General features: G+C 42.3%; 1 protein-coding gene across 1 annotated transcript; it reads right to left on the bottom strand.

Annotated features, from left to right (window-relative positions):
* Window positions 1-11,437: 11,437 nt before the first annotated feature.
* On the bottom strand, window positions 11,438-45,863 carry CYP19A1 (cytochrome P450 family 19 subfamily A member 1). The gene is made up of 9 exons (XM_060293566.1): window positions 45,719-45,863; window positions 39,899-40,049; window positions 26,510-26,664; window positions 23,811-23,987; window positions 21,271-21,385; window positions 19,007-19,121; window positions 18,105-18,267; window positions 14,728-14,969; window positions 11,438-13,508 (listed from the first exon to the last, which is right to left on the bottom strand). The coding sequence occupies exons 1-9, from the start codon at window positions 45,861-45,863 to the stop codon at window positions 13,260-13,262; spliced, it is 1,512 nt and encodes a 503-aa protein (XP_060149549.1). The 3' UTR covers window positions 11,438-13,259.
* Window positions 45,864-72,089: the final 26,226 nt, after the last annotated feature.

Below are 72,089 nucleotides of genomic sequence, written 5' to 3'. Positions count from 1 at the left end.
TTTTGTAGTTCTTCCTTGTTCATTTCTTTTTGTTTTTCCTTTTGTGGTTTGATGATTTTCTTTTGTAGTATGCTTGAGTTCCCTTCTTTTTTATTTTTGTGAGTCTTTTATATGTTTTTGATTTGTGGTTACCATGGAGTTCAAGTATGTTGACCCATAACTGTATCTATTTGCTTTAAGCTGGTAGTCACTCAAGTTCAAACCCATTCTAAAAGAGGTACATTTTTATACTTCCCCTCCCGTATTTTGTGATATTATGTCCTATTTTACACCTTTATGCTTATCCTTTTACTATTAATTGTAGTTATCATCGCTTTTACAATTTTTGTATTGTTCTTTAGTCTATGTATTGGCTTACTTAAGTGATCTTCAATCTTTTTATATATTTACCTTTCCTATTGTGATTTTCCCTTTTCCATAGTTACTTGCTTCTTTTCTATTTAGAGAAGACCTTTAAATATTTCTTTTAGCATAGGTTTAATATTGCTGAATTCTTTCAGTGTTTACTTGTCTGAGAAATTCTTTATCTCTTTTTCTATTCTAGATGTTAATCTTACTGGGTAGTGTATTCTAGGTTCAGGTATTTCCCTTTCAGGAGTTTTGAATATATCATGCCACTCCCTTCTGGCCTGCAAAGTTTCTGGAAAGAAATCAGCTGATAGCCTTATGGAGGTTCCCTTGTACCTGACTTTGCTTTTCTCTTGCTGCCTTTAGAATCCTCTCTTTAACTTTTGCCATTTTAATTATGATATGTCTTGGTGTGGATCTGTTTGAGTCCATCTTGTTTGGGACCCTCTGTTTTTCCTGTACCTAGATATGTTTCCTCCTTTAGGTTTGTGAAGTTTTCACCTATAATTTCTTCAAATACATTTTTGATCCCCTTTTCTCTGTCTTCTCCTTCTGGAACCCCTATTATGTGTAGGTCAGCATGCTTTGTATTATCTCTTACATCTCTTTTTTTTTTTTCATGAATGCGTTTTTTTTTTTTTAACATCTTTATTGGAGTATAATTGCTTTACAATGGTATGTTAGTTTCAGCTTCACAACAAAATGAATCAGTTATATATATACATATATTCCCATATCTCTTCCCGCTTGCGTCTCCCTCCCTCCCACCCTCCCTATCCCACCCCTCCAGGCGGTCACAAAGCACCGAGCTGATCTCCCTGTGCTATGCGGCTGCTTCCCACTAGCCTTACGTTTGGTAGTGTATATATGTCCATGCCTCTTTATCGCTTTGTCACCATTTACCCTTCCCCCTCCGCATAGTCTCAAGTCCATTCTCTAGTAAGTCTGTGTCTTTATTCCTGTTTCACCCCTAGGTTTTTCATGACATTTTTTTTTTAATTCCATATATATGTGTTAGCATACGGTATTTGTCTCTCTCTTTCTGACTTACTTCACTCTGTATGACAGACTCTAGGTCTATCCACCTCATTACAAATAGCTCAATTTCGTCTCTTTTTATGGCTGAGTAATATTCCATTGTATATATGTGCCACATCTTCTTTATCCATTCATCCGATGATGGACACTTAGGTTGTTACATCTCTTATGTTGCTTCTGTGAATGAAAAAATGTCTTCTGCCGTATCAGTAAACAAAGGGTGTTGCAGCTGTCAAGCCCCCCCCCCCCCCCACCGCCCTGACGGTGAGCCCTGAGGGAACTCAGGATGGAGACAAAAGGGATGCCTGCTGACAAGCCCTCAGCCACTGCAGCGACCCTCATCAGTGCACCCTGAGGAGACTCAGGATTGGAAAGAACAGGATACTGGTCCTAGATAGCTAAGGAGCGTATCAAAGAAATAGTTTCAATGAACCCAGACTCTTGCATCTTCCCATACATAGAAAAGTCCTGAGTTTATTAACTTAAGGTATCTATTTTTTTTAAATTAATACCAATCTTTTGAAGTTCCAACTACCTGGTCTTTATTTCAAGAACTCCTATATATCCTGGCTCATCCCTTACTTCTTTGGAGCAGTCCCTTAGAGCTATCTGAGAGGCTGCGTCCTGGTCCTAAGTCCTCAGTTTTGTCTGCCAAATAAAACACAAGTCTCAACTTTTAGGTTGCGCATTTTTTTTTCAGTTGACACTCATTTTCTTTCATCTGTCTTCCTGTCTGATGTTACATTTGTGTGATTTTCATTATCCTGTCTTTCAGATCACTTGTTCATTCTTCTGTGTCATTTAGTCTGCTATTCATTGCTCCTAGATTGATTTTTAATCTCGGCAATTGAATTGCCTAATTTTGATTGGTCCATCTTTATAGTTTTTAGTTCCTTGTTACAGTGATCTGCTTTTCTATTGATAATCTTTCTTAATTACTTTAGCAATTTAATTACCTCTTTTTTGAACTCAGGGTTTAATAGAATGGTGAGATCTGATTATTTGTTCTTCCAGGTGATTTTTCTTTTTCTTTTAATTGGGAGTAGTTCCTCTGTCTTTTCATTTTACTTAACTTTCTCTGTCTCTGTGAATTTAGGAGAAACAGTTATTATCGTGGTCTTGAAGTGGTGTTTTTTTGTGGGAGGATACCTGTGTAGACTGCGTGTATCTGATATTTTTGGTGTGAGGGCTGTTTTTGGTGCAGATGTCAGCCATGTCTTTCCTCAGAGTGTGCTGGCTGTTAGCCCCTTGATAGGGTATGTGGTTGATATTGTAGTATTGAGAGGCTATACGGGATGTGAGGTGGGTATTCCTCTTTGCTCCATGGTTGTCACCACCATGTCAGGGGCAGGGTCTGCTCAATAGTTGTTGGAGTAGAAGCCCTGAGGGTTGGGTTTGATCAGGTTCCATTGCCCTTGAGTGCTCCATTTGCCCTGCCCCAAAGGAGATGATTGCTGAAGTAAGTGAGGCAATCCAGATTTTCTGATCCCAATGGTCACAGAGGACTTATGTGCCACCTGTGTAGGCTTCTGTGGTTCCACTCAGAAGCTGCCCAAAGTCACGCCCCTTTCTGTTATGTTCATCCCAGATCTAGTACAAGGCTGTGGTGTGGAGTAAGCTGGGGCGGGGGGGTCAGGGCATTGTGGCTGCAGGAATTTAGATGGCTGCACTGCCACTTGAGATCTGGGTTGCCTCTGTGGAAGACTTCTCCCATGACCTGTCTGCTCCAGATCTAACACTAAGCCATGTTGTGGAGTGCACAGGCACTCTGCCTGGAAAATAACCACTGCAGACTCCTTCCCAGTGCCTGTCTGCTGGAGATTTAGCACTTAGCTGATGCACATTATTGTAGTGCCACTCCGTGTGCACTGATGCTGTCCACTGCATACCCACCCACTGCCCCATACATGTGCTGACAGTGGGCTTTGCAGCTCCACCCGGATCACACCCCAGGCCCTCCAGGCTGTCTCTGCATAGCTGAACCTAATCTTTGCTCAAATCTCACATCAGGTTGTGGTGTGGAGTGAGTAGGGGCCAGGGTTTTTGCCTCTTCAGATTGGGAAGTACAGTGAGGCTGCAGCCGCCAGTGCAAGGCTCTCTCTACCCTGATTGTTAGCAAGCCAGCATGTGCACGCTCCTCATGAGTAGTGTCTAGGCTTCTCCAGCCTTTCTGTCTGTCTCAGTGGATTTCCCAGCAGGCAAGGGGGCTTGTCTCCTCTGTGCGGGATCCCAGAACTCAGATGCCCAGATTGTGGCTCAACCTGCTCACTCCCCTGGGTGCCAGTCCACCTGTGTGTACCTTCTGTTCCTTACAGATCCCTCCCAAGAGCACAAGGCACAATCCAAAGCCTTTTTATTCCATCCTACTCGGTCACATGGAGATCTTTCTTACAGCTTTGGTTGATAGGAGTGCTTCTGCCAGGTTCCAGTTAGTCTTCCATGAGAATTGTTCTACATGTAGATGTGTTTTTGATATGTTTGTGGGGGGAGGTGAGCTCTCCATCCTCCTACTCTGCCATCTTGATAATGCCCAATGGTAATTTTTTGGTGAAGAGGAGAGCTTTTTGCTGATTGACGGTTTAGGGAATTGGACACTATAACAAAAGGCAAAAGGAGCAGAGTTTCTATAGGCTCTGGAAGAGAATACTAAGTACAGACCTCATTTGTGACAATAAAATGAGCACTGGACTTGGGATCAGAAAATCTGGATTTGAGTCCTTCTCATTGGGTCCCCTGAGTGGGTTTCCACTCTTTTTCTTCATTCTTTTTAAAATGTTTTAAACTTTTTGTATAATTTTTAGAGGTTAATTTCTCTTTGCAGTTATTACAAAATATTGGCTATATTCTCCGTGTTGTACAGTATATCCTTGAGCCTATCTTATACCCAATAGTTTGCACCTCCCACTGCCCCCACCCCTCCCCAACTGGTAACCACTAGTTTGTTCTCTATTTCTTTATGTTTCTTTTTGTTGTATTTACTAGTTTGTTATATTTTTTAGATCTCACATATAAGTGATATACAGTATTTGTCTTTCTCTGTCTGACTTATTTCACTTAGCATAATGCCCTCCAAGTCCATCCATGTTGCTGCAAGTGGCAAAATTTCATCCTTTATTTATGGCTGAGTAGCATTCTGTTGTATATACACGTACCACATCTTCTTTATCCATTCATCTGTTGATGGACACTTAGGTTGCTTCCGTGTCTTGGCAATTGTAAATAATGCTTCTATGAACATTGGAGGGGGGGCGGTGCATGTATCTGTTTGACTTAGTGTTTTGGGGGATTTTTGGATATATACCCAGGAGTGAAATTGCTGGGTCCCTGGCTTCCACTCTCATCCCCCCAGAAACCATTCTCCACACAGCAGCCAGAGTGATTATTTCAAAAAGTAAATTAGATCAACTTATCTTCCTGCCTAAACCCTCTATTGACTTCCTATTGTACCTAAATTGCACAAACTTCATTAGTATTTGATAACTTGTTTTCTTGGAAGGGGGTTTTGGGAGGAAAGATAAGAGCCTTGATTTGTAGCATTTGCCAGTTTCCATGTTGTAAATACTCCCATTATGGCCAATATAAACATACCAACTTGATGGTTAATAGCTCACAAAATTCCTGAAACCAGAACAATTCACTTTTATGAGCTGAAATGAGCTGGACTCAACATACCCCCTGCTTAAAACCCAGCTTCTTACTGTGGCCCTTGTGGCCCAGCATGGTCTGCTGTCTTAGCTCAATGTGCCACAGCCAAATACTACAGCCTGGGTAGCTTAAAAATCAGAAATTAATTTTCTTATGGTTATGGAGGCTCAAATTCCCAGATCAGTGTCTGGTCAATTCAGTTCTTGGTGAGGAGCCCCTTCGTGGCTTGCAGACGGCTGCCTTCTCACTGTGTCCTCACGTGGTGGAATGAGCTCTCTGGTATCTCTTCTTATAATGACAGTTATAACCTCACTTAACCTTAATTACTTTGGTAAACATCCTGTTGTCACATATAGTCACATTGGTGTTTAGGGCTTCAACACATGAGTTTTGGAGGGACACAATCCCGTCCATAACATCTTCATTCCTCATCATTTTCACCTGTTTCATGCTCCTCTCTGATCATGAGAATGCAGTCATACCACCTGTGAGCCCTCAACTACTCCAAGCTTGATCCCACCCAAGGCCTTCTTACTTGCTGTTCCCTCTATCTAGAACTTTCTTCTCCTGATCTTGACTGGTTACTCTGTCAATCTGATCTTAACTTAAATATCTCAGGTGATTTACCCGACCATCTAACACTAAAATAGAGCCCCCAAACCCATTATATCTCATCACCTGGTTTATTTCCTTCTCAGCTCTTACCACTATCTGAAATGGTATTACTCATTATCTCTTAACTTATTTTCTGTTCAACATATAGGTAAAAGGAAATAGGCACTTAGAACAGGAACTGGCTACCTAGCGTGTGCTCAATATAAGTTTATCAAAGAAAGAAATGAGTAATAGGGCAAGAATAAATTATTTTTGTTGCAAGACAGTAGTTACTTAAGCATTAGGAAAAACTTAATTCAGTTCTGGACATCTACAAAATTGGTTTCAGCGGTTTTGTTTTTAGTTGACATAGTTTAATTTTGATGTGGAAATGAGTGTAGATAGACCTCTTAGGACAAGATTAGGACCGTCTTTTCTTCAAAATGAACTATCTGAAAGACCACTGAGCCAGGAAGAGAGAAGTGGAGGAAGAAGAAGGAAAGATGCACTGGGCCATCCATTTTCCTAAGGGCCGTGGGAAGAGAGGACCAAAGGAAGAGTAAAGAAAGATCATGGACACTCTCTGAGCCCCTTCGCTGCCCCTTCCATGTGTGGTTCTATCCAGTACTCCAGTCTCTGTCTAATCAAAGGATCCTGGGAGGCATATGTTATACTCACTTTTACAAATGGGTCAAACTAGGCTCTGGGAAGTTAAGCCGCTTGCCCCACAACACACAGCTGATAAATAGCAGAGCTAGGATTTTAGTCTAGGTTCAACTAAGTTCAGCCTTTGCCTGACTGTGCACGTCCAGTGGAGGGAGCAGGCTCTTTTTCAGGGAAAACTCCCTGAGCGAAGAAACCACAGAAGTGATGATGGAAGATGCCTGAGAGATTTTTGTTGTGGGATCCTTTTTCTTAATATATTGGGAGGCATGAAGGGACATATCTGCATTGTCTGACTCCTTGTAAGAGTTTGCTGTGAGCATCAGAAGGGTGGAGAAAGCACGTGGAATTGATCCCTATATCAGGAAGAAATTCCAGGATTCCCAGGAGAGTTTTGTAGCACTTTCTCTGAGAAGGACAAGATGCCCTCTGGTAGCTTCTGTGAGTGTCACAAGTGCTGTGGCTCTTTGGAATCATACAGTGTGGTATTCACAGTCTTGGGGCAAGTGGCTGCTTGGCTTGGGGCTTCAGTGGACTGTTCGTGCAACAGAACGAGTACAGGGGAGGACGGGGTGCATTTCCTTCCAAGGCCTTCCCCTCAGGGTCCGAGGGGAGTTACAGCCATGCAGGGAACGGAAGACCTGACCAAACAGGAATGAAGACTCTATAAGCACAGGTGCAGAGTATGGTGGGTGAGGTCTTGGGTGTGAAGTAGGAATATAAAAACCTTACCTGATCAGTGCTTCTGGAATTTTAACTTGCAACCAAAGTGCTTGGGGATCATGTTGCAATGCAGATTCAGGCTCGGCAGGTCTGGGATGGGCCTGAGAGTCTTCATCCTAACAGGCTCCCAGGTGCTGCTACTGCTTCTCTATGAACCTCACTACTATACTCTTTGCTCACCTTGGACCACCTAGGTCTGCATCAGCATGACCCGGGAGCCTGTTAGAGATGCAGAAGCTCAGGCTCCATCCACATCTACTGAGTCAGGATCCCACATGTACTTAGTAACAAAATCCCCAGGTGACTGGTGACTCAGATGTTCAAGCTTAGGAAACATTTCTCTAGAAACTGAGAAGTGCCAGTCATGTGCTGGGGAGTGGGGCGTAATAGGTTGAAAAATGGCACCCCAAATACGTTCACATCCAAATCTCTGGAACCTGTGAATCTGATCTTATTTGGAAAAAGAGTTTTTTCATATGTAATTAAGGATCTTGAGATGAGATCATCTTCGATTACCTTGGTTAACCCATATTTACAGATAGATCTGCTGAGGTTCATATTGCTGAGAAGACACCCAAATAATCTTCAGAATATGCACAGCTATGAAGGGAAGTTTGGCCAGGTGATATCAAACAGCTGCTGGATTTGGAGCTGGAATCCTTGGGGGGCAATCCTAGATGTGGCACTTATGGTGCGACATTGGACAAACCATACAACCTCCATGTGGTTCAGTTTCCTCATCAGAAAAATGGCGACTTCTCTGCCTTCCTTACTTAGTGTTCGGGTGAATGGGTGCATAGGGGTACAAATGAAATGATGGATGTGAAAGGGTTTAATGTTAGAGACCGTAAATGTCATGGCCCATGGTAAGCCCTTGGAGATGGAAAGCTATTAGTTGTGGCACATTAACCATTTATAACAATTCTTTCCCCTTCACACTTGCCTCAAAAACAACACACAAAGAAATATCACCCACACCTGCATCATCACGGGCAGGGATTTCTCCAAAGTGACAGTTGATTTCTATTTGCCTGTTTTTGGTTGTTTCTAGAGCACTATGAGTAGTAAAAGCAGCAAGCTGTGTTTGGGGAAGGTGGTAAGCTTACCTGAACGAAAGTGTTGGTGTCTAGGGAAAGTGTTAATTTCCACTGGGAAAGGAGGTACTAGTGAGCCTGATCCAGCTCATGGATGACTTTGGTTTGGGTGGCACTGTATTTTAGAACATTGAACTTCAAGACCTTTGGGTGAGGCGTGCTCCTTTTCTCCCACAGGCTCTGTTTACAGTTGGCCTGATCATAGGTGCCTCACTCTTCTAGACACCGCTGTATAGGTAGCACCAGCTTCATGTGTGGGTGAAGTAGGTGCTATTATTTTAGGGGTATCTGGAAGGCAACACCTCCGCTCCTCCCTCCTCTCCTTCCACACGCCCTGCTTCTGGTGCTTGTAATTCTTTCAGGCAATGCCTTGGAAAAACAAAAACCTATGTTGGAAGGGAGGAAAACATTTTGAATATTAGCTATGCTTTATAACATGGGTAGATAAGTTTAGCAGATCAAGAAAAAAATCGGGGGGGGCAGGTTTTGATAAGAGAACTTGAGACACCAAGCCTGTGTGTTGGGGTTTGTGTGGGTAGGTTTGATAAACTCTATGAAGCAGGTAGCAAAGGAATATAAATGGATGGAAGGGCAGAATTTATCTGTAAAATGGGGGTGTACCTGCCTCACAGTATTATTGAGAGAATTAAATGAAATGATTATGTAAAGGACTTAATATAATAAGAAAGTAAGTACAGTTACTATTGTTTTTCTTGGTCTGAAAGAATGAACACATGTCACAATAAACTGGAATGGGAAAGAGGCAGAAAAGTGAAGTGTTCTCACCTCCTCATCCATCCAAGCTGCACTAGGCTAGAAGAGGAAGCCTCCGTGCCTGTGTCTGGCTGGGTCTCCTCCATGCCAAACACCTGGCCATTTGGAAATAACCAGATGAGTGACTGTTTCATTCATAGCTAACATCCTTGCCAAAGGAAGAGACTGCCTAACAGCTGTCTCCATCACAATGGGCTTCTTAGCACTTGTCAGTTTGGCCTAAATGGAGAGAATTTTATGGCCATCATGAGGTCTAGTTTGCCCCTGTGTGTTTACAGTAAATTACTACTCTTTTCTCCACTGTCTAATTTTTTCTTGCAGTACCACATCTGACATGAATTGAAATTGTGCAAAACTAGAAGCGTTCCTAGTGGTTAGGTAATAGCTTAATGGAATCTGATAATTTCCAGTTGAGGCAGCTGATGGAATCCACACGTTAATACTACCACCTCACACTAAGTGAAGTTTTACAGCACTTTCCCATGCACTACCTCTCTTGAGAAGGAGCCTCCAAACATGCATGGAAGTGAGTAAGGCAGGTAGAATCATCCAGATTTTCTGGACGAAGTAACTAAAGTACTTCCTGACTTAGATTCCTTGGGTAATGAGGCAGGGAATGAGCAAGGCTTGAAAGGGGTTTACCCAACACCACCTGGGGGAGAGCCAGGAACCTGGGACTACACTCCTCAGCCTTCCAGCAGTGAGTCCTGCTGCAAAGAGGTGGCATGATGGAGGGGCCAAGACTTTGGGATGAGAAATGGACTAGAATCCAGCTCCTTTACTGGCTGGGCCCTTGAGGGCAAGTCTCACCAAATCCCTGGGCCTCTGTCTTGTCATGAACAATGTGGGGCTTCCTGGGGCAATCATACTAATGTGAGAGTTGTCATGAAGCTTAAAATGGAATCGTAATGTTGAAGCATCTGGCACATCTTCTGCCCCCTCCACTGCATGAAAAGAGGTTTCAGGGTGTCATGATCAGCCTAATTACTGAGCATCATCATTTTCAGGCCCAAGGCTTACTGAGAGGTTGCCCTATACCAGACACTGTGCTGAGAGCTCACATAAATTTATCCCTTGTAATCGCCACATCAACCTTATGAGGAATTTATTATCCCCATTGGATTGATGAGAAAAGTGAGGTATGAAAGACTAAACAGTTTGACCAAAGCATACATTTAAGAAATGGCTGAGCCCAGATTCAAGTCTTCACCACCTCCTTATTTACAGAGTCGTTGAGCTGAAAGGAACTTTAAAAATCACCTGGGCCACAGGCTGAACTTCCATGTCTCATAACTTAAGAACTTTGTTACAAGAAATGTTTTATTAATAAATTAAAATACTAAGGTTGTGAAACATTTGCTTTGGCTTATAATTAGAGTAGATTTAAGGTTATTTTTGCAGTAATTCTTATACTTATATTCTTATAATAATTTTGACTTGTACTTTGAAATGCTTTCTTGGTGGAAGAGAAAGAGGCAGGTATACCTAATGGGCAGGGCTTGATGACCAGGTTGCCTTATCTAAATGTACTCCTTTTGTCTGTTGACCTGGTGGAAACAGGGTATGGCAGTGACTCCCTAAATGTAAGCCAAAACCTGCTAAAAGCTGCAGTAAGGGAATGAGTGATATCTTGTTTGCCTTGAGCCATGGAGGGTTCAGCTCTTGACTTTGCTTTTTGAGCTAAGTCCAACTGAAAGTACTGCAAATTACATTCAACTCCTTACTTTGACAAAGTTTAATTTAGCAAGTCTTTTTGCAAATACAGGTGAGAGATTCAGTCCCAGAGACCAACTAATACAGGAGATTGAGGAGGGCCCAGCTAACATTCTTTCCAGTGGGTCAATGCCACACACTTCTGTGGAATATTAGCACCATGAATGGTGAGGGGTGCTGCTTAGAAATAAAAAGTGACAACTTCCAACTGGCATTTCCCATTATGTGGGATCTTTCTGAATGAGATGATTTTCCACTTGTGGGAGGGAGGAGTAAGATGTCAATGAAGGCAGAAGGGGGTTTCTAGAACATCCAAAGGCAGGAGACTACAGTTGTTCTCACAATTTGAAAATGATAGAGCCCTCATATGCATTCATTTCACTAATAATTTATACATCCTAGTTCTTTGAGAGCTGGTAAAAACAGAATACACAGCACATTCAGAGTGACAATTAAATATTTAACAATGAGGCAAAATTTTGAAGAGAAAACAGAATTTTCAAATATATGTTCATCAGCCCACTGAAAAGTCAATGATATTCCAAATTCCTTAAGCCTGTACAAACATATGAGGTTTGTCAATACAGGACAGAGTGACAAGTTGAACAATTGCCCAGATAATTTGTTTCTGGGAGAGTTTGCTTAGATCATGCAAACTAGTACTTTCCCTCTCCCCTTCCCCCCCACCCCTGTTTTCCCCTAGCATATTTTTGTATCTGCATTTATCTATATACAACCATATCCACCTTCCAATTCACTTTGACTGTATAGACAGACTGTGGCCTTGGCTACATATATGCACATTAAATACAGTAGATGTTCAAGGGAATTAGATGGATGGAGTACACTGGTCCAAAGTCTGTTTTTCTCTACTGTGCAGCTCCAGCCAAGGACAAAGTAAACTGTTTGTTAATAATCACCAGGTGAATTAACGAAGACACACTAAGTCTAAAATCCTTGCTTTTCTTTCAGGGATCTGAATTGATTGGATACTCATCTAGACCTGACTACAGACATATCCAGATACACAGATGTATTTTCACATATGTTTACATCATATAGATGATCCAGATAATTCCAATTTCAAATATTGGCTTCTTTACTAATGCCCATCCTTGAATTCTTAGGACACCTGCCTCCCCTTTACTTAGTTTCTGGGTCAGTTAGAGTATCTCTGAGCCAGAGTGTCAATTCAGTGTTGATCTTGAAAGTAAATATGGGGAGAAAGAATGGGGGACGGGCGTGGATTCCAAAAGAAAGAAAAGACCTCCCACTCTCAGGAGTTTGCACTCTCATTTTATACTCAGCTGTTGCCCTATTGCAAAGCAGCAGGATAAGAAGAATATTCAGGTTGACTCAATGAAAAACATTTACATGTTTGTAAATGAGTTTAGTTTTTTTCGTTTTTAAGTGGCATTCAGCAGATACACTCTTATAGTGATGTCAGTATAACACAAGGAAAGTAGTATTTGGAAATTTCACTCATCTACTTGATTCGCCCTGGACAGAAAATTCCAAGGTGTGCATTTTTCCAAGGCTATATAGTGATCCAATAAACTAGATAAATGTTAGATCTCTAAGGTAACTGTTAAATCTGAGGTAGGATAAAATGTGATTGCAGGGGTTCTACCCTAGCCATGTTCTCTACTGATCTGTTGCTTTTGGCTTTTGGGGTTATGAAAAGAAAGAGAGGGGGAGAAATGTTGAGGGAGAAGGATTATGGTATATGAGGAGCACTCCTTAGAAGTTTGAACTCACTGGGTTGTAGAATTAGATATAGATTCAGAGACTTCCCTCCGCCAAATCACTGAAGCTGTGGTAAGAATTAATAGATGCCGTTACCTGAAGTTATTTCTTAGTTACTGTACTCCTGGAGCTAAGCAACAATGCAAACATGAAAAAAGGAATTTTATTTTAATTTGAAATGCACTGTGTGAATTTTTTTTCCTACAGCAGATAAATGGTACTAATTATATATTTTACTCAGGCTATTAATAAGTTACTTGTATTACCTGAATCTACACCTATTGTATCAGAGGTAAATGGCTGAGGAATAAATTGAGAGATTGGGAAAGGGTAGTCTTCAATTTAACTTTTGCCACAGACAAATCACATGTGGATAAACAAGAGTTAATTGAATATAATTCATAGGAAAAGTCACATGCTGAATTTGTAAGCATTTCTCCAAAGGTGTGAATATTGCGGTCCCCAACCCACCGAAAACAAAATCAAAAGCCCTTTATTCACACTAGTGGGTGTGTTTAGCCCTAGGTACCCAGTGTTGGCCTGGCCTTTGTAATTGACTTGAGTGCTTCTGCCCCAGTCATTACAAAGCTCCCATCTCAGTGCAGGACAGTGAGGAGTCGGGCGTGAGTCTTGCTGATGGCTTGTCTTTCCCAAAGCATGTTTTGTGGAATGGGCTTTTAGGGCTGCAGTTTCCTGCACAAATCTTGGCCTCCGTATTTTCTCCTGCAGTCTGGTTTCTGGTTTGGATGCGCTCAGATGACCGGCATCTCCCGGCTCCCTCTGACACCCCACAGGAGGTAAGTGTATAAAAGGCCAGAGGCCACAGTTGTTCATGGGAGGAGGACTACCTGGCAAAGGTGGGTGGTTTCCATGTGGAATACTGTTGAGAAGTGCTCCAGGGCAGGGACTGACCAAACTTTTTTAGTGGTCGAGGCACTTGTCTGAATTTCTTGGGATGAAAATCATTCCTAGCAGGTTGCTGGTCTCATCTGGGTGCAAGGATAAGTCATTTTTCTTCTGCATCTTTTCAATACATCGACCTTGCAATGTCTGCACATGGAAGCTTCTCAGAAGTGTGACCAGGGTGACCTTCATCATCACCATGGCAATGTATTTTCCCGCACAGGCCCGGGGCCCAAAGCCAAATGGCTGAAAGTACCTGTAAGGAACCTAGGAAAATGATCAGACAATTAGCCCGAGAAGTAAAGGCTAGAGTCATGCATATCTGTTTGATTCACCCTGAAAACACTGTGAGTCAGAATGCTCGGTTTCGGCGACTTGGCCATACTGCTCCTTCACGGAGAGGAATGACTGTAACTCAGATAAGCCTCTTTCTCCCTCCAGTTTGATTCACCCTTTGTGATACGGACACAACTTCAAACAATTCCCTGTTTTGCTTTTCATGTAAATACTCAGCTAGCTCTGTGGGAAGACCATGGCTTTACTGCTGTTCTGCCAGTCATTGAGGCAAAGATTGTTTTTGTGCCAGGGCATATAACATGATGACAAGGACAAATTTAGGCAAAGGTGTGGATTCCTTGTCTATTAGTGCCAAGGATCTAAATATATTTAGTTATACAAATATTTAATGGGACACCTCTGCCTGTCTTGTCCCCATTTGGACTCACATAGTGCCTGACACTTAATACGCTCAGTAAGTTATTTTTGACCAATTGCCAACATGGCGTGGGTTGCTTATCTAGAAATGGAATGAATTAGACAGCTGGTTTAACTAAGATCATATTTCCATATGCAAATGGAAAAAGGGGACACAGAGGGAACTATCAGGATAATTCAGGTTAAAAAAGTCATTGCCTAGAATTGACATAATGGAGGCAGAATCTCCAGTACACCTCAGTTACAGAAAAAGAAGAAGCTGAGGCTCTTGTAATTACAAAGTCTTATATAGAATGAGGCCTAGTGCTTGTGGGGCCATTTGAGAAACCAAAGGCCCACTGCCAAAACCAAATCTTTTCTTCTCACTTGATTTCCATCTGAAGCAGAAGTGGATTTCCTTGACTTAGATGATGCTACGGCTGAATCTACATGGTGACAAGGTGATAAGTTTAAATGGAAAAGTTAAGTTTAAATGGGTTGGTTAAAGAAAATTTGCCTCATTTTAAGCAAATTAAGGGCCTGAATTATTCATCTTTTGACCTATTGTGTACCTCCATGAAGACATTTCTGAGAGCTGGAGAGCCAGCCTCCTTGCCTTGAGCACAGACATGGTGGTCGTGTTCCAAGCTAGGGGAAATGTGTTTTCCTGGTGAGGTGTGAAGAGAATGAGTAAATAGAATGAAATATATGCAGTGAAAACACAGAAACAGAGAGCACTTAAGAGGTGACATTTTCAAGAGTGGCACACTCAATTTTAAGGAAGGGCTCTTACATTCCTGGCAAAGTTTTCAAGAGTAAATTCATTGGGCTTGGGGAAAAACTCAAGTCTATGCATTCTTCCAATATTCAGGATAATGTTAGTCCCCTTTTTCACTGGGTAGCCATCGATGACATCATCCTCTAAGGCTTTGCGCATGACCAGGTCCACGACAGGCTGGTACCGCATGCTCTCATAAATAAAGTTTTCTACCACTTTTAGTTTTTGCATATCGTCAATCCTTATGTCTCTTTCACCTGTAGAAGAAGATAAAAAAAAACAAAGCTCATGTTAGTTTTAATATACGATTGGTATTAAAAATACTGTGCTTTCCATAGAACAGTTTGCTCTTGGTTGAAGAAAAATTATATCTACAATTCTAATATAAACCAGCAACCTGCATTAAATATGTTATGTTTGGTCCACAGAGTGTCTTATGAAAATTCAGATTTGAAGTCAATTATCTTAACACCTGGGCTTTTCATATTAAAGTCTAAATTTCTAGAAAAATAAAAAAGGTAAAATGGGACCCACATTCCCACATGGCTCTGCAGTATCATGTAGACCTACCCAAACTGCTTCAAACATTTATTTATCTGCCGCCTCTGTGGTTCTTGAGTTTTGTCCCCTACTCTAAATTCTAGAAGACGTTCATTCCTTCTCTAGTCAAAGTGAGATGGTGAGTTTAATCAGGTTCAAAGAAATTTTCTCTTCTGGTATCCTGTGCAGTCATTTGTCGGAAAATATCACTGATAGTCTCTCCTCCTCACCTCATCAAGAACAACCTGGTGTGGTAGTGTGGCAAGAACCCCCTCTCCCCACCACGACAAAAGGGGTGCCTCAGATCAGCCCTGGGTGAACTGGGGATTGACGGATCTCTCGTCTCAGCTTGGCCTCACACTCGTCAGAGAGGTTCAGATCACTCTCAGAATTGGCAAAACTTCAAAGCACCCTCAAATGGGGTATCACTTCTGCAGAATCAGAATCAACCCAGGGTCCTGAGGCAGCTCTGTCTCCTGTGCAACTATGTTATTCAGGAGTGGTCTCACTTAGAGAACTCTAACCACCCAGCCCCTCACATACTGCTCTCTGTACACTTAAGAGTTTAATGGGCTGTGTTTATCTGGGGTGGGGAGGTAGAGGGTAGATGATGGAGCAGGTAACCAAAGGTGTACCCTTGGAAGTAATTACCAGGCATGCAGGTCTAGAGGGAACACGTACACATGTGCTAGTGGTTGTTTGGACTTTCCATCCGTGCAGAGGTCTGTTGAAGCATCAAGGGAACATCATGGGGCACAAGCACTTTTCACCTCTCAAGGAAATTGTATTAAAGGTTTATGATCTCAAGAGCAATTTCCCCTGTGTTGCCTGTACCTCCATCATTCTGTGACTCTCACTCCACTGAGCTTGTTTCTTGAATTCTCTTTTTCTCACGAGACTGAGAGCCCCAGGACTGCAGGGGTGGCACTGGCTTGTTCACCACGGTGCCCCTGCACCTGGCACAGGACCCATAACCTGAAAAGGGTGCTTGAGAAAACATTCCAGAATTTGAAACCCAGATGTCATTCTGACTCCTTGCTATCTACCTTCCCAGGCAGTGGCCCTCCTATGGCAACGCGTCTGCAGAACCCTTTCACATATTTAATCCGTGTATGAAATTTCCCCTTGTCATCTGTTTCAAGCAGCACTCAAATGGTTTTAAAGATAAATAAGATAAAAATTTTTTAATAATATGATGCCTTTATACAGCAAAATAGGTTGTTTCCCAGGGATTCTGTAAAGTCAAGAAAGAAAAATCTATATCATTACTGATACCTCTTCACATATGTCTGAAATGTGTTCCTAAAGAGATTACTTATGTGAAGCACACTCCAAATAAGGCATTCTGTTTTCTCCAGAAAGCAATTCTGACTTCTTCTGAACGTGGCAGTGTCTCCAGGGAAGGGTGGGGATATCCAAAGCAGTGGCAGAGTGATGCTGAAGCAATGGCAGAGCAGGGAGGGGACAGAGTGGGGAAGAGCTGAGCAGGGACCTGGAGGCTCTCCTGTAGAGGAGGAGGAGAGGGTGGGGGAGGGAAACTGATCGCTCCCCTGCCTCTGCTATCATCACCCTTACCTCCTCCCTCTGCCACCACCTGGAAGAACGGGCTGCTTGAAACCCAGAAACACTGCAAAAAATGATAGCCATTTCTCTGGGTGAAAAAAGCCTTTTGTCACTGATAAGGTAGCAAATCCTTGTGGATGATCCCGTGTTTTTTAAAACACAAATAAAACCGCATATAACTCTTTTTGAATTATGGTTTTCTCAGGGTATATGCCCAGTAGTGGGATTGCTGGGTCGTATGGTAATTCTATTTTTAGTTTTTTAAGGGACCTCCATACTGTTCTCCATAGTGGCTGTATCAATTTACATTCCCACCAAAGAGTCATGTACCGAAATGTTCATTGCAACTCTATTTACAGTAGCCAGGACATGGAAGCAACCTAAGTGTCCATCAACAGATGAATGGATAAAGAAGATGTGGCACATATATACAATGGAATATTACTCAGCCATAAAAAGAAACAAAATTGAGTTATTTGTAGTGAGGTGGATGGACCTAGAGTCTGTCATACAGAGTGAAAAGTCAGAAAGAGAAAAACAAATACCGTATGCTAACACATATATATGGAATCTAAGGAAAGAAAAAAAAAGGTCATGAAGAACCTAGGGGTAAGATGGGAATAAAGACACAGACCTACTAGAGAATGGACTTGAGGATATGGGGAGGGGGAAGGGTAAGCTGTGACAGAGTGGCATGGACATATATACACTACCAAACGTAAAATAGATAGCTAGTGGGAAGCAGCTGCATAGCACAGGAAGATCAGCTCAGTGGTCTGTGACCACCTAGAGGGGTGGGATCGGGAGGGTGGGAGGGAGACGCAAGAGGGAAGAGATGGGAACATATGTATATGTATAACTGATTCACTTTGTTATAAAGCAGAAACTAACACACCATTGTAAAGCAATTATACTCCAATAAAGATGTTAAAAAAATCCCTGCATATATGTGTTTATGTGCCCATCAAAAAAGACCTTGAAGAATACACATCAAAATATTAACAGTGATTCCCCCTGGGGAATGGGAAGGAGAGTGGAAGGGATCAGGAGATACTACTTTCTGCCTTATACATCTATTATTTGAATTTTTTCCAATGAGCGTGTGTTTTTTTATATCAGAAAAACACAGAAACCTGTCTGGCATAATGAAAATATGACACAGTGAACTGCTCTATTGTTCTCTGGGTGGATTCTAATAAAGATTTTGACATAAGATTTTTAGGACCTAGAAGCTGATATTCAGAAGGAATTGTTTTCTAATCTCTATTGTTTGCTTGATAAATTCTTACCAACAACAGTCTGGATTTCCTTCATTATTGCCTCTTCAACCTGGGGGTGCTTTGCAATGAGAAACAGCATGAAGAACACAGAGACGGACATGGTGTCTGGCGCTGCGATCAGCATTTCCAATATGCACTGGTCCACATTCTCTTTTGTCAGGTCACCACGTTTCTGAACAATTGAAATGAGGAGAAACATTGGAAAAGTGAAAGGTTCAAAACAGGAGGGAGGGTGGCACTCAAGGATCAACAGACCTCAACAAAATGAAATTACAGAAATAACAAGTCTCTGGAATTGACAATGGACATTTTCATTAATAATCTTCAGCTCAAAGCTGAACAATTTAGACATTTATCTATGTATTTAGCGTCTTTGCACTCCCCTGTTTTCATATTTTATATTGTGCAGACACGGAGAAATTTAAATCTTAAAGTTCAGTCTAATCTGATTGTCTAATAGTGGGCAGTTTGGGTTGGGCATTATAGAAATACTAAACCAAGGGCTTCCCTGGTGGCGCAGTGATTGAGAATCTGCCTGCCAATGCAGGGGCCACGGGTTTGAGCCCTGGTCTGGGAAGATCCCACATGCCATGGAGCAGCTGGGCCCGTGAGGCACAATTACTGAGCCTGTGTGTTTGGAGCCTGTGCTCCGCAACAAGAGGCCGCGATAGTGAGAGGCCCGCGCACCGTGATGAAGAGTGGCCCCAGCTTGCCACAGCTAGAGAAAGCCCTCGCCCAGAAACGAAGACCCAACATAGCCATAAATAAATAAATTAAAAAAAAAAAAGAAATACTAAACCAAATATTTAAAAACAGAAACATGCAACAATTAACAAGAGGAAATTTTAAGACACCTATACACAGTCATACATGCATGTTGTGTGGGAATTATGATTAGTGCAGGTCTGTACCTCGGCAAAAATCAACTCAGTAGCAAAATCCATACAGTCTTCCAGTTTCTCTGCTGTTGAAATCCTCTGTCTTTTTTCTTCTATCAGAATTTCCATGGCATCTTTCAAATCCTTGCTGGAAGTAAAAGTAAAAATACAATCTACTTGTACTCAGTTAAGACACCTAAAAAAATGGATTCATTTGCCATTTGTTTAAATAAAACAATCTATTTAAATTGAAGCCATTAGTTCTCATGAATAACTGAATTTATACTTAATTCTTTGCAAATATCCATAAATTACGTATACATTACACTTCATATTAAGGAACCAGAGTTAGCCAACATGTCTAGGTACTGGTAGCAAAATCAAGGCTGTAACCTATAGTTAAAGGTTAAAAACTGTTACCGAAAGGCTAAATCCAATATATTTTTTAAAGTATTGGCATGATAGAGAAAGATGCATACTGTCTTTCTCACTTGTATGTGGAATCTTTCTCACTTACATGTGGAATCTTTAAAAAAGTGCAAGATCATAGATACATGGAACAGATTGTTGTTTACCAAGGCAAGAAGTTGGGGGTGGGAGCGAAATTGGTGATGGGGATTATCAAAAGGTACAAACTTCTGGCTTTAATAATAAGTCATGGGGATGTAATGTACAGTATGGTGACTATAGTTCATAATATTGTGTTGCATATTTGAAAGTTGCTAAGATAGATCTTAAAAGTTCTCATCACAAGGAAAAAGTTTTGTAACTATGTATGGTGACAGATGTTAACTAGACTTTTGTGATGATCATTTTTCAGAATATATTGATACAAATATTGAATCATTATGTTGTACAACCGAAACTAGTATAATTTTAAATGTCATTCATACCTTAACAAAAAAGTATTGGCACATTGCAAGGGTATTGCAAAAGAATTTCTCTAGGTCTTTACTGCTTTAGGTCATAGGAGATATTACCTAGTTCACTAACCATTGGCAAATGTTACAGAGAGAGGAAAGTTGCTAAGATAATTTTAAAGAAACCAAAGAGAAACTGTTATACAGTCTCATGCAGCAAGTTTCTATGGGCCTGCTGACCATACTGAAGCTAAACTAATGACCAAGTTTAACTGTGGACCAATAAGACTCTTTAGACGACCACAAATTCTGACAGCAGTGAAGAGATGAACCATTTATCTTATCAATTCAAATCACAATAAGCTCCGGTAGAAACAAAGAGAAATGTTTAAAGGACCAGGTGTCCAAATCATCCACCTAATACTCATCATCCGCTTGAAATACATAAAGCAACATCAAGCTGACTACCTGGAGACTAATACTACTGAATTTCAAAACACGCAAACAGGATGAAGTTAGCTCTTCAAACAACTTTGGGAAATTGTAGAGATGGAGAATTTAAGATAGTCAGGGACATCTGGGAAAGATACGAACAGAGGGATGGGGAAAACTAACATGTTTACTGCCTACTATGTGTCATGCTTTGTGCTGATTGCCCTACATAGAGGATCTCATTAACCTGTATTGCCACCATGGAGGGTATGTTATATTTTATTTCAGAGAACTTCCCAAGGACATTTGGTTACTAAGTGGTAGAGATAGGATACAAACCAGGTCTGTCTACCTCTAGATCCCCTGTGCTTTCCACTGGCGGTTAGAGGTGGCAAGTACAGTGGCTGGAAACTTACACTCTAAAAACCCACTGATTATCCAATAGGCTATTGGGCATTTGTCTAGTCTTCTGCTAGACTAGTCTGACACCAAAGCAAAGCCATTTAATGACAGTTTTAGGATCCCCCAAGATATAAGATGCATAACTAAACAAACAACACGTCTTAAAAAAGTTCATCATGAAAAAATTCTCTTGCAACTACTGTCAATTCTGACAAATTGAATTAAGTTAAATTCATTCAGAAGCAACACAACAATAAAATGATTTATGTTTCCATTTTTCCAGACATGCAAAGAGAATTTTGACTAATGATAAGGATAGGTTCAGCCAACCCTTCTCTTCAACTCAAAATACACAGCAGTGTCCTAGTTCCAGAGATGGAGCTCTCAGCCTCCTAGGGGAAAACTGCCCTGGGCCAAAGTCTTCCTTTCCTCTGTGGTCTGGCCACATGCTGCCAAATTGCTGTAAGAAGTGTTTCACCGGCAACTTAACAGCTCCCTTGCGGTCTGGAGAGGAGAAAGCTTGCCGAAGAGGCCAGCAATAACTAAGACACAACACAGATCAATCCAATCTCAGCAATAAATATTCCAAAATATGTTACTTACACAGACTTTTCATACTTTCTGCGTAGCCAAGAAATCTTAAAGAAGATGTCTGGTTTGAGAAGGAGAGCTTGCCATGCATCAAAATAACCCTGGATTTTAACCACGATGGCCCTTTCTGGAAAAACAGAAAAAGATCAGAACAGATGAGCAAAAATGTGAGCCCAAGAATGGTATACTGCTCAGAGAAGATCCCCTGTAGACTCTCCTACCATCTGGGACTCTAAGCAGGTCAAGGTTCCACCTTCACTGGGTGTTTCAGCCAGGGGAATGCCACTAAACAAATCAACACTAATTTATTCTGCTTGGCATCTAAATTGGCCACGTTAACCAGAGATTTGCCAGTTTTCATGTTTGCGTTAGAGACACAGCCTAGAATCTCACATCCTTCTCCTTGGCTGAGCTGCCAACACCTTCTGTTTACCCGACCGTTTGAAATAAGTAATTAATGCTGTTATGGCCTCAATTCTGGTGCCTGGAAAGGCAAAAAGCCTCCCCACTCTGTTGTTTATATTTCGGTTCAGAGGGTGGAATTCATTTTGGAATCTTCAGTGCCTTGTCCTGAGTCTTGTGCACAGTCAGATCTTAATGGATGTTCTTGAATTAAGTTGAATACTAGAGAAAAGAAAACCCCTCCTTTTTTTTCAAATTATACACAAGAGAAGGGAAGAGACATTTGCAGATGCAGAAACTGCAGTTCATAGAAATGAAGAAGCTTGCCCAACAAAGTAGAACCACTGTGGCAAGAAGTCCCTAGGCTGGAGCCTGGTTCTATCTAACCTCAGGGCCATGTCCTTTCCTCTTCGGTGCACTGGGTCCCTCAGGCCAAATGAGAGTTTAATAAGGATCCGGTGAGCAGAGGGAAATATGCATAAGTCTGTATGGGTTATGAAGGTTCTTAGACCGCAGTCTGCATCCATAAGTTAACAGAGAGCTGTACAATTCCCTTTACTTGATCCCTCCTAAGAGTCAAGGCTAGTGGGGAACCAAAGAGCAGGGACTTCTAAAATAGGTACCTGTCATATCTTAGGAGAGATGTACATGGAACAGGCAAACAGGACTTTCAGAGTCCCTGTGTGAAAGGGGATGAGGCAAGAGGCTGTGACTAATGTCCTCAGAGTGAATGGGGCTCCCATCCTAATGTCAATCAGATGGGGTTCCTATGACTCTGGTAAGGAATCATTAAAGAGGCAGGGAGATGATTCGAGGAGAGTGGAGCGGAGAAAGGGAGGGCTTATCGCTTGTCTGCTTGTCCAAATGTGGTCAATCAGGGAGCAGGTGTGATAGCTCAGCCGGTTTGGACAAGTGTGAAACTCGTGCCTTGTTCTTATGCCTGTGATGTTCTTCCTTCAGATCTGCACATGGCTCATCATCACACTTCATCTGGGCTATTTTCAGACATCCTCTCCACAGAGGCCTTCCTGACCACCCTTTGTCTCCACAAGAGCTTCAGCCTCCCACTGACCTCCCCCTTCACTTTCTAGCCCTTTGCCCTGCTTTGTTTTTTTTTAAGGCACTTATTATAGCCTAATATATTATTAGATAGATAGTTTTTTACTGTCCATATACCCACTAGGATGTAACCTCTTTGAAGGCAAGGACTTCGTCTTGTCCAACTGGTCTATCTCCAGAACCTAAGCCTGGCATGAAATAGGCAGTCAATAAGTATTAGTTGAATGAATGTATGAATCAATGAACACAGCTAGAAATCAAGTTAGGAGAAATTACATTAAGCTGACAGCAGCAGAATTTAGTGGATCCACGTGATTAATGTTTGTTCTTTTGTTGGCCGTTGAGTTGTATGTGTTTAATATTTGTTTCTGTAATATAGTGAGGAAAGCAGTTTCTTGAGTGAGACATCTTGCCAGGATTGTTATAAATGCTAAGTGACAAAGTTTATGTGAAGCAACTTTTTATACTGCTTGGCACATAGTAGACACTAAATTAATGTTAGTTATCATCATCATTTCCAGCAGCCTCTGTACCCTTATCACTGTATAGCTAGAGTCAAAGTTTTCATACCTAGTAGCTTTGAGGGAGGGGTATGAATGTGCACTTATATGTATGTGTAGATAGATAGATAGAATGTGTATATGTGTGTGTGTGTGTGTGTGTGTGTATATATATATATATATATACACACACACACATACATACATACATATATACATGTATATATGTATATATCATGCCCAAAAGAATGGTTGGTAATGGTTAAATACATAGGTTTGGTGGTAGGATATATTTATGACCAAATCAAATGATCACATCTGTTAAGTTTCAGCTGTGGGTAGAATCCTATTTCCTAGAGCAATGAGGCGAGATAGATACAAATGAAATAGAAGATGGCCCCTGCTATAGATATTTATGATCATATAAGTGAACAAGGCAGACATACCAGGAACAATTTTTAGGAATACTTAGAAAGGTTTAAAGAAGAGCAGTGTACAAAAGAGCATATCTTTACTTGAGTCTGTTATCCTTCTCATGCCCTGTTTAATAAAGGGCCCAATGTCAAGTCACAAGAATGAAAATTTCAGTACCGTCCAAGGGGATCCCCAGGAAGAGCTTGTTAGAGGTGTCCAGCATGATGCGCCGCATGAGGGTCAACACATCCACATAGCCCAACTCGTTGCGGACCTCCTCCAGCCTGTCCAGATGCTTGGTGATGGAATCAGCACAGACGGTCACCATGCGCACCAGGCCGGGGCCAGACAAAGCTGAAGGGTACACGTCAGAGTGAACTGCCTCCAACTCCAGGGCACACAAACTATCAGGCAATTTTGGCATTTTGTGTTTGAAGCTTAATTGTCCACATTTTTATTATGGGTGGAGATTTTCATATTATTCTTTATACTTTTTCTGTATTCTCTTATTTTTCTCTATAGCAGGTTATCACATTTATGGTTAAAAATGAATGAATGAATAAATATTTTTAAAACAAACTATTCAAAACTGAACTTTTCTTCATATGATGACATGTCATTTGTGAGATTACAAATGAAATATTTAGTACTTATGATCATAAATCACCAATCAGCGATTTTCCATATTTATTATATACCTTTCCCTCTAAAGACAGTTTGGATTTGGTCAGGGTAATATTTTATGTTTCAGTGGGTGGTAGAATATTGCTATAGAACTATTCAAATTGGATCTTACCTTTTTGATCTAAGGTGCTTCCTGTTTAATTATAGGTCATATGTGTAAAATGCTAGTCTTCTAAATTACCAAACATACCCTTCTTTTAATATCAGTTTCTCTTCAATCTACATCCAGATTTATTGTACTCAGTCAGTGTCCTAAGAGCAAAACAAATCTTTGTTGTTTGAGCAGTCTTCCTCACAGGACTGGGAACTCTTTTAGGGCAGTGACAACCTGTTAGCGTTGTACTTTGAATCTGTAGTACGTGGTAGCTCTCGATATATTATGTATTTGTCAAATAGAGGAATGAATGAATGAAACCCGGTAGAGTGAACTGGCTCTGATCTCTTACTTTGCTCTGCTCCCTGACCGTCTTTGCACTAGTGAGTCATGATGGTAGGTGGTCTAACATGAGTGTTAACTCTTAAAATCCTTTTTCTCCTTGTTCTAAGTTTAAGTTTTCTTTAAGAGTAATTAGTTTTTTAATGTCTTTTATTATTCAGACTTGCTGTTAGGGTCCTCCAACAAAACAAATCAACTGTGCTGCAGAAGCCCCTGATGTCACACTTTGCAAATAAGATAGGAGACCTGGTGAGTGGTCCTAGAGTCTAAGCATTTCCACACGTATAAAAAAGAAGTTTGGGTTGGCAGCATACTTTCTGACTTTAGGAAGGACTTGGAGATATGAAAGGTAGGGATGCTGTTTCCTGGGTGACTGTTACATCCAGAAGTGGGACAGATGATTCCTTCATGAATCAATCCTTTGCATGGAAGGGATGGCTTTGATTATCACTCCCAGGCTGATGTATGATTTGCCTCTATGTTCAAGAGCTTGAAGCCACATTTCAAACATATGAACAGAATGTAATATCCCTGAAAGGGTCACAGGCCAAGGAATGTGGGCAGCCTCTAGAAGCTGGAAAAGCCAAGGAAGCACTTTCTCCCTAGAGCCTCCAGAAAGGAACACAGCCGTATCAGTGCCTTGATTTTCGCCCCATGAGACCCATGTCAGACTTTTGACCCATCAAACTGTAAGGTAATGAATGTGTGGTTTGAAGCCACTAAGTCTGTGTCAATTTGTTAAGCAGCAATAGGAAACTAAGGTAGTGGAATCTGTGCTAGAGTTGTGCTGAGTCTTGGTGATGGGCAGCTCTGTGGAGAGGGATCACCACTAGACTGGGACAGGTGTAGATTTTCCCCGTCTCGGCAGCCACACAGGTGGCATCTAGGTTCACTACAGAGGCTGGCTGGAGGGAAGAATATCCATGGTCCCTGGTCAGACCTACAACCCATCTAGTGCCAGATTCCATCAATGATAAGGTTTCTAGTATATGACCATCTTCTCTGATGTTAATGTCAAAGGTTGGTCATGATTATTTCCCAAAGGCTTCCATTCCAGCAGCATATAGTAAAGGGGGAAATCACTAGATAAGGAGGTTTGGGGCCCAGTTTCTGTTCATCTATATCTGGCTATGTTGCCTGGGGGAAAAATCACATTCTCTTTAGAAATGTACTTCCTTGAGTATAAAACTCAGAGGCTGAAAGAGATGACATATACAGCCCTTCTAGTTCTAAAATTCTCTAATTTATTTGCAAATTGCTTTCTGTTAAAACATCTGGGAAGTCAGCCAATGATTCAGCAAACATGTTGGCTATGTTAAATCAAGGATATGGCTGACACACTAATTGACATACACGCTAATTGAAGTGACCTTAAGTATATAGAGTGCTAATTCTTTTTTACATCCATGAAATGGATGTAAAAACAGAAAGAACAAAATTGAAGTGGTTAAATATGTGGGTTCTGGGGTTGTCTTCTTTGCTACCATTTACTAATGGTAGAAATTGGGTAAGGTACTTAACCTCTTTATCCTTCAGTTTTCTCATTTGTAAAATGTAAGTGATAAGAGTATTCACCACACGGGGTTGCTGTGGGATTAAAGTATCAAGTGTTTAAAACAGTGCCTACTATGTAGTACATGTATAATGAATGTTAGCTCTTATTATTTCAAAACTGTGAAGAAGCAGAAGTTAAAAATTATTTTAAGACAGGCATATTCATAGACAGAAGAGCAGACTATACCCAGCACCTGAATACCTTTTGTAAAGAAAGGTCGAACGGCTTTCCAGAGTGCTGGATTATTGTTAAATATGATGCCTTTCTCATGCATGCCGATGCACTGCAACCCAAGTTTGCTGCCGAATCGGGATGTGTAGTGACTGTGCTTCATTATGTGGAACATACTCGAAGACCTGCAGAGAAAGCAAACCTTGGTGTTGATTTTTAAGGGTCCAGAGAACTCACGGTAATGAGTTTGACTACCAGTTGGCTCTCATACCAAATGCATGTTGATCTTGACAAAATGCATAAATTCTAGTGTTCAGATTAAATAAGCACCTGTGTTAGCACAAGAACCTCCTTCGGCAGTTGAAACATTTCTACCTACTAGCTCCCTGTTTGAGCATCACTAAAGATCAATACACACACACGCGCGCGCGCACGCACACACACACACACACACACACACGCACAGTTATTCGTTATTTCCCCTTCTTTTTAACTCCTAGTCTCTAAAATATTACCCACTACTGTGGTCAGAGCTGCAAGCCTGTAAGAAACTGAACCCTCCACACCACCATATTCCTGAGAGCCTCCAGCCTCCAAGCAGTCCCTCTCCAGACAGTGCTCCCCATGCAGAAGTGAGCCTCATAATCGGAAGTTGCTGGAATACCTGAAGTCTTATCTCTTTAGTTTGGAAGCAGCAGTTCTGCCTTGTACCACCCGTCCCCCAGAGGCCCTAATCAGGCCTGGCCCCTCCAGGGCAGTATCATTATAGGACTGAAGGACATCTCCTGGGCACCTCTGGCCCTGGGCTTGGCTGGCTGGGCTGGCCTGGAAGGCTCTCTGTGGTGGTGACAGCAGCTGCCTTGGGGCTCTGCGTCCGTCATGATTCATCAAGGTCTCCAGGGTCACAGAGTTCTCCCAGGACATAGGACACGCTGAGCCATTAGATAGCCCTTGCTGTGGCAACCCTGGGACCTTGCGAGGAACCCAGGCTTCCTTGAACTTCCTGGTTCCTCTTCCACTGCTCTGCCCTCTATTCCCACCCCCAGGCCTGGCTCTTAAGGCCTGAGCTGGGTCTTCAGAGCAACTAGGAAGGAGCAGGCAGCCCCTCCCCACCCATGTCCTCCTTCAGGTCTTGCTTCCTGCCCCAAATCCTACTCTAATTGGGGCACGATAAGGCAATGAGCATTATAACATGTTGTAAAATCCTAGCTGAAGACGTCATGGGGCCTCTATGTTTGAAGAGAATATTGTCTTCTTAGGACAGTGGTACAGAATTCTTCTGCAGAGGAGCTCACTTTGGTGCGAAGATGTTTTATTAAGACTGCTTATAAGTAAGGCTACAGCATTTGAAGGAAGAGTGGATAATTTGGATAATTGAAAGGATAGGGTTTTCTATGTATAGTATCATGTCATCTGCAAACAGTAACGGTTTTACTTCTTTCCAGTTTGTATTCCTTTTATTTCTTTTCCTTCTTCGATTGCTGTGGCTAGGATTTCCACAACTTTGTGGAATAAAAGTGGTGAGTGGGCATCCTTGTCTTGTTCCTGATCTTAGAGGAAATGCTTTCAGCTTTTCACCATTGAGTATGATGTTAGCTTTGTGTTTATCATATATGGCCTTTATTATGTTGAGGTAGATTCCCTCTATGCCCACTTTCTGATGAGTTTTTTTCATAAATGGATGTTAATTTTTATCAAAAACTTTTTCTGCATCTATTGAGATGATCATATGATTTTTTAATACTTTTTTAAATGTTTTATTTATTTTATTTTATTTTTATTTATTTTTGGCTGCGTTGGGTCTTCATTGCTCTGCGCGGGCTTTCTCTAGTTGCGGTGTGAGCGGGGGCTACTCTTTGTTGTGGTGCGCAGGCTTCTCATTGCGGTGGCTTCCTTGTCGTGGAGCACAGGGTCTAGTTGTGCAGGCTTCAGGAGTTGTGGCTCTCGGGCTATAGAGCACAGGCTCAGTAGTTGTGGCATATGGGCTTAGTTGCTCCGCGGCATGTGAGATCTTCCAAGACCAGGGCTCGAACCCATGTCCCCTGCATTGGCAGGTGGATTCTTAACCACTGCACCACCAGGGAAGCCCATCATATGATTTTTATTCTTCAGTTTGTTAGTGTGGTATGTCACACTGATTGATTTGTAGATATTGCAAAAATACACAAACAACGAAAGATCAGAAAAAGAAATTAAGGAAAAAAGTCATTTACCATCACATCAATAAGAATAAAATACCTGGAATAAACCTACCTAAGGAGGCAGAAGATCTGTACTCTGAAAACTATTAAGACACTGACACTGATGAAAGAAATTGAAGACGACACAAATGGATGGAAAGTTATACTGTGTTCTTGGACTGGAAGAATCAATATTGTTAAAATGACTATACTACCCAAGGCAATCTACAGATTCATTGCAATGGCAAATTATCAATGGCATTTTTCACAGAACTAGAATGAAAACAATTTAAATTTGTGTGGAAACACAAAAGACCCTGAATAGCCAAAGCAATCTTAAGAAAGGAAAACGGAGCTGGAGGAATCAGGCTCCCTGACTTCAGTTTATACTACAGAGTTAACAGTAATCAAAATAGTATGGTACTGGTACAAAAACAATAATATAGATCAATGGAACAGGATAGAATGCCCAGAAATAAACCCACGCACCTATGGTCAATTAATCTATGAGAAAGGAGGCAAGAGTATACAATGGAGAAAAGACAGTCTCTTCAATAAGTGGTGCTGGGAAAACTGGACAGCTATATGTAGAAGAATGAAATTAAAACATTCTCTAACACCATATACAAAAATAAACTCAAAATGGATTAAATACCTAAATGTATGACCGGATACTATAAAACTCCTAGAGGGAAACACAGGGAGGTCACTCTTTGACATAAATTGCAGCAATATCTTTTTAGATATGTCTCCTAGATTAATGGAAATAAAAACAAAAATAAATGGGACCGGACTTCCCTGGTGGCACAGTGGTTAAGAATCCACCTGCCAATGCAAGGGACATGGGTTCGAGCCTTGGTCCAGGAAGATACCACATGCCACGGAGCAACTAAGCCTGTGCGCCACAACTACTGAGCTTGCGCGCCTATAGCCTGCAAGTGACAACTACTGAGCTCGCGTGCTGCAAATACAGAAGCCCACGCGCTTAGAGCCCATGCTCTGCAACAAGAGAAACCACCGCAATGAGAAGCCTGCACACAGCAATGAAGAGTAGCCCCTGCTCGCCCCAACTAGAGAAAGCCCACGCGCAGCAACAAAGACCCAAAGCAGCCAAAAATTTTAAAAAGTAAATAAATTTAAAAAGATAAACGGGACCTAATTGAACTTAAAAGCTTTTGCACAGGAAAGGAAACCATAAACAAAACAAAAAGACAACCTACAGAATGGGAGATAATATTTGCAAATGATGCGACTGACAAGGGATTAATTTACAAAATATACAAACAGCTCATACAATTCAATTTAAAAAACCCAATCAAAAAATGGGCAGATGAGCTAAATAGACATTTCTCCAGAGAAGACATACAGATGGCCAACAGGCACATGAAAAAATGCTCAACATTGCTAATTATTAGAGAACTGCAAATCAAAACTTCAATGAGGTATCACCTCACACCAGTCAGAATGGCCATCATTAAAAAGTCTGCAAATAACAAATGCTGGAGAAGGTGTGAAGGAAAAGGAACCCTCCTACACTGTTGGTGGGAATGTAAATTGGTGCAGCCACTATGGAAAACAGTATGGAGTTTCCTTTAAAACCTAAAAATCGAGTTACCATATGATCCAGCAATCCCACTCCTGGACATATGTCCAGAGAAAACTATAATTGGAAAAGATACATGCACCCCAGTTTTCACAGCAGCACTATTTACAATAGCCAAGACATGGAAGCAACCTAAATGTCCATCGTCAGATGAATGGTTAAAGAAGATGTGGTACATATATGCAATGGAATATTACTCAGCCATTAAAAAGAATGAAATAATGCCATTTGCAGCAACATGGATGGAGCTAGAGATTATCATAGTAAGTGAAGTAAGTCAGACAAAAATATATGATATCGCTTATATGTGGAATCTAAAAAAAAAAAGATACAAATGAACTTATTTACAAAACAGAAAGATACTCGCAGACATAGAAAACAAACATACAGTTACCAAAGGCGAAAGAGGGTTGAGATTAATATATACACACTACTGTATATGAGATAGATAGCCATCAAGGACTTACCGTATAGCATGGGGAACTATACTCAGTATTTTGTAATAACCTATAAGGAAAAAGAATCTGAAAACGTATATATATATATATATAACTGAATATATATAAGTGAATATATATAACTGAATCACTGGGCTGTACACCTGAAGCTAACAAAACATTGTAAGTCAACTCTACTTCAATAAAAAATTTTAAAAAGACTAAAGTCAAAAAAAACCAAAACAAAACATATGGGTCTGCCTCTATATATATATTTATGTATATAACTGTATCACTGTGCTGTACACCTGAAACTAACAAAACATTGTAAATCAACTCTACTTCAATAAAAAATTTTAAAAAGACTAAACTCAAAAACACCCCCAAAAGGTATGGGTCTGCATCCTGACCTCAATAGTTACCATATATATGACATTGGGGAAAACATTTATTCCCTTTATTTTCAATACTGACACAAATAATAACACCTATATTATAAGCTACTATAAAATGTAAAAATGCTAATAATTATAAAAGCCCCTGATTTCACATTGTTTATTTTGCTTACTTTTACTAGATCTGCCAATGTACATACGTGATAAATATGCCTTGAATAAAATTAATGAATAATATTTTAAAATAATTGAAAGCATAAATGGATAGTTATTCTCTTCAGGATAAAAGGTGGGGTGGGTTTATTAGATAGTGGATGCAAGCAGCACAGGGAAGGCTTGAGAGGAAACAGCTGAGATGAACCTATGTTTATGAGGATTTGGGGAGGAGAGAGACTCCTCATTCACTGCTCAGTAAAAGAGGGACTTTAGAAGAAAAGAATGTCTGTTGGGAACTCATGAAGTTAAGAATCAAGTGTGGGTGGTATAAACTAATTTTCATCTACCAAGAGAAAAATTAAGAAATTCTGCAGGTGACTGCATTTCCTGTGGAAAGGGGCTGAGGTTGGAAAAGGTTCATGCAGGGCCTAGACAGAAGCAGGCTACCTGGGTGAGGGCTAAGTGGTGTCTGTGACCATGATGAGCACGGCTCAGGAAGCTGGAAGTCAAAATGTCCTTGTTAATAAGCTATGTGGTTGACCCTCCTTATGATGAGTGAGATGGAGGGGGTATGAACACAGACGGGTTGGAGTTTATCAGAGCATAGGAAGATATAAGCAGGACATGTGGTGTTTGTATGTCCATTTTTTTCATAAGTGCCAGTTGTTTGTATTATAGGCGAAGACTGAAGACCAAACACCCCTTGGAGAAATCAAACGAGATTATCTAAAGGTAACGAGGAAGGTCAGTTCAGTGAGGATACACGGCAGACAGACCAGGGCAGAAGGAGGTGCAGACAGCCACCCCAAAATCCTTACCCACAGGGGCACCTAGATACGGTGAGGGAGGGAGGAAAGAGAAGTCATGTCTCAGCCACCTCCCTCCAAGTTCCAGCCTTTTTACCTATGACCCTAGTAATGCCACCTCTGAGGTGTGGGGCCCTCGACTGACTCTGCTGCTGAGTAGACAATAGGACCACAGGGTTTGTGCTCAGGCACAGACAAGGTCTCATGTATCACCCTCCACCTCCCCATGCTGGCAAAGCTCTTCCAAGCACGTTATCCAGACTCCTCTGTGGGGCAGGACAACAGGCTCTTCAGATTACAGGGTTTATGTCATAGTGTTTATACATGGACCACACGGCCAAGTGCAAATTCCCCTTAGTAACATGTAAGCATGGCAGTTCTGCAACTTCAAAAAATTTCCACTTGAGTAGCTTTAAATTGATAGGCATTTTTCTTGGAGATAATCAGAAAAAGGAAGTGGAGTTTGGGAATTAAAAAGAGTGGAGAGCAGAGAAGGAGTAGAGGTTTTCTGCAGTGCAGCTACAGGAGACATGAAGAAAGCCAATGCATTAGTCTGTGTTTTGGCCATGTTTACAGGGCAGGAGCCAGAAAGTATATAAAAGTTGCCCATCCTGTGTGCTCTGGCGAGGAGCTGCCATAGGCAGAGCTAAAGTGATTGAACCCTTAACTTCGGGGCTCGAGAGCTAACCTGCTCAGGTCTGCTAGGGAAGTTAAAATAGATCTTCCAGAACTTTCCCACATGAGGATTACCCATTATCCCATGTCTCCAAGGCCAGAGTGGAGTTCAGAGACACAAATCATGACATCAGAAAGGAACCAAACATTTGGGCAGAGGAATAAACAGAAAATATGTACATTATAGCAGGAAAGTAAAATATATTTATAAATATCTTTTTGATAACTGCAAATGAGGGAGAATCTGGTGTGCAGGGGATAGAAGATGGAAGGAATTGCACAGTGCTCAATTGTGCAAATTCAAGATGCATAACATATTTCTGGTGTTAGCTTTATTTTAGTTGTTATTTTTTCTCTTATTTTGGTGAAGTAAATATTGTACACGTTTTCTTGTGTTCACTACAACCTTAGTTCTTCCTCGCCACTTCTATACTAAAATTCTGTTTCTCAACTGCAAATTCTCCTACTATGGGTGTCTTCTGAACACATAACCCTCAAAGATGGGGAGTAGCTACTATAACCTACATAACTGTTCTTGCACTGGGCTAGGGTGGCCATCTTCTCACTAGCTCCTCTCTATCCAAATTGCAACTGGCTCCTAAACGGATGACTTTGCCTTAATGAGGTTGTTCAGTTAATGCCTGTGAGGACATATTGCCATAGGAGACCCTGGGCTAAAAGAGCTCAGCTCTGGCTGAGTAGCTAATGCTGTGGGCTAAGTACTAGCCAAACCCACACATTTGTGATGGATTCCAAGGTCCCATTTAAACTTTAAAAGAAAGGCCCTGAAATAATGGCAGTTCTGTGAAATGAAGACAGAATTATTATATGAATAAATTATTTACTTGATATATATTTCAGGAAGAAAATCTTATTTTCAAATCAAAATACTTTCTACTAAGTCAAATATACTTTTGATATAATTCCAGATAATATTCAAATTACCCTAAGTTTTGGACAAGTTTTTATCTTCCTAGCAACTATAAAAGCAAAAAACAAAAATCCAGATGCTTCTATTTGTATTCCAGGGAATTAATTTGACCAACTAGCCAAACTTTTGTCCTGTATGGAAACATCATGCATACAAAAGACTGAAATTCTTATTAATTAATAGATTTCAGGCCTCTAGCTTTCTTACCTTCCACTACCTCATTCTATAATTAAAGCAGAAAGTAAGTAATTTGTATACTCTTTACTCACAAACTCAGATCTATAAATTTTAAGTGATTAGTTGACAAACAGAATACTGTTTTTCTGCTCTGACCTTTAGAGCTTTTGAGTATATCATAAAACACATTGGTCTGTCCATATGTTTTGAGGAATTACTGGTCAATTAAAAACTTGAACCCAAATTTAAACTAAGTTAAATGTTAGTTAATAAAGAGCTACCATTTAAAATCGATGTGTTCTTTTGGGGGCGCCAACATCTCAGTTATCCTGAGACAGAGGCTCTGACTTGGCAAAGAACAAAATAGGCAAGACAGAAGTGATATACACAGCAAGCCAAGTGTGACTAAGAACAAGCAATTTAAAACAAGATCACTTATGAAAAGTAGGTTTTATCTAACTGGAGTAAATCAGGAAAGTGAAGAAGGGAAGGTTGGTGATGAACTAGGGATGCCAGCCCAGAGCTCCCTGATATTCAGGAGAACACTAGAGATCTCCTTCCCACAATGCGGGCCGGCCTGTAACACCAGGTGAGGGAGATGTTACATTGACTGACTGACTGACTGGGAGAGTGAGGACTTCTTACCACTGAGGAGAGACCAAGTGAGTTCCCAGGCTCAGAAGGAACAGTGGGTAGTATAAGATGCCTGATCCCTGGGGGTCATTATTCTTCTTGAAATGCGACTGAGGTCAAAAGACATCTCCAACGATGGCAAACGTATTGTCTCTTCAAAATGAAAAGTAGCCAGGAAGTAAGTCCTTAGGTGGTAAAGAAAAAGCCACCCTCCCATTCTGAGTTTAAAGAACTCAGACACCTGTGGTCAGATTCAAGATTGATGAGTACTAGGAATACAAGGGAGACAATCAATGGAATATTTGGTACCAAAATTTTATAAACACTTGCCTTGTGTAGACCTGTTCTGTGCTTGTGACTTACACTCCATCAATCTTACCACATTTTCCCTGTCCTTTGCCCTCTAATATCCTTACCCAGGTTTGATACTGAGGTCTCTGCAAGAGAAAAAGAATCTTTGTAACACAGAGATCTGACTGTTACCACCCTAAGCTGACCAAATTTAGTATCTCTAATATGGGAACACCTTCCCTGGTCTCTTGATGTGATGCAATGTGAAGTGCCTAGGACTAACAGGAACGTATTATTACACAACAATTAACCTGAATCGAATAGAGCCTATAGACCTAGTGTTCAGTTTATAAGCAATACCGGGAATAGAAGAATATGTTCAATGACACCATAATGAGACAGTAAGAGAGATTTGGAATGTGGGACATCCTGTAAGGCAACTGATGTGGTCTTTTCAGAAGGTCAAGGTCATGGGGAAAAAGGGCGGAGGACTGCTCTTCTAACTTTCCTGTTCATTTGAACTTTTCTTACTAGAAAGTTGGAAAAATATTTTCTTGTCGATCATTAGAGTCTCTCCCTTCCATGCATCCTCAAGTCCCTTGACCCTCTGCTTACTTTGTCCTAGTTGCCTGGTAAAACCTCAACCCTGGCTAAATCCAGCTCTCAGTTTAGCTTACTCTGTGCTTGCACCTGGCAGTTGAATGGGGCCAGGGAAAAAACCATACATGCACATGGACACACACACACACACACACACACACACACTGGCAGGTCTCAGTTAAATTCAAGTGAGCCCTTAGTGCAGCTGGCAATTCTACTACATTTCCCAAGTCCAGTCACTCTCTCACTTTCCTGGATGACTGTTATATCCTGTCTCCTCTGTCCCCCAGTGTTGTATTTCTCACCTTTATTTCAACTACAGACTTCATTTCCTATTTTATTGAGAAAACAGAAGCAACTGGAACCTCTGCAAGTCCAACCACCAGGATCAGTGCCCATATATTCAACCTTCCCTCCTGTTACTGTGGGTGAACTTCCAGGTCCCTTTTCAAGGCCGCATCCACTTGTTACCTGGACCCCCTTGTCATCTCACCTGGCACACTCCTCCTGTCTGCTGCATCAACACTTTCGTCTGTAACTCATCATTCCCATTAAAACACACATGTCATAATATCTTGTATCTTAACGAATAAAAACTCCTTGGACCAAACATCCCTTTCAGCTCTGTTCCATTTCTCTGCCTCCTTTATGGCAAAAGAGTGTCTGTACCTGCTGCCTCCAATTCTTCTCTCCCCATTCTCTACAGTGGTCAGACTTTTGCCCCCAGAACTCCATTGAAACTGCCCTTATCAAGGTCACCCATGACCTCCCTGGTGCTAAATGCAATGCTCACATCTCCGTCCAGTCATGTGGCACTATCTGGAGAGTTGACAATTCCATCCTCCCTGACATGCATTCTCGCCTGGCTTTCAGACCACCGCACTCTCCTGGTTTTCCCTTCTCTGTGTGGCTCTCCTCACCCTCCTTTGCTAGTTTCTGACCTTCCTTCTTAACTTCCCGTTCGGCGGTACTAAGCAAGTCAAGTCAAAATATCTGAAATGGAATCCTGATTTCTCCCCATCGCAAAGTTGCTCCACCCACCTTATCTTCTGTATAGCCCATATCCACCTGCTAATAGTGTGGACAACCATCCTGGTCTATCTGAGTTTTAGATTAAAAATCCCACAACGTGGGAAATCCTCTGGTCCCAAGTAAACCAAGACAGTCATTCACCCTACTGCTATACTATGTTTTACCCTTTTATTGTCGGTGTATTAACACTGTAGCAATATATTCCTCTACAAGGGCAGGGATTTGGGGCTGATTTGTTCATGATAACCTGTTGTACATAATAAGTTCTTAATAAATATTTATTTAATGAATTAATGGAGAGCCAATAATGACTATGATAGATTAGGATCATCCAGTGCTTAGTATAAATTCTCAATAGTGGATGCTTACAAAATAAATGAATGAATTCTCTGTAAATTTATACATGATTAAAACAGGTATACAAATACTATAACAATAATTAGTATTTAAATGGCTAACTGATGTGCAAATTTGACCCCAGTTAGCATGCTAAGTTCTATCTCCCCTTTATGGATGCTACCCACATTCTCCTTTTTGATACTATTACAAACACTAATACATACACACGACATAAAGTATCATATGTAACGTCTGTAGACCCTCAGTAATTTAGAGCATCCCCGCCTGGGAATCTTGCACACTTTACGCACTTTAAGATGATCAGATGGAGCTGCTCCCAGAGCGCCCAGTTGCTCGGGCAGAATCCCGGCAGCACTTGTGCCTGACGTCCCGCCCCCCGAAGTTCTGCAGCTCCCCCGACTTCAGAACTCGGCTGACTTGAAAGTTGGGGCATAATCTCAGCACAGTTGTAATGACTACAGATGTCAAACTTTTCAAAAGAGAAAAAGTCTGGCAAACTATTCAAAGAAAAAGAAAAGGCTTTCTGAGGTCCAATGGAGTCTTTTCAAGAGGTACCGGTAGTTCTGGAAGGACCTGAAGAGCAGACAAGGGAAGGAGATGGGGACAAACATGTCCTATTCCCGCGGGGAGCTCAGCGCTTAACAACAAAATTGAGCAGCTCAGAGGCAATTATAGAGAACACAGACTCCAACCAGAGAAAAGCCTATGAGGACAGAACAGGGAAAGAACTGGGAGAGCTGGGGGAAGGGCAGGGTGGGTTGTTGTCCAGGTCCTCAGTGTGAATCAGCACCTGACCCTGTCAGGGTGGCTAAGGTCACTTCCCTAACTAAGATAGCAGAGTGATCAGATGCCACCTGTGTTGTAACGAGGGTCCTGTTTCAGGAATTGCCTTTGGGGTTCCTGGGAATTTATCTGGTGATCTAAGTGCCTAGTGTCTAAGAGCAATTTCTGTCCTGGTCCTCTGGTCCTTTCTCACATGCTTCATTCTTCCCTCCAGGTCTAGTCTTGCACTCCCAGCACCTGAGCTACACTTAGGGGTAAGAAAGTTACACAAAACCCCTCCAACCTGCCTAGGTGTTTCCCCAACCCCAGGGAAAGGCCCCCTGCCCCAGAAGCTTCTTACTTTCTCTCCTCCCTCAAGCTCTGCAGCACATCGGAATCACCTGGGGCTCTAAACACTACCGATGCCTGGGTCTACCCCATCAAGAGACTCTAACAGTTGGGTTGTGGCCTGGGCAGTGGGGTTTTGAACAGCTCCCTGGGTGACTTTAATGTGCAGCCCGGGTGAGAAGCGCTGCTCTAGATACTGAGCTGCAGGCGTGATCCTTTTAGATGAATATCCTGCAGGTCCCTTTGCCTGTATCTGAGGGAAAGGGGTGACAGGGAAGGTAGACACTGACTTGAGGAGGGCTGGAAGGCAACTTGCTGTGCTGGGGGATCAAAGAGCAGAAGGCAGTGTCCCAGTCCTCCAAGCCCAATCGCCATCTGTTGCAGGACATTTTTGAGGCTCTAGTCAGTTGCACAAGTGAGTAAAGTGTTGATTTTGAAAATGAGAGCATATCAAATTCACTTAAATTTGGCTAGGCAGAGCTCCATAGACCAAGAGAAGTAAAATCCAAGAGTAACTCTGGCCTTGCCATTAGAGCAGTGGATCTGAAACTGGAGTGTGCCTCAGAATCACCTGGAGGGCTCGTGGAAACAGATCGCTGGGCCCCGCCCCCAGATTTTCTTATTTAGTGGGTCAGGGTGGGACCCAAGGATGGGCATTTCTCACAAGTTCCCAGATACGTGGATGCTGCTGGTTGGGGGCCACCGTCTGAGAACCGCTGCACTGGGGTGTTTCACTGTGAACCCAATGAAATGACATTTCCACCTGAAGCCATTTATGGTTAGATGTGTAACACGGTCTGCCTTAGCTACTCTTCAAAATTTTACACCCCCAAGCTGAGTGAAATGAAAAAAAAAACCAGGCAAAAACCGAGATATTAGTTTGGTTGAAAATAACATTCTTGGATAGGTAGAAATATTTGGAAGGATAACATGTTTTTTCTCCCCTGCTCCCTTCTTTCAAGTATTTGGTTCAAAGAATTGGGCTTTGAGTTCACCATGGTAGTTTCAAAAATGATGTATATCATCATGGCCTGAAAAAAAAATCAATGCAGTTTCCAGAAATGCTTCACTTACTTCTGGGCAATAGTCTGTGTATCTGAAGAAACAATTCTAATAAATCAGTAAAACACCCTGGTCAGTCTTAGTTTGTGGGTAAATCTCTGTCAGGGATTATAAATGTAAAAACTCATTAATGAGACATTTTGGCAGATAGCTTTGCTAAAAATCTAGCAAAGATAGCTGAACATCTATGATATGTGCTCTCTTATAAACTCTTCATTTTCCATGATCAATCAGTAAGAAAACTAATATTTCACAAAGCTAGTTCTTTAGTCAATGCGTATTTTGTTAACCCTGGAGTAAATTCAGTCTGCTAAAGTTATCTGGAAAATATTAAGTGTATGGGGAGCAGGAGAATACCATTTCTTTTAATAGGCAATATTGTTCCTAATTTATATAAAATCACTCAGCAAGGACACTGGCACACAGTCACCAATAGGAGAGCAGAGTATGAATGGCTTCTTCATCTGCTGTCTATCCTCCCAGAGTTTCTCAGTAGCCTGGCATTAGAAACACATCAGCGAATTGATACAGTCAGAATTTTTTTCCTCAGGTGTTTTTTGTTGTTGTTGCTATTATTGCTTGTTTGTTTGTTTTGATGCTTACTTGTACAGCTAAGACCAAAATCTTAGGAAATAGGAAAGCATAAAAGATAATACCTCTCCCTCAAGTGTGTTTTGTCAGAACCAAATCACCTGTATTCTAAGTTTCCACATTCACTGCTCAGAGAGATTTTGAATAATTTTCAGTCTTCCCAGAGTTCTTTATATGTACCTCTGGCTTCAAACAAGACCCAATTATTCTACTTGTCTCCAATGTTAGATTTTTACCTGGGAATCACTCACCTTTATTTAAGTAATGAAAACATAACTTTGGAAACAAAGATGGCAAAATATCAAAATAAGTTTGATTTTTAATAGGAAATATCCCAGCCTTGATTTTTAAAATATGTCACTGATTATTAACAGACTTACTTGCTAATAATGAGGGTTTCCTCTCCACATATCCAGACTCTCACGAATTCACCATACGTCTTGTTGTAGTAATTGCAGGTACTGCCGATCCCCATCCAGAGGAACCTGCAGTGGGAAATGAGGGGCCCAATTCCCAGAAAATAGCCAGGACCTAGGAAAGTCATCAGATTACAATCAGTATTTCTGTAGCACCAAAAAGACAAAGTACTTTAAATTACTGTTGTTCTTATTCCTTTATATCTACATGTCCTTTTGTATAGAGGTGAATCACGTACACAAAATGATTAAAACCACAACACAAGTTAACATGAGGCTCTTCACAGCTCTATGAGTAAAAAGTTGTCCAGTTGACACCACACCAGTTCCATTTGGTCTCAATCACTTCTGTCTGAACAAACTGGAATAGGTGTCTAGTCTATTCTTGCTGTGTTAAACGGTGTCTATGGGTTTCAAATACAAGTCGATCAGTCCCTCTGGTAACAGGCATGGAAGCCAGGACAAGTGACAAGTTGACAGATCTGTCTGGCTGCTAGTTTTGTCTGAAAACTGGGTTTGAAAGCACCAGTCAATGGAGTGGGTGGATTTGAGTTAATTTGTGGTTTTGGTGTCATCTTTTTAACTGTGAGAAACATGGCCTGCAAAGACAATGTCCAAACAAAAAGCATGCATTCCTGGGGCTTCCCTGGTGGCACAGTGGTTGAGAATCTGCCTGCTAATGCAGGGAACACGGGTTCGAGCCCTGGTCTGGGAGGATCCCACGTGCCGTGGAGCAACTAGGCCCGTGAGCCACAACTACTGAGCCTGCGCATCTGGAGCCTGTGCTCTGCAACAAGAGAGGCCGTGATAGTGAGAGGCCCGCATGTTGCGATGGAGAGTGGCCCCCGCTTGCCACAACTAGAGAAAGCCCTCGCACAGAAACGAAGACTCAACACAGCTAAAAATAAATAAGTAAACAAATGTGGGGTTTAAAAAATAAAAAGCATGCATTCCTTTTTTATTTCCTTAAAAAAGGATTTGGTTTAAGAAGAGAATCTTAAGCTAAATCTCATTAGACTAAATAAAGCTAAGCACTGAAGAATGAGGCAGTGTGTCTGATCTGTGTCTAGACCAGAGTCTGAGTCCAGTGATGTGGTTTTAGTGAAGAGCCGTGGCCCTTACACCCTTGCTGACGCAGATGATGACAGAATTGTGAAGACTGTGAATCTGGTGAGCAGCCAGGGGAGTTGCTGTTGCTTGTATCAGAGAACAAACTTGGTAGCTTGATTTTAGTGGTGGTGGTGAAAAGTTCGTCAGAAGCTTGTTGGAATGGTTTTAGGAGTTTCATTGTAAAGTTATACCATTTCTGTATCTTACTCCTTTAATTCCATTCTGTCAGTGAAATAGTCCTGGAGCCAAAACTCACACAACTGTCTGAGACAGTACAGAGCTATAATAATTTAGATAATCTAAATTTTTGTTTTGTTTTGTTTTCTTTGGCTGTGCAGCATGGCTTGCAGGATCTCAGTTCCCTGACTGAATGTGGGCCATGGCAGTGAAAGCTAGGGATCCTAACCATTAGGCCACCAGTGAACTCCTTAGATAATCTGACTTTTTGCATGACTCATCTAAAGTGGAAGTTCAGTCCCAAATTTGGCAAACAGGGTTTACTCCTTAACTTTGCGTTAGCAGGATTAATGTAACAAATATATAGTCAGATGACTGACTTTATATTAAACTAATTTCATTGAGTTCTCAAAAAAGAAATAAGCTGATTTGATTGTATACATATTTCCTTAAAATTTAATGACATACTGACCTTTTATCAATACAAATATGCATAATAACAAAACAAATATGCATAATAACAAAACACTTTGTATTTACAGCTTGAAACATTGTAGATCCTCAATAAATGTTTCCTGAATGAATTTTTACAATTTATTAGACATGTGTAAAGAATGAAGTTTTAAATGTCATCCTTATTTAGAATATTTTAGGTGTATTTACATTTTGATAAAATGGAAAAATATCTTATATCTCATACATTTAATCCATGTGAAGTCAAACACCAGTCTATTTGGGAATAGACTTTTTCAACAAAGATTTACTTCATATACTATGGCCATGAGGCACAAAGACATACAAATGAAAGGCTGCACTTTCCATGTTTTATCTAAATGTTTGTTGCTATGTGGAAAGTCTTAGTATTTGGAAACCGCCAATCAAATTTAAAATATGACAGTGAAGAGCTGTATCTATTGAAAAAGGGAGATTGTGATGAACTCTGCTAAGGCTGAGAACCGGAGTGTTTTAACCATAAGAGAATCAGAGTTTGAGTCTTCAGCAGTCAATCGTATTTCAACTTAATTCATCCAACAAACCCTGAAATCTTACTAGGTATAGACACTAGCTCCAACTTAGGGACCCGTGATGGTATGGTAAGTATAACTAGGTCCCCATCAGATCCTGGGCAGGGAAAAGGAATGTGAAAAAAGCACAAAATCAAATAATTATCACACAATATGATCCTTTCAGTTAACGTGTATATCTTATACCTTCCGGTTGGAGAGAAGAATGCTCTGGGCGGGGGAGAAATTTTGGTAGAATATTAGGGAAATACTCTGGTTGTGTCCACATTACACTGCTCTCTGCTTCTCAGATTTGGGAATGCTCATCTAGGCATGTGTGAGTACAGGAGTCTCTTGCACACCCTCAGAGGAGCAGTAAGTACTTCACTGCATTTTTGTGCAGAGATGGCCTCCGTGAAGCCAACAGCTGGGGCGTCCCACCCTCTGTCCTAATCAAGAAGCTGTTACGTTCCATGCTGAGTGTACACCCTAGAGAATCCAGTGCACAGGAATGTTCATAGCAGCACTGTTCACAATAGCCCCAAGCTGGAGACACCCTAAATGTCCATCAACAGTAGAATGGGAGATTAAACCATGGGGTGTTCATATAACTGCATACCATATGAACTGCAGCTGCATGCCACAACCTGGATGAAACCCACAGGCAAAAAAGTGAGCAAAAAAGCAAGACAGAAGAATAATGTAGGATTCTATTGCTAAAGCATGTAAAACCAGGCAAAACTAAAGTATGTTGTTTGGAATATGAAATTAGGTGAAAAATCTATTAAAAAAAAAAAAAAGCAGGGGAGCGATCGTTAAGAAATAGAAGGTTATTTACTTCTGGAAATGAGAGAGGGTATGATTGAAAAGGCACAAGAGGAGTTTCCAGGATGCTGCTAACATCCTACTTCTTGTCTGTGATGACATGTTTATTTGTGCATTTTCTGTATTTTTAATGAGCAAAAGGAGACTATTGTCATGTCCTTTTTTTCCAGTGCTCCCATAAAGAATGTGGTGCCCAGGGCAGAGAGGGCCTCTGGGGGAGAGGACCCACGTGCAAGGTTGCGCATCGCCGTGTATCACAGGGGAAGGGAGAGCTGCCAGGTGCCAGGTAACTGTAGTCCTGGCAGAGACCAGTGAACTGGGTCAGTTTCCCCAAATTGAAGCTTACAAAACCCCCAAATAGGAATGATTCTTTCCTCTCCGAACCCTCACGGCCATCGCTGGCACTAAGTCCTCTGCCTGTGTGTGTCACCTTTGCACACTCGTCGACCCCCCTGTCCCCATCACCTGATAATGCAGGGCCTCTCAGGAGCTTAGATTTGAGTCCCAGTTTCATCACTTACTAGTTATGGACACCTAGCCTCTTTAAGTCTTAGTTTCTTCATCTGTAAAATAGGCATCAACACACTCAACTCACCAGAGTGCCCAGAGGTTCACAAGAGAAAATGGTGTGAAACTGCTTTGAAAACTGTAACTTACTAGAGGGCTTTGGCTCATTGTACCCTCTCAACTCTTTGGCTTCACTGACCCTGAGATTCCCCATATGTATAAAGCTAAGAATCCAGAGAGCCAGTGATTGGAGGGATCTGGCAAAAGGAGTTCAGAAGTATTGGTCAGCAAGACCCATCCTGCAAGGCCAGTGTCCTCACCTTCCCTTCCCCAACCAGGAGTCGCGGGATCTCAGCCTGGGCCAGAGGTTTCTAGAGCTAGAAGGTTCTGACCAGACCTCACATTTTCCCAAGGAAAGCATGGAACTAGAAGCTCCCTGGTAGCAAAATGATCATCTACCTGGGATTTAGGTCTTCCTGGTGGTTCCCCTGCTCCCCCTATTGCCACTTTCCTTCCAGTTGAGATGCTGGCAAGCCATCTCCCTTCTGTGGCTTTAACCCCTCCCCCATGAAATGAGGAGTTTGAACTCCACAGTTACTCGTACTTGTCACAATGGTTTGCCTGGGCAAGGCAGAGCCCTTCTCTGAGGCTCAGTTTCCCCTTCTGTCGAATGAACGGGTTGGGCTCCATTCAGTGTCTCTCAACCCTGAATGTTCAGGAAAGCCACCTGGGAAGATGTTAAAAAAACAAAAACCCACATGGGGATCCTCCTCAGGCAGGGCTGAGAACCACAGGACTATGTAATAGTGTCATAGACAATCAGTATATGACAGCATGATGTCCCCAGCCCAGAGGTGGTGGACAGAGTGAGCTACCACCTAGGCTCCTGGTCCAGGGCTTCAAGGATGCCAGTTCTTGTGTTTGCCCCTCCCCAAAGGTCCAAGGGAGTTCTACCATCACCTGCAACATAAACATCTGGGGGGAGTTGTTAAAAAATACCTCCTCCCTCACCTCCACCTTTCATGGACCCTGACTTGGGTGCCCACTGGGGGAGGAGAAATCCAGTGAGGAAGGAGCAGTGGTGGGGAAGGGGTTCAAGTTAAAAGACTGTGGAACAGTCTTCCTTCAGACCCCCATCAGGAGTAGAGAACAAAACAAACTAAACATTCCATTCCATTGGGCCTTAAAGTAAACTAAAATACCAGGCTGAATTGGGCAGAGAGACAGTCAGTTCTCTGGAAAACGATAGAGAATCCAGACCCAGGGCACTTTGCAGCAGTGCCACACTCCCACTCGACATCACTCTGGGAAGAGGCCCACGACGCTTGAAAGTGTGTAATGACTCTGCTCTTGAAATAAAGCCTTATCGGATATCTTATGGATATCTTATGGAACTGGGGACAGATGCCTGCTATGAGGAGTTTTCCCTGAAAACTAAAAAACCGTCTGATATTTCTGAGAATTCTGAGTTAATCTGGTAGTGTGGAGTGATGGGGTTTCTACTGGAATTATCTGGATAATTATATTATACTCTACTTTTGATTGATCCACAGAGCTTGTGGAAGTTTTTTTTAGGTTTTCAAGGGAACTATAGTGGTCCCCAATTTTCTCCCGCTGTCCAGGTCCCATCCAGCCCTCATGGTGGCACCAACATCACCACCATGCCCAAGAATAAAAGAAAAATGAAGAATGGGATAAAGAGAAGGAATAAGTTCAAAAAAGAGAGAGGGCAGAGGACATGGATGAGGTAAAGTGGGAGGGAGACAGAAAGCTGTATAGAAGGCATTCCAGAGACTTTTTCACCTTTAGAGCAAAACTGGAATGAATTTGAATCAAAAGATAAAAAAACAATCCTGGAATTTTACCTTGCTCCACTCCATCTTAAACTTACTTTAAAGGATACTAGTGCCAAGTCTATTCTACCAAAGCAAAGTGGAGACTGGAAGGGGTTATGTAAGATATTGTTTTAATGTTTTCAATAAACATGTGCAGATAATTCGCTAAAATTTTTTCACCTGAGTCCTCATTTGCTTATGTGCCGTGGGCTTCAGCCATCTTCCCAAGTTTGCTCTTCATCGTTTTGCAAAATTTCCTTTACCCTCATGGATCAAAAGCCCAAGAAAACAATCTTCTTAGGTACAGAAATAAATGACTGACTTACCTGGTATTGAGGATGTGTCCTCATAATTCCAAACCAAGAGAAGAAAGCCAGTGAGCAGCAGGATTGCAATGCTGGCAACAGGCGCAACTTCGGTCACCATGCTGGTGATGTTATAATGCCTTGGGTTCAGCACTTCCAAAACCATCTTGCGTTGCTTGAACTCAGGAGAAGCAACTTAAAGTCCTGTGGAAATCAGAGGGTCAGAAAAATTAGAGAATCCTCCAAAATGTACATTTACGACTCCTCTTACTTCAGAGGATGCTGTACTGTAGAGATGGGCGTTCTGTTTTATAATGTGATTGGACACTTAGACAAGACAAATTTATAGTTACAAGTCAAAACAAGCAAGCCCAAGACAGATCTTTTGGCTTGAAGTGCAGCATTTCTGACCTTGGTAGAGTCTCAGGTTCGTTTAGACGCTTGGTCTGATAGAACCTTATCATCTTGCCCTTGAGTGGGTAGAGTGACTGAATTCCCAATTGAGAGCCAAATTTCTTACCAAAATACATGCAAATGAAGCTCATTCCAGAGGTGGAGTCATTCTATGACTTCATCAGCAGATTTTGTTTAGACAATCTTTTTCCCTTCAAGCCAAATAAATTTTTTAAAAAAGCATTCCCCAATATTCTTCCTTGCTCAAAATTACTTCCCCCAAAGGGTAAGCTTCTTCAGTAAGAAGGTGTTTCATGGGCATCACTGAGGCATTCTCAGGTTGTCTGTTGAATTCAACATGATTCACTCAGGACAATCTTTTCTTATTGGCTTTGATGAAGCTTAAATCTTGCACCATGGACTTGATGAAGCAGTGCACATGGGCCTATGACAGAGGTAGTAGGAAAGAAGAATAGGAGAGGAAGAATAAAAGGAGAGGAAGAAAAAAGAAGTGGGGAAGCAGGAGGAAAAGAGAGGACATAGTAGATGCCACCAGCAGTAGGCTCAGGTGCCACTCAGCAACCGAGCTCCCTACAACAGCTGGTGTCCTGTGCAGGACATTTTTCAGTTTGATTTGCTGATTCTGATGTGGTTTTCTCTTCTTTTTTTTTTTTTTTTTTTTTGAAAGCATATTTTTTTCTGCTTTATTTAGATGTAATTGACATACAGCAGTGTATAAGTTTAAGGTGTACAACATAATGAGTTGACTTACATACATCCTGAAATGATTATCAAAATAGATTTAGTGAGCATCCATCATCTCATACAGATATAACATTAAAGAAATAGAAAAAAAATTTTTTTCTTGTGATGAGAACACTTAGGATTTACTCTCTTAACAATTATCACATATAAGATGCAGCAGTGTTAATTATCTTTTTTTAAACATCTTTATTGGCGTATAATTGCTTTACAATGGTGTGTTAATTTCTGCTTTATAACAAAGTGAATCAGCTATACGTATACATATATCCCCATATCTCCTCCCTCTTGCGTCTCCCTCCCAGTTATCTTTATTGTATTGTACTTTATCATCCCTCGTACTTATTTATCTTATAACCGGAAGTTTGTACCTTTTCACCACCTTCATTTAATTCCGCATCCCTCCACCCCCTGCCTCTGGTAGCCACAAGTTTGATTTCTTTTTCTATGAGTTTGTTTGTTTTTGAGGTATAATTGACCTACAACACTATGTTGGTTTCTGGTACACAGCATAGTGATTTGATATTTTTATACATTTCAAAATAATCACCATGGTAAATCTAGCTGTTATTTGTCACCATAGAAAGATATTACATAATTATTGACTATATTCCCACACTGTACATTTCATACCCATAATTCACTTACTTGTACCTCTTAATCTCCTTCACCTATATTTTTCCTCCCCCAGACCCCTCCCCTCTGGCAATCACCTGTCTTTTCTCTGTACCTATGACTTTCTTTCTGTTTCGTTACATTTGTTTTGGTTTTTAAATTCCGCATATAAGTGAAATCATATAGTATTTGTGTTTCTCTGTCAAACTTATTTCACTTAGCATAATGCCCTCTAGGTCCATCTATGTTGTCACCAATGGTAATAGTTCATTCTTCTTTATGGCTGAGTAGTATTCCATTATACACACACACACACACACACACACACACACACACACACACACACCACATCTTCTTTATCCGTTCATCTGTTGATGAGCCCTTAGGTTGCTTCCATATCTTGGCTATTGTAAGTAATTCAGCAATAAACATATGGGTGCATATATCTTTTTGAATTAGTGTTTTCATTTTCTTCCATAAATACCCAGAAGTGGAATTGCTGGGTCACAGGTATTTCTATTTTTAATTTTTTGAGGAACCCTCATACTTTTTTCCATAGTGGCTGCAACAATTTACATTCCCACCAACAGTGCACAAGGGTTCCTTTTTCTCCACATCCCCACCAATACTTATTTGTTCTCTTTTTGATGATAGCCATTCTGACTGGTGTGAGGTGATATCTCATTGTGATTTTGATTTGTATTTCCTGGATTATTAGAGATGTTGAGCATCTTTTCATGTGCCTGTTGGCCATCTGTATGTTTTCTTTGGAAAAATGTCTATTCAGGTCCTCTGTCCATTTTAAAATTGGGTTGTTTGTGTTTTTGATGTTGAATTATATGTGTTCTTTGTATATTTTGAAGATTAACCTTTGTTGGATATGTCATTTGAAAATATCTTCTTCCATTCAGTAGGTGATCATTTTGCTGATAGTTTCCTTAGCTGTACCAAAGATTTTTTGCCGTAGTCCCATTTATTTATGTTTGCTCTTGTTTTCCTTGCCTGAGGAGACATATCCCCCCAAATACTGCTAAAACTGATGTAAAAGAGTTTATTGTCTGTGTTTTCTTCTAAAAGTTTTATGGTTTCAGGTCTTACTTTGAAGTCTTTAATCCATTTAAATTTATTTTTGTATATGGTGTGAGAAAGTAGTCCAGTTTGATTCTTTTGCATGTAGCTGTCTGGTTTTCTCAATACCATTTATTGAAGGGGCTGTCTTTTCCCCCATTGTATATTCTTTGTTCTTTGTTGTAGCTTAATTGCCCATATGAGTGTGAGTCATTTCTGCACTCTCCATTCTGTTCCATTGATCTATGTGTCTGTTTTTTGTACCAGTACCATACTAGTTTGATGACTATAGCTTTGTAGTATAGTTTCAAATCAGGGAGTGGGATACCTCCTGTTTTGTTCTTCTTTCTTAAGATAGATAGTCTTGGCTGTTCTGGGTCTTTTTTGTTTCCATACAAATTTTAGAATTACTTGTTCTTGTTCTTTGAAGAATGTTATGGGTGTGGGTTTTTTTGTTTTTTAATTTATTTTTTATTATTTTATTTTTAACAATTTATTGGAGTATAATTGCTTTACAATGGTGTGTTAGTTTCTGCTTTATAACAAAGTGAATCAGTTATACATATACATATATCCTCATATCTCTTCCCTCTTGTATCTCCCTCCCTCCCACCCTCCCTATCCCACCCTTCAAGCTGGTATTGAATCTGTAGATTGCCTTGGGTAGTATGATCATTTTAACATTATTAGTTCTTCCAATCCATGAGCACAATATAGCTTTCCATCTGTTTGTGTCATCTTCAGTTCCTTTCATTGGTGTCTTATACTTTTCCAAGTATAGGTCTTTTACCTCCTTAGTCAGATTTATTCCCAGGTATTTTATTCTTTTTGATGTGATTGTGAATGGGATTGCTTTTTAAATTTTCTCTTTCTGTTAGTTTCTTTTTAGTATATAGATGTGCAACAGATTACTGCAGATTTCTTGCAGAAGTCTCCTGCAACTTCACTGAATTCATTGTTGAGCCCTAGTTTTTTTTTTTTTTTTTTTTTTTGGTTTTTTGGTGGTGTCTTTAGGATTTTCTATGTGTAGTGTCAAGTCATCAGCAAACGGTGACAGTCTTACTTCTCCCATTCTAATGTGGATTCCTTTTATTTCTTTTTCTTCTCTGATTGCTGTGGCTAGGACTTCCAAAACTATATTGAATAAAAGTGGTAAGTGTGGGCATCCTTGTCTTGTTCCTGATCTTAGAGAAGAATATTTCAGCTTTTCAACACTGAGTATGTTGTTAGCTGTGGGCTTGTCATATGTGGCCTATTATGCTGAGTTATGGTCCCTCTATTCTCACTTTGTTGAGAGTTTTTATTATAAATGGATGTTGAATTCTGTCAGAAGATTTTTTGCTTCTATGGAGATGATCTTATGATTTTTATTCTTCAGTTTGGTAAGGTGGTGAATCAAATGGATTGATCTGCAGATATGGAACCATCTTTACATCCCTGGGATAAATCCCAATTGATCATGACGTACGATCCTTTTAACGTATTGTTGACTTTGGTTTGCCAATATTTTGTTGAGGATTTTTACATCTATGTTCATCAGTGATATTGGACTGTAATATTCTTTTTGTGTGTTATCTTTGTCTGGTTTTGATATCAGGGTGATGCTGGCCTTGTAGAATGAGTTTGGAAGTGTTTCTTCCTCTGAAAAGTTTTGGAATAATTTGAGAAGAATGAGTGTTAACTATCTTCTAACTCTTCGGTAGAATTCACCTATGAAGCCATCTGGTCCTGGACTTTTGTTTGTTGGGAGTTTTTTTTTTTCTGATTCAATTTCATTAATGGTAATTGGTCTGCTCATATTTTGTATTTCTTCCTGATTCACTCTTGGGAGATTGTACATTTCTAGGAATTTGTTAATTTCTTCTAGGTTGTCTATCTTACTGACATATAATTGTTGGTAGTAATCTCTTATGTTCCTATGTATTTCTGTGGTGTCGGTTTTAACTTCTTTTTATGATTTATTGATTTGGGCCCTCTTTGTTCTTGATGAGTCTGGCTAAAGATTTTCCAATTTTGTTTATCTTTTCAAAGAACCAGCTCTTAGTTTTATTGATATTTTCTTTTTTTTTTTAGTCTCTATTTCTTTCATTTCTGCTCTGTTTTCATGATTCCTTTCTGTTTTCATTTTCCTTTGTTTCCAGGTATTCTTTAAATTTCCTCTTTGATTTCTTCAGTGACCCATTGGTTGTTTAGTAGCATATTGTTTAGCCTCTATATTGTGGTGGTTTTTTTTGTTTGTTTTGTTTTTTGCGGTACGTGGGCGTCTCACTGTTGTGGCCTCTCCCATTGCAGAGCACAGGCTCCAGATGCGCAGGCTCAGCGGCCATGGTTCATGGGCCCAGCCGGTCCGTGGCATGTGGGATCCTCCCGGACCAGGGCACGAACCTGTGTCCCCTGCATCGGCAGGCGGACTCTCAACCACTGCACCACCAGGGAAGCCCTATATTGTTTTTTTTTGCAGTTTTTTCTTTGTAGTTGATTTCTATTCTCATAGCTTTGTGGTGGGAAAAGATACATGATTTGATTTCAGTCTTCTTAAATTTACTGAGACTTTGTTTTGTAGCCTAGGATGTGATCTATCCTAGAGAATGATTCACATGAACTAGAAAAGAATGTGTGTTCTGCTGCTTTTTGATGGACTGTTCTATATATCTGTTAAGTTATTCTGGTGTAATGTGTCATTTATAGCCAGTGTTTCCTTATTGATTTTCTGTCTAGATGATCTGTCCATTGATGTAAGTGGGGTGTTAAAGTCCTCTACTATTATTGTATTACTGTCAATTTCTCTCTTTATGTCTGTTAATATTTCACTTTATGTATTTAGGTGCTCCCATGTTGGGTACATATACATCTCTAATTGTTATGACTTATTGTTAGATCGATTTCTTGATCATTATGTAATGTCCTTCTTTGTCTCTTGTAACTGTCTTTATTTTAAAGTCTATTTTGTCTGATATAAGCACTTGCTTTCTTTTTCTTTCCCATTTGCATGAAATATCTTTTTCCATCCCCTCACTTTCAGTCTGTGTGTTTCTTTAGATCTGAAATGAGTTTCTTGTAGGCAGCATATATATGGGTCTTGTTTTCATATCCACTCAGCCATTCTGTGTCTTTTGATTGGAGCAGTTAGTCGACTTACATTTAAAGTAATTATTTAAAAAAAAAAATGGGGACTTCCCTGGCGGTCCAGTGGTTAAGACTCCGTGCTTCCACTGCTGGGGTCAAAGGTTTGATCCCTGGTTGGAGAACTAAGATCCCACATACTGCGCAGCCCGGCAAAAAAAAAAAAAGTAAAAAAAATAATTATTCATTGGTATGTACTTATTGCTATTTTGTTAATTCTCTTTGGCTTGTTTTGTGAGGTTTTTTTTGTTTTGTTTTTTTTGGTTCCTTCTTTTGCTCTATTCCCTTGTGATTTAATGGCTAATTTTAGTGTTATGTGTGGATACCTTCCTCTTTTTTCTGTGTGTATCTATTATAGATGTTTAGTTTGTGGTTACGAAAAGGTTTGTATATGGTTTTATATATATATATATATATATATATAAAGTCATTTTAAGTTGCTGATTTTTTTTGCAGTACACAGGCCTCTTACTGCTGTGGCCTCTCCCATTGCAGAGCACAGGCTCAGGACGCGCAGGCTCAGCAGCCATGGCTCACGGGCCCAGCCGCTCCGCGGCATGTGGGATCTTCCCGGACCAGGGCATGAACCCGTGTCCCCTGCATTGGCAGGTGGACTCTCAACCACTGCGCCACCAGGGAAGCCCATAAATATTTATTTATTTATTTATTTATTTATTTATTTATTTTTGCGGTACACGGGCCTCTCACTGTTGTGGTCTCTCCCGTTGTGGAGCACAGGCTCCGGACGCGCAGGCTCAGCGGCCATGGCTCACGGGCCCAGCCGCTCCATGGCATGTGGGATCTTCCCAGACCAGGGCACGAACCCATGTCCCCTGCATCGGTAGGCGGACTCTCAACCACTGTGCCACCAGGGAAGCCCTAAGTTGCTGATTTTTTAAAGGCTTGAATGCCTTTTAACAACTCTGCATTTTCTCCCTCCCCTTAAAATTTATTGTTTTTGACATATATTTTATAGCCAAATCCTGACATGCCTGGCTGAGGAGCTCAAGGTGATCTGGAGCTGCTGTAGGTCTGCTGTTGGCCAGGGCCAGGGCCCGGGCATCCTGAGGTGGTGCCTGCCTGCTGGTGGGTAGGCTGGGTCTTGACATGGCTGGCTGTGGGGCTGCTGTGATCCTGGAGTTGTTGTTTTGCCAGCTGGTGGGTGGGGCTCAGGCACAAGGTTTCCCAGGGCTGGTGCCCACCCACTAGTGAGGCCAGGTCCTGGAGCTACTGCCATCCCACTGATGGGCAGAGCCAGGTCCTGGGTTCTCTGGCTATAGGCCCAGGGGTCCCATAGCTGGTGTTGGCCCCTTGGTGAGTACACTGGATCCTGACACAGCTGGCTTCAGGGCCTTGGTGGTCCCAGGGCAGTGGCCCAGGGGGTCCTAAGGCTGGTGTGCACCCACTGGTGGGTGAAGCCAGGTCCTGAGTTACTGCCAGCTCACTGGTGGGCAGAGATGGGTTCTGGGGTCTCTAGCTGCAGGGCCCCAGGTGTCCCAGAGTTGATGTTGGCCTGTAGATGGGCAGGGCTGGGGCCCAAGGGATCCCAGGGCTGGTGCCTCCCTGATGAGTGAAGCTGGGTCCAGGGCTAGTGCCAGCTCATTTGTGGGTAGGGCCAGATCCCAGGGTGGCTAGAGGCTCAGGGGTTCCTAGGGCTGCCGGCCTGCTGGTAGGTGAGGCTGTGTCCCCACCCAGCTAGCTTCCTGGCCTGGGAGGTTCCAGGACTAGTGCCAATGCGCTAGTGGGGATGGGCCAGGTCCTGGTGCTAATAAGCTAGAGGGAGGATTCCAAAATTGTGCTTACCAGCACCAGCGTCCTTGTGGTGGGATGTGCTCCCCAAAATGGCTGCTGCTGGTGTCTTCATCCCCAGGTTGAGGTTCAGTTGCCTCCTGCCTTTCTAGGAGGCTCTCCAAGATCAGCCATTGGGTCTGACCCAAGCTCCTTTCAAATTACTGCTTCTGCCCTTGGTCCTAGGGCATGTGAGGCTTTGTGTGCACTCTTTAAGAGTGGAGTCTCTATTTCCCACAGCCCTCTGGGTCACCTGAAAGCAAGCCCTACTTGCCTTCAAAGCCAAATGTTCTGGAGGCTTGTCTTCCCAGGGTAGGACCTCCACCCCCACTCCAGGCTGGGGAGTCCAGTGTGAGCCCCAGACCACTGGTTTATTGGGGGGCACCTCTGCAATTGTAATTATCCTCTTGTTGGTGGGTCACCTACCTGGTGGTATGGGTCTTGACTATGCTCCATATATGCCCCTCTTACCTGTCCTATTATAGTTCCTTCTTTATATCTTTAGCTGTAGAGATCTTTTCTACTAGCCTTCAGATCACTTTCATGGATAGTTGCTCTGTAAATATTTACAATTTTGGAGTGCCCATGGAAGGAGGTGAGCTCAGGGTCTTCCTACTCCATCAATCTTGGCCACTCCCCTCTGCTGTGTTTTTCCGCAACGGAATGTTGAGTCTTTATTTTCAGTAAGGTTTTCCAATACCTATACTCTCAGAAGAGAGTTTCAGGGATGGTGGTTTGTTGAAGAGACTTAGAACGAATAGCCTTGTGTAAAGGAAAGAGCAACCATTCCATTCAGTTCCTGGTCCCAGGTGACCACTCCAAGGATTACCTTCTCTTGGAAAGTGCTCTAAGTTCCCAAGACTTGCAATGTCTCTGCAACAGACTTTGGCTGGGTTTTACCTAGTAATAGAGTTCTAGATTCTTAACCAGGACTTCTAAGTGGATTTCGGGGGCTCTGTGAACTCCCTGAAATGCTGCGTAAAATGTTGTATCTGCTCAGCTGCACTTTTATGGGGGAAAGAAGCCATAACTTTCATCAGGTTCCTGAAGAATATATAATTACATTTCTCTTCTGATTTATATGAGATCTTAGATACACAATCAAAGATCCATTTCTGGCAAGTACAGAAATTTCATGACATAGTTGAATTCATTCAGTTGCTTGATTCATTCTATTGATTCATCCTATTATTCTACCATTTAAATAATCATTAACAGTTAAGTGCAAGGCACTAAAACTGCCTGCACACATGTTGGGCAGTTTTTTTCTTTTTTTAAATATATATAAGTTGAGACTGAAATGTCAGCAATGTGTCTGCTATCATCTGGTTCCTTTGTTAATGAACAGCTTCTTTGAACAGGTTGAGTTTTTAGGTTTTGAATTTCCAGAGTGGAATTTTACGTCATTCTGAGTAAGCTCCTTGTGACTTTCTGCCAGTCAGGACCCTCACTGTTTCTGTTTATATTGATGAAACCTGAAACCAGTGTTAAAAGCTTAGGTGAAGAAAGTGGTTGTGACAAAAAAGAGGAAGATGTCCTAGAGGAAGTGATGCGGGCAAAAACTTCACGTTTAACAAACTCTCAGAGAGATGTTACAGTGTTGAAAGCACAAAGTATAAAATGTTGGAAGCTGATGCAACTTTATAAAGGAGTATGACAGTTCACCAAGGCATAGAAAAGATGTTCCCTCAGTGTTCTAAGTTCTACAAAAAGAAGGCAGCAAGAACTGTTCAAATACTCTTACTGAGTTTTTTTTACAAAGAAAAAAAAAAAAACTAAGAATTGCAATGTTTCTAATGTTTTAAATTACAGTGTATTAAAACATTGGTTTTACTATTTTTTTCACTTCCATATACGCTTAAAACCTATACTAAGAGAGTTTTTCATGTTTCAACAAAATTTTTAAAGGTCACAGTACAGTTGTATTTTTTTTTCTTGATTTTTAAGATTACCTTGCATAGTTTCAGTTTGCATGGTCATTTTTACTGTCCTGCACTACTGTGCAAAGTTAGCACTGCCTGTATTTCGAAAAGTTTGATGGGGCAAAGAAGCCTGGTTCCTCATCTTGCTCAAAAGTATGTCATAAAGATGCCTAAAAGAGCAGTATTTAAAGACCAAAAAGAATTTTTTTTTTTAACGCTTACATAGCATTTGCTGTGTGTCAGACATTGTTCCCAGCACTTTACAAATATTAAGTCATTCATCCTCAAAACAACCCTGTGAGCTAAGTATGATGGTACCCATTTTACAAATGAGGAAACTGGAGTGTGGGTACGTATTTTGCCCTTGGGCACCGAGCTTGTTTGTCGTGGAGATGGGATTGGAACCCACGGAGTCTGTCTCCAGAGCCCGTGCTCTGAATCATGCCATTTGGTGCCTGTTATGGGATTCATTTGGTCTCAACATTCAGGGACTTTTCAGTCATTTATGTTCATTTCCAGGCTATTCAGAATGACTCCCTTTAAAGGAGTTAGATTTTCAGATCTCTGAATGCACAGCTGGAGAGATCCTTAAAGATTCTCTCCTCCTTTTACATTGGTTTTCCTGTCCAGTAGAACATTCCAATGGGTCACACAGACAGGTTGAACATAGGCCTTTGAGGTGTGGTACAGGAATGGAGGAAGGTCCTAGAACTTCAGAGAGGTTACTTATATGTCCCCTGTGCCAGGAATACCCTCCCCTTACCCTCAAACATACATATACACACATGTGGCCCTAAAGTGCCACAGGCCTTCAAAAGCCATCTCAAATACCTGGCTTTCCAGGCATTTGTTTGTGGTCTCATTCACTGGGGCATCCCACGCTAGGTGCCTGGCCCTAAGCAGGGGCTTTGGCCTCCAGATGAACCAGGCCTCTGCTCCCATGCTATGTGTACCACAGATATCCTGACACCTTAATGCCCCACAACCTCAGGATAAGGAAATGCCAGGCCAGAGTCCCCAGTCTGAGCCAGGGCAAAGTCAGCTGGGGGCACAGCAGAAACCGGGTATCCCAGTGCTTTGGGGTCAGGATGTACTCTGGGCCTTGCAGTACCAAAAGGGGCTCCCAGATGCCCTGATACAGCCCTGACCCTCTGCCAGGGTGGGAAGGCAGGCCCTCACCTTGCAGAAGTGCTGCCCCGCTTGGCCAGACCCTACCAAATCCTACCTTGCAGCATGGAGGCGACCTGTCCAGCAGGGTCTGAGGGCCGGGTGCCAAGCCTCTCCAGTACACCTGGTCCGTCTCTCTTTCTTGCCCCCACTCCCAGAGGAATGTGACCCAGCCACCTTGGTTCTCCTCCCTGCCACACTTTCTGATTTGGGTCCCCACAGACAGGGGGCTGCCTCCTGGGGCTCTCACAAGGAACAAGACAGATGTGATCAGCCCCCAGGGGCTAACAGACAGGGTCTTGGAGGAGGAGTTACAGATCTTTACTGAATGGTTCCCCAAGTGAGTGAGAACATCCAGTTGGGGGTAGGGAGGCCTGTGGCTGCAGTGTCCTGTCCCAGGGAGGGGCTGGGGAATGGAACTGGTAGCCTGGGACGGATGGGAGCAGGGGGAGGGTGAGCATGATGTGAAGCAGAAAGAAGGGTCAGCAAGGAACAGGAAGAAAGCTGGTGACCTGGGCCCCAGAGAGCAGGGGCAGTATGGGGTGTATTGGGACTTGCGATGGCGACAGGGGACACCTCTGCAGAGCTTTTCAGGTGCATTAGAAAAATTAGAATTTGTCTTAAAAGAAATGAGAAGCCAGTGAAGGGCTTTAAGCAGGGGATCAGCAAAGTCATATCTACATTTTAAAAATCTGAATCACTTTGGCTGCAGTGGGAAGAATACGATGGAGGGAGGGGTATCAGAGTGGGTGAAGGAGAGCAGCTGGGAGGCTTTCATAGTTTTTCAGGTAAGAGAGGGAGTCACCATGGTCTTAGGAGGTCGAAATAGAGACAAATAGACAGGTTCACTAAGTTGGCATGACTCTCATGATTTAAATCTAATGATATAAGGAGAGAGGAAAGTGTTAAGTATGTTTCCTAAGTTTCCAGACTGTGTACCTAGAGGGGTGGTGTGCCGTTCTCTGAGCCTGGACCAGTTTTGAGGTGTGGAGAATTCTTTTAGATTTTGGAAATTTTGAGCTGGAGGAATTGTTGGAACATCCAAGTGGTGATATACGGTCTATAATTCAGGGGAGGTGTCTGAGCTGACATATGAGCTATGGAGACTGTATAGACTGAGAAGGGTGTCTTAAGGGACACAAAAATTTGATGACAGAATAGAGGAGGATAAATCTTGTAAGAAAAGGTGAGTTTACAGAGAAAGCTGGGGAGAGTTGGCCCAAGAGCTATCAGGAGACCAGAAGAGGCTGATCATGGCTAAGTGCCAGCATCTCTAATGAACAAGGAGGCATGGCTGGGATGCTACAATAATAGAGACAGAGAGGAAGGTAGAAGCTGGAGAATGTCCAAAAGGCACGAATCTCCAAAAAGTAATTTTTTCTTTTTAAAAAAATATTATGACAACTGTTACTGCTGTTTTACAAGGGGAACAAACAACCTGGATGTGGTGTCAGCAGTCCCTTGAAGAGTGTGGCCAAGACCTGATGCCTGTAGCATCAGTTTCACTCTCACCTGGAACGTTTCACCAAGTGCTCTACATGCATTAGGGCTCAGTCATCACAACGACCTTCTGGAATGAGTTCAATACATTATACCTCCATTTTACAGATGAGGAAACTGAGCCTCAGCATGTCAAAGCAAGTGGTAAAGTGGGAGGTGAGCACCAATCTGTGGGAGCTGAAAGCCCATTCTTTTAACCCAAACTACTTTCTGCTTCCCCTCACTCCATGCCTGGTTCCTTTCCTGGCTGCCATGATACAGGCCTCTCCTCATTTTCCTTCTGTATCTCTGGCTTCCTCCTCTCCTCTTTGCAAGTTAACTTCTTTTTCTTCCAAATAAATAACCCATGCCTACTGTTACCATTTCCTTTATACCCATTGCCTCTTAATTTCTGGTTTCTGCTTTCACTACACTCATGATACCAGTCCCTCAGAGGTTACATACAACCTTCCCACCTCTTAATCCATACTTTTTCCCCCTCCATCTTTGTTCTTCTGATCTCAGTCTGTGGCTTTGGACCCATTTGGCCATTTCTCCTTCTTGTATCAGTTTGCCCGTGGCTGATGTGATAGGCTTTTCCTTTTCTCCCATTGCTCCTTCTTATTCCTGTGTACCTGTTCCTAGCTCCCCTGCAGTCCCTGAACCCTGAGCATTTCCCAGCCTAAGAGCTTAGCCCTCTGCTTCATACTCCTTTTGAGAACTCGTTTCTTTTCCTGACTTCAGCTCTTGCTGCTGTGTGGGTGCCCCACCCCCAATTCCCTTCTTGGCCCAATCCTCTTTCTTTAACTCCATATCTCAAGTGCCTATGAACATCAGCACTTAGATGCCTCACCATCACTCCACACTTATGGTTAAAACCCAAACCACTGACTTCCTCCTAACCTCCTCCTCCCACCCCAACCTTCTCATACATCATTTTCCCAGTCATTCAACTTCAAAATATTGGGTTTTTTTTGTTGTTGTTTTGCTTACCCCTTCCCCTTACTTTCCTACCCCCTAGGAATATTCACCTGCCATCCCAGCCTAAATATGTCATCATAGGACTTCCCTGGTGGCGCAGTGGTTAAGAATCTGCCTGCCAATGTAGGGGACACGGGTTTGAGCCCTGGTCCGGGAAGATCCCACATGCCACGGAGCAACAAAGCCCATGCGCCACAACTACTGAGCCCGTATGCCACAACTCCTAAAGCCCGTGTGCCACAACTCCTAAACCCCGTGTGCCTAGAGCCTGTGCTCCTCAACAGGAGAAGCCACCACAATGAGAAGCCCGTGCACTGCAACAAAGAGTAGCCCCCACTCACCACAACTAGAGAAAAGCCCACGCACAGCAACAAAGACCCAAACGCAGCCAAATATAAATAAAATAAATTAATTTTAAAAAATGTCATCACAAAGTTCTAGGGATATTCCCTAAAAATGTTTTGTCTCTGAACAAGATTTTCCTTTACCTTCAGGCCCATATCTTAATTTTTGTAATGGACCATAACCCTACCCTCTGCTCCATTAATGATCAAAGACTATTCTCAGTGGTCAGTTGAAGACAAATCCATAATCTGCCTTCTAGACTTTTTCCAAAACTTACCTCGAAATCTCTAATACCCAATTGTTTTCAAAAGCCCCTGTTGGGAAAACTCCCCCCAAATTGGGGATTCCTGGTGGACCCTCATTCCACTCTTGGCATTCCCAAGGTTTAATGACTTTAAGGGCTACACGGGTGACACAGCTGTGGAGATGGGTAGACGTTAATAGAGCCCAGGACTCCTCTCAAAGTTTCAGGTATGATGCCAAACAAAACACCTCTCCGTGGGCCCGATCCAGACTCCAGCCCATTCGCAGCCATTACTAATTATCTGAATCAAGTGCCACAAACTTCAAGGAGCTGCACGCTTGGACCTGGTGTGGGAGTCCTTTCTGCAGCTGCCTGTGCCTAGTCATGCTCTGGTGTCAGGCCTTAAGCTGACTATGAGTGACTTTATAGGATCAGCCCTACACAATTCATTGTTTCATCTAAAGGGATGTTAAAGAGAATAGATTAAATCGTTTATATTTATCCTTCTGAGTTGGATGTGTATGTTTCCTCAAATCCCTTACCTAATAAAATGAGGCATTAATTCTTAAAAGTCATCTCCTTCCTACTCTTTCCTCTCCTGGAAGATGAGTTTCCCAAGGCTGGGGATCTGGGTCTACCTCCTTCACAACCGTATCCCGCTCCTAGAACAGTGTCCAGGCCTTTGCATATGCTCGCTACAAACCTGTTGCCCGAGTTTGTACTGTTTCCACCTCTGTCCAGATTTTATTCCCCATTGTAACCTCTCTGATGTTCTTCCTCTCAGACCTTCCCTTTCAGTTCATCCTGCACACTGCTGCCAGATTGTTTTCCAACTCAGTTTTCATTACATCAGTTCCCTGTTAAAAACCCTTTTTTTGCTTCCAGTTACTGCAAGGCTTCCAGATTTATCCTTAGTCAGCCTTATTTCTTGGCTCTCTTTACCCAAACTCTGACTCCTCACTGAACCACAGGCATCGTACCTGGGAGTTCTCATGTCTCCCCCATGTCACCCCAGCTCTGCTGGTTCTGCCCCGCAAGCCTCCCAGGAGAGGTCTGCTTCTTCCTTGCCTTCCTTGAGCCTTCTCTTCCCTGGCGTAAATACCCCTCCTGCTTTCCCTTTGACATGGGTCCTGGGATACTCTTGCTTTCGACTGCCAAGTCACTCTATAACTCAGAGTCGTGGAGACTTTCATTAAACAAACATTTATTAAGGACCCTGTCTGAGCAAGGTGCTACATTCAGGCATGAATGTAGGGGAAGTTCCGAGGAAGGTTCTGGAAGCCAGGACATCATGTGAGGACCACAGGTCTCTGAGGTGACAGGCAGAACTGCCCATGAACTCCTACATTGTGGAAACACAGGTTGTCAGAGCTGGAAAAAATCTCCCGAGATCTTCCAGTAGTACAGTTCTCTCACTTGAAAACTGAACCAACCACATGAGATCTGGGGAAGTAAAGTCACATGCCAGTGGTCGCTTAAAAGTGGGAAAGGTTTACTGTGTACACATTCTACTATCTGATTTCCATGCCCTGGCATTGGGGTCATGACACTGGTGGTTTAGTCATTTTTCCCAAAACACTTCCAAGTGGGTCCCTGGGAATTTCTTATTCTGGAGCAGGAGAACTTGTGGAAACCAACAAGGGAAATCCGGTGGGGTAAACATTGTGTGGTTGGCCTGGACTCCCCTTTAGGGCACCAGTGGGAAACCTCAGCCACTAGCTTTCCAAACACATAGGGAAGACTATTAATGGTGCATGAAAGGCAAGTTTCCCTCTCCGGTAAATGCACAGGCTGCCAAAATCCACATTTCACATGAGCATACAGGCCCAAAGCTCTTGGGCATCAGGCAGGACTGGGGCTTTCTTACTCATCTTTGAGGTCCCATGACTTCAGTGCATGTCTGTGGAAATGAGCTTTTCTTTACAATTGCTTACTGGCCAACCACCAGCAGGCCTTGGCTGCCCTTTTACTTCAGCTTTCACCTTTGCCCCTCTGAGGGTGCCCTCTTGTCCCTCAGATACTTAATCCGTTGTCTTCCCAATGGGCTGTATCTGATATTCTGTCCCAAGAGAGTTTGTTTTCAGGTATAATCAGCAGTGACCACTGGAAAAGCCTTCTAGATCATGGCCCTTTCAGGCCATGAGACAAGGGGAGGGGATGTTGAAAGACCAGAGGCCCACCATGGGGCCTTCAGAGCCTATTGTACAGGAGCTGCCTGACATCCAAACCATACTTTTTCTCACTAGCAGGCTGAGCCTGTCTCATGGAGAGGCAGAAATGATACCCAGGCTGGGTATTGTTCCCACAGCAGCAGTCATTTCTCTAAGAGATTTCCTACCACTTCACTTTTCAACTCATTTGTACAAGATCTCACATGTTGTCTGGCATCAGAGGGTATCAGTAGTGGGATTTTTCAGTACAGTTTTGGCTTTTAACCTGAGGTGAGAAAAGGCAGAAGTGACAGTTTCACAGCAACAGGATTTTGGGTCATGGACCTGAGTTCAAGTCTCGGCTCTGTGGTTAAACAGCCCTGTGACTTTGTTCATTGCCAAAGCCTCCCTGAGCCCTGGTTGAGGATGTGAATTCTCTCTACCTCAGGACACTGAGATGAAGGTGAAAGTGAAACCCCTGGAACTGGGCACCACTTTTTCTTCAGCCTTCAAAGTCTCTCTGGCACATGGAGTTATGTGACTCCATGACTCTGGGGGCAACAGTGGGAGGTTCTCAAGTGGGGCTACTCAGGGCAACCCCAATACCACCAGTGAGAGAGGCCACGGAACCTCTTTCTTACGGCGAGATTCAGAGCCATACCTGAGCCTTGGTATCCAAGATTTACCACACCGAGGTCCCAAGTGACCTTGCTTTGGCTCACCTACCTGGATGTCATTAAGTCCTTCTAAGGGCAGCAACAAACCCACCTCCTGCACAGAAGCCCCAGCTGCCTCTGCAGTGGGACGTCCTTTCATAATTACCACAGCACAAGTTCCTCCAAGGCAAAGCCTCACATCTCACTCCTCTCTGGGGCCCCCAAAGAGGCTACCATGAGTTCCTGTACCTAGTAAGTGCTCAGTAAATGTTGGTGAAATGAATGAATGAGTGGTTGGCAAGTTAAGCTTTTTAGGCCTGGGGTCATCAAAGAATGATGTGTTCACATGTACCCAGAGGAATGTTTTCCCTACCCTATCTCTGATTCCAAATGCCGAATTCCAGCAATGAAAAGGCCTGCAGCTGCCACCCAAAGAGCCAGATAACAGCAGCAATACTGGCCTCTCCTTGTGAGCTTATCTGTTGTTTAATGAACAAACTGTGAGGCCACAGAGATGGCCTAGAGCAGGGCCAATCTCTGGCAAGGGAGCCACCCGCTGACCCCAAATGCTGGGGTTACTTAACCTCTCTGGAACTCCTTTCCTTATCTGTAAAACAAGGGTATTGGGCCACATGACCTCTTCTAGCTGTGTATCTGATGCCCAACGTTCCTACCCTTTGTCTTAGCTTCCCCTCATAGCCCTCCCCAATGCCTTTGCCCTCTTCACCTTTCTTGGTTCTTTCCTTCTGCACCGCTGCCTTTGGCCAGCCAGTGGCATCTGTAGGCCCAGGTGCCCTGAGCTCATCTGGGATGACAGGGAACGTGAGGTGCAAACGGCCATCTTCTCTAGCTCTTCTCATTCTCTTTAGAGCCCCAGACACATTCTGAGAATCTAATGAAAGCTGTGGAGAAACACACTCAGTAATCAGTATGCTTTGAATACAGTACTGGGTTCTGGACCCACTGCAGCCCATTCACAGACTTAAAATTAACAACTCCCAAGTCAGGTTCCTTCATCCACCTTCCACCTCAGGTTCCCAATGTCCCAGAGGCTCTTTCCAGATCAAAACCACCTTCACTGACCAGTAGAGTTTGATTTCCAGGTTGCAAGTGAATGAACTTTCCTTTGGGCATTTAACTTTTCACCTGGACCCCAAATCTACAGATGAAGCCTTGATGATATGGTGGTAGATTACGCAGCCAGTGAGAAATATTTACGGGGAGAATGGGGGACATGTCTGATCCCTGAAATCCCATCTGTGGCCCACTTCACATTGGCACTGTCCATGGCTGCACTTAGCCTCAGTGGGCCTCAAGACTCGTGGGGTCTCTGGGCTTCTGCCACGGAGGAGCCCATCTCATGGAGAGCAAGTGCATGTGCAGACTACTGTATTCACTTCCAGAATGTAGTATCTGCAGTGACCCAGCCAGTGTTCTAGGCTCTAGGAATATAGCAATGAACAAAATGAGGCCCTTGCCCGCAAGGAGTTAATTTGGACCCGACAGAGTCACCTATATTACTATTAATATAAGTCAGATTACAGGTGTTCAAACAGAGGCATAAACGACAGGACAGAGGAGAAACTGATTGATTATCCTGGGAAGGTTGGGTATGGCCTAATGAGCAGGACTTGAAGGAGGAGTATTATTTTACAAGACATCAAGTTGAGGGAAAGGCATTGCAGTTTGAGAGAATGAGAAGAGAATTGACAGGGGAAACTCAAAGGTCCTTCTGCATGCTTGTCCATGCCATTTGCTTTCCTGGGTTCAGATGGACTCCCTGTCACTGTGTGCATTTACTGCTACAGCTCTGCCTCAGTTTCTTCATCAGAAAAATTGTGAAACTAAAAGTGTTTCTTGATATGGGGTAACTATGAGGAGGAAATGAGTTAAAGCATGTTGAGGCCTTATCAGAGTAGCTATATGAAGATTTCAATAAATGTCGTTATTGCTATTAGTCTTCAGTCTCCAACAAGAGCATAGGTTAATAAGGGACAGTCCTGGGAATAGCGGGTAAGAGCAGAGGCTCTGGACTGGGGTAGTGTCCTTGAGGGTCACTGAAGAAATGTGTGCTTGCTGGCAGGTCACCACACCTCTCTTGGGTACTCAGAGGATCCGGGAAATGGGGTAGTCTCTAAGCTCCCTTGGTGGTCTAGAGGTCAGCGATTCTGTGACCCTGGTGTCATAGAGTAATTGGGGATCATGTGAGATGCTGAGGTGGCATGAACACAACTCTAGGGCCCCTCTTCACCCACACTTCCTTTTCTGTGTTATTTCCCCACATTTCCTATCCACCCACTTCGTTCTCCCCAGTCAGAGGAAATCATCTCACCAAAATAGTTTCTGGGGGCTAATCCTTCTTCTTGTTTTCTCTCCTGGGGGTATTCTCATTTTAACAGGCACCTGGAGCAGTTCTGCGGAGGTCACAAAAGACATGTCTGGCACTCTTTCCGCTCTGGGGGAGCCTACAGGCTAGGAGCAGGAAAAACTAATAAGCATGATATCGTCGCAAGCATGATGAGATACTGGCATAGAGATGTGGCCAAACAAGCCTTTGTATGAAAGGTGGGACTTATTCTGAGCCTTGAAATGTGGTTAGGATTTTGATGGTGAGCAGAAGAGAGGGCTTTGGCAATGCTTGGAGGTAGGACTGAGTGAGGTGGTTGGAGATAACGAGACCAAAGAAGATGGATTCATGTTGGGAAGCATTAATATCCACTGGTGGAACTGCAAGTAGGGGTGGGGATGATGAGAGAGGATACATGAGAGGATACATTGCTCTCTTACTTGACTCCCTGGCTTCTAATTTGTTTACATACTCTTATGCTAGGAAGTAGCATATGTGTACCCTTATACCAGGAAACTAGAGGCAGTTTTGAGAAAACAGGAAATTCTACTAGCTAAACTATCTGTGTGGGTGCTAATAGTAGAGGCAAACATCTTCAGAACTAATTTATGAGCCTTGCAGCAATATTTTAAATTTACATCTAATTTAACTTACATCTCATCGTCAATAAGAACTGAGTTTGATCAACTTTTCCACCACACTTGGCTTCAAATGGCTTTTTACTGCTTCCCAATCAAGTCCATCTTCAATGGGTGAAGAATTGGCCCCGCTGAGATACCTGTATGTGACCTCTTTATACTGCTGAGAATTTAGGAGGTCCTCTTCAATTCTGGGACATGCTTTGCTATTTTTTTTTTTTTTTTTTTTTTTTTTTTTTTTTTGCGGTACGCGGGCCTCTCACTGTTGTGGCCTCTACCGTTGTGGAGCACAGGCTCCGGACGCGCAGGCTCAGCGGCCATGGCTCACGGGCCTAGACGCTCCGCGGCATGTGAGATCTTCCCGGACCGGGGCACGAACCCATGTCCCCTGCATCGGCAGGCAGACTCTCAACCACTGCACCACCAGGGAAGCCCCCGCTAATATTTCTTTGAATACTGCTTTACCTCCATTCTAACTATTTTTGCTTTCTGGATCACCAGTTAGACAAGTATTGGGTCTTACAGATCTATCCTTCATGTTTCTTACCTGCTCTTTTATATTTCCCATCTCTTTTATCACTTTGTGCCACATTCTAAGATAATTCCTTGACTGAATCTCCCAGCCATCACTTCAACTGTTATCTATTTGGCTTTTCAGTCCATTCATTCAGATTTATATCTCAAAAATCAAAGTATTAATGTCCATTATCTGTTAATTTTTTATGGATGCAATATCTGTTGGTGTCTCTGACGCTATCAATTCAGCATATTCTAGAGCCCTGTTTTGACTGATCATTAAGTCTCTTTACCTGGATATAAACTCATCTTTTATTTACAGTTTGTGAAACAAACTCCCTTCCATGGTATTGGCATTCATCAAATGTTTGGTGAGTCTTAATCATGTGCTCATTTTGGGGGCTGAAATTCCTTATCAGTCAGCTGACTGCTTCTGTTTGCCCACCTTTTGGGGAAAGACAGAAAGAAGCTGGATGTTCTGCTGCGGATTATACTCCAATCTGTTTTCAGGAAGAGTGAGGAAGGAGTGGAACGTGCTACTAGTCAGAATACCTTAGCAGTTAGGTTTCTGGGCTTGGGCATATCCTGCATCTCCCGCTCCAACCCTCCCTATCCGAAGCTTCTTTGGGCAGAGCCCCACTTCAGCTGCTGCTTGGTAGGGGAAAGAAGATATATAGGAGCTCCTGAGGCCAGTTCACAATCTGCTGGTTGCCCCAGTTTTCTCCTGCTTTCATTATCCACTGTCCAGGAGAGGACCCCCATTGGGTTTTGTCCTGCTTTATAGGGAGACTCTGCTCTCCTGTATGTGTTTTGATTTCTTTCCTTTATCGGTTGATCCCATCAGTTTCTATACTGCCGGAATTTCTGGCCCAAGGAGGGCTCCTCTGCTTGTTTTATAATTCAGTTGTGAATTTTAAAAATATCTATCAATTCCAGAGGTTTGGGGTGACAAGGGAAGGCTGTAGTGTGTGCTTCACCCACCATCTTGAACCAGAAGTTTACTGAGGATATTAAAAATAAGGTGTCACAGATTTCCAAAAGCAGTTCTAAAGAAGGGGCTCCAGCGATGTTTTGGCGTTATCATTGAAATGAGCAGTTAGGCTCACAGGAGAATCATTTGTTTGGTCATGAAATGTCTGATGCAGTATAGTTAACTTATCAGTCATTGGGGCTCTGAGGCCACACCCTGTGACACTAAAGAAGCATCATTGATGTCATAGGTGCTCTAGACACCACCTAAGGAGGGGTCCAGAGTTGGATATGGTAACAAAGGAAGTGTCAGGGGATAAATATTGAAAAGAGATATACTTGGAAACCCAGAAGAACAAACATAGGCTAGACATGGAGGTCAGTGGCCTGGAGGAAAGAAAAGCAAGCAGAAAAGCAAGCGCATAAAAATGGCTTCTCAGAGAATGGGTGGAACAGAGAACATGGGAGATTTTGGCCAGGCATGAGAATTCCAATAAAATAATCAAAATTTCTATAAGGCAGGGTAAACTTGCAAACAGGGACTGGGTGAATCCTTAATAAGTGGTAGACAGTTTGAAAAAGGCTCTGAATGATCTGTGACCAATTGGAACTTGGAAGTAAGACATAAATAGCATTGTTACAGTTTTTATGATGCTATATTGTCAATGTAGCTGTATCATAGCAGGAAACAATTCCCTTTACAGTTTTGCCCCATACTGTGTGATTTGGGGCAAGTTACTACACCACTCTGAGACTTCAGTTTCCTTGCCAGTAAAATGGAGATAATAGAACCTTCCTTGCCTTGAGATATGAAATATCTATATAAACCATAAAGTGATATAATACAAATGGCAGGCATGATTTTTCTGGAGGCTCCTTCTAACTCTTCTGGAGTTTAGGAGCAAAGCGGAAATGAACCATCTAGTGACCCTTGAAAGGGAGATAGAAAGCATCTCCAGCCTCAGGTAACGGGTCCCTACAAGGTCCTAATATGCCACCGCCAGTTCACCAGACACATTCTCTCAAATACTCCACTCCTTCACTGAGGGCCTTCTGTGCTTCCGCCAGGTGATGGGCACGTGAGGAACATGGCTGACAGGTCCAGGTCGACCTAGATCTCATGACCCAGTAGTGAAGGCAGGCCTTGAACTAGTAAGTGGAAAAATGAGAGGAGGTTTATCAAAGAACTAGTACGTGTAAAAATGAGATGAGGTTTATCAAAGGAAGCACATTGGGTCCTATGTAACAGAAAACTTCTTTCAGTTTACCCCAGATGAGGTCAAGTGCCCCCTTAAGCTGAGTCTTAAAGATAGTAGGTGTTTACCGGGAGGAAGAAGGGCAAAGGGGGGACCTATTCTAGAGAGAGGGAACAGTGTGTACAAAGACCCTGATGGTTAAGAAGACAAGGCTCTTACCAAAAGAGGGAAATCTCCCTCTTTCCAAATTATGCAGCATTATTCCAGTAATTGGGAGCAGACATTATCTGTGCAGAAGGTCTCTGGAAGAGCTGGGCTGTAATTTCTCACATGGTTTCTTCTTTTTTTTTTTTTTTTTTTTAAACATCTTTATTGGAGTAGAATTGCTTTACAATGGTGTGTTAGTTTCTGCTGTATAACAAAGTGAATCAGCTATACATATACATACACCCCCATATCTCCTCCCTCTTGCGTCTCCCTCCCACCCTCCCTCTCCCATCCCTCTAGGTGGTCATAAAGCATTGAGCTGCTCTCCCTGTGCAATGTGGCTGCTTCCCACTAGCTATCTATTTTACATTTGATAGTGTATATATATATATGTCCATGCCACTCTCTCAATTCGTCCCAGCTTACCCTTCCCCCTCCCCGTGTCCTCAAGTCCATTCTCTACATCTGCATCTTTATTCCTGTCCTGCCCCTAGGTTCTACAGACCCTTTTTTTTTTTTTTACGTTCTATATATATGTGTTAGCATATGGTATTTGTTTTTCTCTTTCTGACTTACTTTACTCTGTATGACAGACTCTAGGTCCATCCACCTCACTACAAATAACTCAATTTCGTTTATTTTTATCTCACATGGTTTCTTGACCTGACATTGAAGTGAAGTATGGGACTAGACCCTTGTACAGGTGGGCTCCCCTGAATTGACTTCTACCATTTCTCATTAAAGTCACTCATGACATGGGACACAAAAATGAATCCCTGTCTCCATAAAAACAGTTAAAGTAACGCAAAGGAATCTTAACAGAATATTTGAGAATAAACGTAATTTTCAGTTTGTATGCTTGCAAGTGGGTGGGGAGGGAGGCATTCTGATGTTCCCACTCCTCAGGACTGGCATCAACACCACTGTTGAAAGTTTGGAAACCCTTCACCCCATGGATGAAAACTGTCCCTGGGGCCCAAGATTAGTTGAGACAAAAGTTGTGACTTGCCTGCTGGTGATGCCAAGATCTACATGGAAGCTGTTATCAGTAGTCCTAAGAAATCAGCCCCAGGGGGTACAGAGGAAAACTTGCACTTGTTACGATAGGTTGTAGGTAATGAGATTACTTTTGGACAAGCACCCCGGAGGTGACAGGCTCTGTAATGACGGATGAGTAATGAGTTTGCCAAAGAGCTCTTTTCATACTCACGCTGGTGCTATAAGGAAGCAGTCATTTTCTTACACCGTGGGAACTATCCTCCTGAAAATTAGGGCCCCAGAAATGATAAAGTTGCCCAAATAGTTCAGCTGAATTCTGAGTATCATTCCCAGTTTTATGGGAGACCTAGCTTTGCACCCATGGAACCAGGCATTCAAAGGTTACTGCTTTCCACCAATAGCTACTTACTGGGTAAGGCAGTGCATGTGTATCACCAGGGCAGAGTTGGAAGTGGGCATTCCTGAAAGAAGGGTTTCTGTACAGCGTCTCTCTGAAGAGCATTGGGTCTAGAGATGCTGCTCCCCACCCCTGCTCCCACCCCACCCTGGGAATATTGAAATGGAAAAAAATGAGGATAAAATCTGCTGCCAGCTTAGCTATATACTCTTTAGGTCTTATGAAAACTGCACAAGATTCTATTTACAAAGAAACTAGGAGTAGGTTTAATAACTATATTTATGAAGCTCCCATTTCTGTGAAAATCAGAGGGCAGCCAATGGTTATTCAGGCCTGAGGGTTTGGGAACTGGCATACACATGGGAGGAAGATATACACCTTGGCAGCCCACCTTATAAGTCCAGCAGGTGAGGGGTGGGAGTGAGGGCCCCCCAAAATCATTCTGGACTCACCTCTAAACATTCTGATCCAGTAAAGGTCATAGGCTTTGGCCTATGAGGTAAATCCCCAGCATACCATTGAATGGACCTGTAACCTTGGTTGGGCAAGTTACTTAACCTCCCTGAGCCTCAGGTTCCATAGTTGTGCAGTAGAGGTTGCACCTACCTCCCACAGTGGTCATGAGGATTTTAGAGCTCATTTCCTTAAAGCACTGGGTACAAGGGCTAACACATATTCATTCCCCAATCAGTGACAGCTAACCTAAACAGTAAAATAAACACCTTCCAAAAGACAGAGATGTCAAAAAGGAGAAAATATTTCCTATTTTGTTCCTTCAATCACTAAGAACTGTGTTTTGAATAAAGAGGTACAGTCAGACAGCGTGGCCTTGGAAATGAGTGGTGGGCAGTGGGTAGAGAATCGTGGATTAGTTTACCCAAGACAGTCCCAATTTATGCCTATTGTCCCAGTGCCATCACTAATAGCACTCCCTTTACTCTCAAAAGTTTTTCCATTTGATCAATAAATTTCATGGTCGCCAAAATTATATGTGAATTTCAGGTGTGCTTTCAGCAGTGGCCACCCCCTTCTCTCTGCCTACAGCATCAAAACAACAGTGGTTGTTTAATAATTATAATGGCTACCTTTTATAGAATGCTAAATGTTACCTTACTATATCTAAACCTCACAACCAGTCCCATAACGATTTTATTATTATACCCATTTTACAAATGTGGCTTAAAGAGATTAAGTAGCTTGCCCAAGAGTATAGATTTCACCAAGTGTAGAAAGTGGGGGTGATGGCTGCAACTTAACTACACTTTGGGGCATGCCTCCGTGTGCCCTTCAGTCTGGAGCAGGGTAGAGCAGGTGGTGACTCTGTAAGAGTGATGAGAGCCACCCTGGAAATTTCCCTTAGCAATGATTCTGGTCTCTGTGACCTCCAGGGCCCAGACCACAAAAACCTCTGGGAAGGGTGCAGCTCAAAAGACTGTTGGCTCTTGAGTTCATAGCCAATAGCAGCTTTGCCTCCAGGCTGTGGTGTGGGGAATCCAAACTGACCTTGGCTTGTTGGACCCTGTGCCCCAGTGCCTGAGCCCAGGGCATAAGATCAGTCCCAAACAGCACCATTTTCATTGCCATATTTTCCTCTGAGTGTTATTCCAAAGTGCTAAACCATGTAAAAACAGCAGCAACACATGAAAGTCAAGTCCTCTTTCTCTGACCTCTCCTGGTGTCTTTTAGAATTACTCTCAATCTATGGATCCTAATACTACTTTTGGATCACCAGAGGCATTTTGTTTGTGCCTGTGTGTACATACCAGTAAATGCACACACATGCATGCATGTGTGATCATAATAATAGCTAACACTTACTGAGCACTTACTGTGTGCCAGGTACTGTTCTAAGCACTTTGTAGGTAATATTCTCATTTAATCTGTATACCAGCTCTAGGAGGTAGGTACTACTGATATGGAAGTCCAGAATCTACCAGCAGCTTGCCCAAGTTCACTTAGCTACTGAGTGGTAGAACAAGACTCAGATCCAGGCAGTGTTCTGCCCCTTGCTTTCTTCTCTCTCCTCTCCTTTGTACTGGGCATTTTATATCCTACCTACTTCCAGAGGACTGGAGTCTCTTTAAGCAGGCACTGGGTAGGACTCTAGGGCCCTGCCAAGGAAAGGGATGATGTTTTCCTCCTTTTAGCTCGGATTGCATGCTTTCCAAATCACTGTCTCTTCTCTATAAAGCTTTCCAGATCTTCCCAGCCTACAATCACCTCTCCTGCCTTTGTTTTCCTTTATTGCCCACGACCACAGTCAGCTTTTGGTATACATCCTTGGTGACATTTCTAGCATGTCTTTATCCCAGTGCAACCTAGGTGCAGGCCTCTGTGTGCATGTGACTTGTGGTGTGTGGCTTGACTCTCAGGTTAGATTGTAAACTATCCTGCCTCTCTCCCCCTTCCCCTTCTAGCAGGACCCCTATT

This window comes from Globicephala melas, chromosome 2, assembly GCF_963455315.2.
Source record: "Globicephala melas chromosome 2, mGloMel1.2, whole genome shotgun sequence".
In the NCBI taxonomy this organism is placed as follows: domain Eukaryota; kingdom Metazoa; phylum Chordata; class Mammalia; order Artiodactyla; family Delphinidae; genus Globicephala; species Globicephala melas.
Note: the sequence above shows the minus strand (reverse complement) of the source record. Positions and strands in the feature narration are given on the sequence as shown.

What these genes read in the sequence shown, in the direction of transcription:
- CYP19A1 (XM_060293566.1), bottom strand. Translation starts at nt 45,863, where the DNA reads ATGGTTTTGGAAGTGCTGAACCCAAGGCATTATAACATCACCAGCATG. An exon ending in GGACACATCCTCAATACCAG is followed by an intron (nt 40,050 to 45,718) that starts GTAAGTCAGTCA and finishes TGACTTTCCTAG; the next exon opens with GTCCTGGCTATTTTCTGGGA. An exon ending in CTGAGTTGATTTTTGCCGAG is followed by an intron (nt 18,268 to 19,006) that starts GTACAGACCTGC and finishes TCAATTGTTCAG; the next exon opens with AAACGTGGTGACCTGACAAA.